The sequence below is a fragment of the Mytilus edulis genome, chromosome 8 (genome assembly GCF_963676685.1).
Source record: "Mytilus edulis chromosome 8, xbMytEdul2.2, whole genome shotgun sequence".
Taxonomy (NCBI): domain Eukaryota; kingdom Metazoa; phylum Mollusca; class Bivalvia; order Mytilida; family Mytilidae; genus Mytilus; species Mytilus edulis.
In genome coordinates this window covers 88,490,044-88,550,991 of record NC_092351.1, presented here as the reverse complement: position 1 = coordinate 88,550,991, position 60,948 = coordinate 88,490,044, and the positions used below count along the sequence as shown (strand labels likewise).

The 60,948-nt window shown below is 32.1% G+C and overlaps 3 protein-coding genes across 4 annotated transcripts; 2 read left to right on the top strand and 1 right to left on the bottom strand.

Annotated features, from left to right (window-relative positions):
- Positions 1–887: 887 nt before the first annotated feature.
- Positions 888–17,782, bottom strand: LOC139486561 (magnesium transporter NIPA2-like). Its single transcript, XM_071271483.1, has 7 exons — positions 17,543–17,782; positions 9,925–9,992; positions 6,521–6,719; positions 5,869–5,925; positions 5,364–5,454; positions 4,091–4,251; positions 888–3,557 (listed from the first exon to the last, which is right to left on the bottom strand). Exons 2-7 carry the CDS (start codon positions 9,949–9,951, stop codon positions 2,893–2,895), a joined length of 1,200 nt encoding a protein of 399 aa, XP_071127584.1. The 5' UTR covers positions 9,952–9,992; positions 17,543–17,782; the 3' UTR covers positions 888–2,892.
- Positions 17,783–21,623: 3,841 nt separating this feature from the next.
- LOC139486558 (transcription initiation factor TFIID subunit 7-like) lies at positions 21,624–32,933 on the top strand. Of its 2 annotated transcripts, XR_011655602.1 has the most exons (10): positions 21,624–21,779; positions 22,425–22,556; positions 22,911–22,991; positions 24,349–24,445; positions 26,113–26,171; positions 28,088–28,268; positions 29,291–29,577; positions 31,245–31,304; positions 31,954–32,380; positions 32,621–32,933. XR_011655602.1 is itself a non-coding variant. In XM_071271479.1 (9 exons), exons 1-9 carry the CDS (start codon positions 21,696–21,698, stop codon positions 31,981–31,983), a joined length of 1,011 nt encoding a protein of 336 aa, XP_071127580.1. In that variant the 5' UTR covers positions 21,624–21,695; the 3' UTR covers positions 31,984–32,933. The 2 variants fall into 2 exon arrangements, 1 of the variants encoding a protein (XP_071127580.1); XM_071271479.1 differs by having other exon boundaries at positions 31,954–32,933.
- A 2,807-nt stretch (positions 32,934–35,740) lies between these two features.
- Positions 35,741–37,427, top strand: LOC139486556 (iduronate 2-sulfatase-like). The gene has a single exon (XM_071271477.1). It carries the CDS (start codon positions 35,839–35,841, stop codon positions 37,363–37,365), a length of 1,527 nt encoding a protein of 508 aa, XP_071127578.1. The 5' UTR covers positions 35,741–35,838; the 3' UTR covers positions 37,366–37,427.
- Positions 37,428–60,948: the final 23,521 nt, after the last annotated feature.

Sequence of the window (60,948 nt, the reverse complement as noted above, 5' to 3'; positions counted from 1 at the left end):
AGTATGTAGTTTTTGCCTCTTATTTATTTAACTCAGGACAAGCACACTTTAGTAAGCTCAATAACAAGTATGTAGTTTTTGCTTCTTATTTATTTAACTCAGGACAAGCACACTTTAGTAAGCTCAATAACAAGTATGTAGTTTTTGCCTCTTATTTATTTAACTCAGGACAAGCACACTTTAGTAAGCTCAATAACAAGTATGTAGTTTTTGCCTCTTGTTTATTTCACTCAGGACAAGCACACTTTAGTTAGCTCAATAACTAGTATGTAGTTTTTATATCTGTTCATGTACACTTTAACTTATATTTTGTCTTTGACTTGATATGAAGCTTAATGTCTTGTTCTTTATATTGATGTTCAATTTCGCTTTCTTTTTTATGTTAAATTTCGCTTTCTTTTTTATGTTAAATTTTGCTTTCTTTTTTATGTTCAGTTTTGGTGTGGTTTTTTTTATGTCAAGCTTTTTTTTAATGTTCATTTTTGCTCTCTATTTTTACGTGAAGTTTTTTTTATGTTTACTTTTGCTTTCTTTTTTATTTCCAGGTTGCTTTCTTTTTTATTTTCACTTTTGCTTTCTTTTTTATGTTCAGGTTGCTTTCTTTTTTATGTTCAGGTTGCTTTCTTTTTTATTTTCACTTTTGCTTTCTTTTTTATGTTCAGGTTGGTTTCTTTTTTATGTTTACTTTTGCTTTCTTTTTTATGTTCAGGTTGCTTTCTTTTTTATTTTCACTTTTGCATTCTTTTTTATGTTCAGGTTGCTTTCTTTTTTATTTTCACTTTTGCTTTCTTTTTTATGTAAATTTTTGCTTTCTTTTTTATGTAAATTTTTGCTCTCTTTTTCATGTTGATGTTTGATTCTTTTTAATGCAAGAAGATAAATACTAATAGAATTAATTACCCTTTAATTGTAAAATATATAATATCACAATAAAATTGAAAGAAATTATTTTTTTAATGGCATTCACATTATTAATATATATTGCTTTTCAAGAAAGAAGAATATAATATCCATTTTAAGTTCCAAACAATACTCATAAATAATCTAAATACCGATAAGACGGTAGTAAATATTCCTGAACACAAAATGAAGAAGTTATTCGTGTTGTACTTATAAATTTTCGTACGGAGAAGTTGCTTAAAAAAATAGCATGCGTAGTGACAGATTTAGTGATGTAAAGTCCAAAAAATATCCCCCCCCCCCCCAAACCCGAATATTTAATGGTCGTCCCCTTTACACGCCTTTCTTAACATTCATGACCGGAAATTCGTGATTCTTTAACATATTTCAGAACTTAAAACTTGTTTTTAAAAATCTCTCAGGCTGAGCATATACTATATCCTTACCCTTCAAATCATAAAAGTAATTAAAAATAAAAATAAATATATAGTAATGCTTAAAACGGTGTGATATAATACTGCTATGTTAACTTAATGTAGAGGTTTTGACAAAAAAAAAGTCTTTCAGTTTACTCTGGGACTAGTAAAGAAGTCCCAGGTTTAATCAATCTTAAATCTACCAGATGAATGCATTTGGATAACGGGGTGGTATGTAATAAAATAAAATTCATATGTTTGCAAGTTTTAGTTATCATATATTTAGAAAATATCCCATTTACATTCTAACCTGTGAAAAAATACTATAAAAATAGATTTGAAACTAAGACAGACTTTGATAAGAACAGTGCCGTAACGGATGCGTCTGCTCATGCACCGTAAAGGATTTCATCACTAATTCAACCATCTTTTTTACAAAATAATATCCGAATGTGAGGAAAAGGTATTAACTTATTAGTATATAAAAATGATCATTGCATAACTAATCAAGATTATTTAATAAAAAAAAAGTAACAATCATTGAGGACGTCTTAAGTAATACTGACTTTTTAAAGCTTAAATAACATACAGATTTAAATGAATATGTCCGAAAGAGAATCTTATATTTAGCTTGGCCATATTCATATTAATTTATGTCTGGAGTTATTTTTGTTGTAGTTTGGTGATCAATTAAAAATTAACAAGACATTTTCTTCCATAAAAACCTGAGGTAAGTTATTGTTTCAGTTCAACACATAAAAAGGTTAGCATTTTAGACAATGAATTTACCACAATATAATACAAGTACAACAAAAAACAAATAAACGAATAAACAAATAAAAAATAATAAAAAATAAACATTACGGTTCCTATATATATATATATGTAAAATATAACAAAACTTGTTACATGATTGTCTTGTACATAGCAATTTACAGCCGATTTCATTGAATGAAAAGGGAAAGGTAGAATGCTTGATTTGCTTGCTTGTAAGTAGTTTACCTGACCTTATAATGACTTCACGGTTCAGCAAGCAAGCAAGCTAACCATAGATACAAGCTTTGCCTACACACTCAATGCAATCGGCTGTAAAGTCTCTTAGTTGATGAGACTAATACTACATTGTGTAAGATGAACTATAACAATTGTTTCAGATTTCATTCCCTGAAATTAAAAACATGTATTGCAATATTCTTTTCTCCAGTATGCCACATTCTGTTATTTCAGCAAAACAGAGGCAAACTAAACTTTTATGTGAGTGTTTCCCTGATAAGTTGCCTCTGATGAGATCATTTTATTCAAGCTAAATTCAGATCTTTTCCTCTTTGCTTTTGTTTCGGAAAATAGTTACTAGCGTTCAAATATGCATTCGGAACCATTTAATAAGATGTTATGAAGCAAATAAGACCATTTTCCTTTTCTATGCCTGACATGGCAATGATGTCGCGGATTACAAGGACAGCTCGACTGCTCATACTTTTTCTCATTCACTCAGGATCCTTATTTATCTCTTCAGAATTATAAGTAAGAAGGACAGCTCGACTAGTCATATTTTTCTCATTCAGTAGAATCTTTATCAACTTTTTAAATTTGTATCAATTTCAAATTCAATATGGTTCATGCTAGCCACACTATGACTATTTGCAAGTCTTTGGTAAGCGTCGACATCCTCCTCGTCGTCGGTGTGACACATGATATCACCATTGACGGACATGTTGGCGTTTTCATCCTGCTTCTCTGTGTCCTTTTTGTGTACTTTTGGTAGATTTTTCATAGATATGTTCATGTATTTAAATGCATTGAGTAGGAAGATTCCTCCCACAACAGTTATAAAACCTAAGAAGAAAGATAATATATCCTTCCAGTCCATGTAGAAAAAGTCTTTGAACAATACAGCTGATAATGAGACTACACATGACGTAAACAATACGTAATAAATTGGAGTCACTACCGCGGTATTGAATATATCTAACGCACGATTAAGGAAATTCAACTGTACTAATATACATGTGATAACTATAGCAAGCATCAAATAAGTAAACCAGTTCGTGAATTGCTGGTCCCCTTTTATTGTCTGTGTAACAGCTACACCCATTCCTTTACAACCCATCACAGTAAAAGCGCCGAGAGTTGCGCAGATTGTGACGTAAACCATCACCGATTTACTTCCATATCGAGGTGCTAGATATATCATGAAAACCATGGATATAACCAAAAGTAGCAGACAAAATACGATAAAACCTACAAAATGAAAGAAAAATCAAATATAAAATGAATAGGCAAAGAATTCTTTTCCAAATTCAGCTACCTTTATGGAGCATCTGATATCAGCCCTGGTTTTCCTGTTTTTTTTCATGAAATGTTTCTAAAACTGTTGTTGGTCTCTATGTTATTTTTTAGGTTTTTTTTTAACTATTGTTTTGTCCTCGAATTTGAGTTGTTAGTTCACTACGATATCGTCTAGCTCTTTTACGTGTATATATATTTTTTCATGATTAAAAATATACAGTTTTCTTATTTTCATTTAACTTTTTTGTAGACATTTATGAATAAATAAAGATATGAATGAAATGAATATAACACTTTGTACATTTCGAGGGTGAACAGCGCTTATTCATTTTCACAAGGACCAACGGAAAGGTGACACCCTGAAATGTTTTTAGACATAACACAACAGGTATTCTGAATTGACTAATAACAATATTACAAATAAAAAAAAAAACACATATCCACACTAATCTGTGTCCACACTTGTAACATTACAAATATATTACCTGGCTCTTGAACTTTTTCTAACATTTGATCCATTGTATGAACTTTGGTTTCTTTTGGAGAATGCATAACCATGACAGTAGATCCGATCACACACAATCCACAGCTCACTTTACCTATTATATTCAGTCTTTCTTTTAGAAAAATTGAGGACATAACAGCTCTGAAAAGGGAGGGAGTTGTTGATAAACAAATAGATACAAATAACAACAGGTTTGATAATACATTAAATAATAATTCATCTTATGGGTTATTTACAATACATATGAACGGGAAGGATCATTACATTTTAAATAAATAAATAATAATGATTTGATGAAGCAATGCGATGAAAAACGAAATCCGAGATATTCTACCCATAGAAAACAATATTGAAGGGTAATTACGTCCTTTTCCATGATGATTTAATATATTTGTTGCTTATAAACACAAGATCAAGTCATCTAAAAAACTTGAAAAGAAATTTCGCTCAAACCAGTTCTAAGGGCCAGCTCAAAGGAGTAGGTTCACTAAGACCCCTTTTTGGCCCCAAAATATAGCAGTTTTAGAAAATTGTGAAAATGTAATCTTTAAGCTATATTTTGGAAAGTAAAATGCTTCTGCTACATAAATATGAGCTGTTTTTGACGATAAAATGCACAAATATCGCGTTCTAGCATCATTAAGTCATGCTAAATTACTGAAATCTTCAAAATTTTAGCATTTTGGTCATTTTTAGACGGTTTTCGTCTAAAATGAAAGTGGCCGCATTCGTGTTCATTCATAATATTGAAATGTAAGTTGTATTTGATGATAATACAAAACATATATAAAGGTTGAGGATGAACACGGATGCGGCCACATTCATTTTTGACAAAAACCATCTAAAAAGTGACGTTTTTTGGCATATTTGATAGATTTTTAATATTTAAGCTTTAATCAGAGCGTTTTTAATGACTAAATCAGTTAAAATCTTTCACCATAAACTAATCGAATCAATTGAAATAGACACTTAAAAGTGTTTAAAAAGTGTCCAAAAACGTTCGTTAGATGAACCTGAAATTTGAGGCCAAAATCGGCCCTTACCGGACCTACTCCTTTCAGTGAGGTGAGATTTTTTTTTTGTTGGCGTGTTGAAGGTCTCACTGTATACGTGATTTTAAGATGATGAAGAAAAGCTACGAAAACGTTGTTTCTTTGCTTTTTTTTGTGGTACATGTACTGATTTTGTGTCAAGGATGGATATCCCATACCCTTTGTTTTTCTATTATATGCATGATGTAAAATTATACTTACGCCACAATAACACTCAGGGCTCCAAGAGGTGTAACCAATGTCGCTGGGGCAAATGCGTAGGCAACAAAATTGAGTATTTCTCCGAAAATCACTGAAATAATGCATAGCAAAGTTAGGACTGGTTATGTATATTTGTAAAAACACATCGTTCGGACAAAACTGAACTAAGTGCAGTTCAGAAAATATTAAAAATCTAACACTCTTTTATTGGGTTAAATGTTCACAAGTGGTATTCTTGTACTTTTTCATTTGTTATGGCTTGACCCTAATAGATGTAATTTTGCGAAGCAAATACACTTAAAATAATTGCAGTTCAATTTACAAATTGTAATCAATGAATGAATTTTAAGTTGGATTTTTTCTAACATATAACTTACAGTTGGTATTTTTCTGACAATGACCTTATAACGCATGCTTAAAAACATTGACAAGTGGCACCAATAGTACCCATACAAATTCCTATCATACTGTATAGACACATATTTCTGTTGCTATGGTTACTTACTTAGGAACATTCCAAGCCACCACAGCCATTCTTTCAGATAACCATATCCACCTTGATCTGTAATTATATTTATTAATTTATTTGTCATACTGAAATGCAAATTTTCTACCCCAAGGGCTTGTCAGCATATAAATAAAACGAATACAACAAAGCATACACCAAAAAAAACCCACAAAATAAACCCCACATTTCCCATATCCATTCTTAATTTTTACAAAAAATTATAGGAGGTAAATAAATCGGGAGCTTTTGCAAGTTTGGAGTCCACGTTCAGTGCAAATCGCATTCGATAGGGACATGGACCCCTTATATGGTCGTTTACTTTATGTGTCTAAGTTAGGTAAAATATTAAATAATATTAAAATATATATATATCAAAAAATATATACTAGCAATGCAGAAGTTCCATGCTCAAACGCATGCGTTGCAAACGGATTTTTTTTTATAAATAAAACAACAAGCTGCTTAATATCAAACGAATACAAAGGTGGTTGCAATTTCTGGAATCGATCTCCAATATTTAAAACGCGTCATTTGGTTGATTATTTCCCCACTTTTGTTGATTGATAAATTTATTAGAATTTGTCTCTTTGCTTCTGTTTTAAAGATTGATGAAATGTTCGTTGTAGTCCATGTTTTAGGTATCACTTACCGGCTCTTGTTCCTCTCCTTTTGGCGATTCTAATTAATCCACGTTTCTTGAAGATGAAGCTGCTGCCAATGAAAGCGTTAGAGATGACGGCTAAACTAAAGCCAATCCAGAAGCCATAGATATCTTCATTAGATACAATATGTTCTGTGGGTTCTGTTACGTTCGGAAGGGGGGATTGGGTAGTATTAGGGTCAGACATCTGAAAAATCAAGAAAATTCCAGCATAAGTGTCATTATAAAAATGAGACATTTAATACTAAGCTATAATATGGCAAATAACAAAAATATGTGTGCTTTCTATTTCCTTACCTATAATATATTTTAAGCTTAGAAATAGCCTACCTTAAAGGTTTTTTTTTGTCATTTTTCAATAAGCACTGTTAAAGTCAGAACTTCTCTCACATAGACTCAATGTAAAAAAAATATTGTAAAACAAAAAAATAAATCCCTAACTAACTGCCCTATTGTTTCAAAGATGTAATAGGAAATTCACATATTATTTTATTTGGCCTAAGTGTCACAGACCCAAAAATTAAGGATATTAACAACTACAGATCACCGTAGCCCTTCAACGTTAAGTAAAACCCATACCGTTCCCTAGCTAAAGTATATTGTAAACAATTGACCAATGAGGCCAAGGGATGATCGACAGTTATAAAATAAGTATAACTGATTTTTTTCAGACATCATTATTATTTTAATTTTGCAAAAACGTAATACATAATGAGCATTATAACGGACTTTGGTTACTAATTTTCAGTATCAGTAAACTGATTTTCTGTTTTACAGTAAAAGCTAATTTCAGTTTAATTACCTTATTTTCATTATTAGTAACTGAATTTCAGAATCATTTACTGATTTTCAATCTCAATCACTGATTTCCAGTATCACTCACTGATTTTTATTGTTAGTATTAGTTACTAATTTTCAGTATTAGTAGCTGACTAATTTAAAATCAAATTCTTTTCAAACTGCTGATTTTGTTCTTGACCACAATATTCAGATAGTATTCACCATTCAGTATTATACTTGATCTTTTATCTAAACAAGTTTAATATTTCAAAACTGATATATTAAGTAAACATTTCAACGTTAAATCAGAAAGGTCCTGGATTTTTGTACAACCAAGGGGCTTATTTAATTTTCCAATGCCAATTCGATTAAAACTGGTACTTTCGTCAGATGAGATATAATTATTATAAATTTTCAATACTTGATATGTCATTAAAATGTTTTACATAGCTACGTGCCTAAAGACCACAAACTATTGTATCGATCATAAATGAAAATAAAAGTATCCATAAATTCAATACCTTAAAAATATGTGATTATTTTTTAAATAAATATCTAAAGTGCTTTTTACCTTATTTCTAAGCTATGTTCTGAAATACCATAACAAGCAAATAGTTCAGTATTGAAATTAAAAGTACATTCCATAAATGCTTACGACCCCAAGGGTGACTGGGGAATAGAAATATGGTCACTTGGTCTTCTCCCGACCGGCAGTAAAACGCTTGCCGAAGTGGGGCGTCCGTTTGGCTGTGCGGGATGTATCAAGTTCGCAGTCACGTCCGGTCAGAAGGGGGACGTTAAATCCGATGCCTCGTGTAAAGAGAGTGCCACGCTCTTTGCACGTTAAGAACCCTTGCAACAACTCTTTGGGGGGTCCGTAGGTGACCTGTTGCAAGCAAAATTTCTGTCCCTATCCAATATACCCTCATTTTCTAGTGGCTGTCCAAATTTCCCCGACCATCATCCCAGATGGCCTCTATTATATCAACCTACTATTGTATTTATTGTGAACTTGTTCTCGTCCTGAATATGCATGAAATATTTGCCACTGGACGTTAAGCAACCAACAATCAATCAATCATAAATGCTTACGACCAGTAATATTTGCAACTGGACGTAAGAGAAACAACAACTTCTGTGGATTCATTATTATTCGTGGGATACCAATTTTCGTTGATTTCATGGGCACATATGAACCACGAAAATAAATGTTCAACGAATTACAAATTTCATATAGGCGTATATGCAGAATTAAGGAAAACCACGAATTTAAATATCCGGGAACATGTTAGTTTTCTTTAATTCACGAAAATAAACGAATCCTCAGTATTCACGATACAAAATGAGCACCACGACGGGTGCCACATGTGGATCAGGTTCTGCTTACCCTTCCGGAGCACCTGAGACCACCCCAATTTTTTGATGAGGTTCGTGTTGCTTAGTTTTTCGTTAATGTTGTGTCTTGTGAACTATTATTTCACTGTTGGTCTTTTTCTATTTTTAGCCATGGCGTTAATTGTCATTTTACTTTTGAGTGTGTTTGAATGTCCTTCTTGTATCTGCCTCTCTTAAAGAACGACGACATCTGAACCCTTTTGTCTGATGACGAAACAAACATAGACAATTACCAAAGATTCGAAACAAGAAGAGACAACATCAAAAGTTCAATGAAGGATAAAAAACTTAATTCATATAGTTTTTTCACCGACCCCCTACCCCCCTTTTTATCTTAACTTTGTAAAAATTGATTGACCAATAATCATATCTATAAAATCGATGTCAATTAAACAAAACTTGCAGCAATTTTGACCCCCCCCCCCCTTCCAAAGTATTTGAATTAAGTTGTTTTATCCTTTATTGATTTTTTGATGTTGTCCCGAAGTTCACTTTTGGAAAACAGTGCTAACATTCTTGAGGGGAAACAATTATGCCTTAATTCTGATTTAAATTTAAATACACGACGGAGTTATAATATCATTATATGATACATTAGATTTAAATTCCATTAGATTTCTAAACAGTCCTAATCCTTGTAGAAAGAAACAACAAGATAGAGAAAAAAAAAAGAATTTAATTTACATAAGAAAATGCCTGTACCAAGTCAGGAATATGACAGTTGTTATCCATTCGTTTGATGTGTTTGAACTTTTGAATTTGCCATTTGATTTGGGACTTTCCTTTTTGCATTTTCCTCGGAGTTCAGTATTTTTGTGTTTTTACTTTTTACCCCAGTGAAACCGACATTGTTACCTGACGCCATGGAAGAAAATGCATATATATGCAGTGTCATGTCTGATATGATTTATAAAATGCGAGAATAATATTAAGCCTTTCACAGTTGAATTACTTACAAGGTCATTTTGATAGCTTCCCGTTATATGCGGTTTGGCTTGGTTTCACACACACAGAATAGTGAATGATAGACTAAAGCTACAGTAAAATGGTTGTGGGGAAGCGGTGGGTCGAGTTGAGAACTATAGAGAAAATCCCCCCTCCCCCCCCTAAAAAAAAATAAAACACAAACACAAACACAAACAAAAAACTCCCTTTTTTTTGTATTTCCTCCTCTTTTTTTTTCTTTTTTTTTTCTTTTTTGTAAATGATGATATTACCTCTGGTAAAGATGTGAAGTTCGCCATTTGAATATCCTTTTTATTCTCTTGTTTAGATCTAGATCTATCTGCAAGTATTCAAAATATAACAATAAAAACTTAGTTAAAATCATCAATTCTTTGTAATAATTAAAAAAAAATGAACTTTATATAAATAGATATAAGAAGATGTGAAATGAGTGCCGATGAGTCAACTCTATATCCAAGTCACAATTTATAAAAGTAAACCATTATAGGTCAATGTACGGCCTCCATATGTATGTTTTTATGAAGGTCCTAACTCGGTGGAGACTATTTTCGAAGAAAATGGCGAGTTAAAACTATTTTTAAAGCTAGATTAATTAACCTCAGTGGCGGGTCCAGGGGGAAGGTTCCGTGGGTTGGAATCCCCTTTTTTTTTGGACGATCAATACATTTGAAAGGGAGCATATAATTGGAACCCCCTCTTTACTCTGGGTTGGGAACCCTAGTTTTAAAATGGCTGGATCCGCCCGCCCCTGAACCTCCAACTTGTACGATAGTTGTCAATAGTTCCGAGACCATTATATTGAGTATTGTAATGGGGTTTATAGTAAATATTAGTAATGTGGTATATGCAATAAACGTATGTTTCGAATTTCCTTTTAAATTCCAGCATAGTAATTATTAGCCTAGTTTTACCTCGTTTATATATATGTCAAGTTGTTTCTACTAAGGGATCAAATACTAAAACAAAAGGAGGGTTGACCTACTTTCAGTTAGAATTTGGTATTCTAGTCGAAATTCAATATTTAATTGTTATAAGTATCCTGATATGTGTATAGGCATAACATATTAATGATTCATTTTGTTTCTATAATTTTCTCCTTATCGGGTATTTAGTTTTAAACTACAAACTATTAGTAAGGCCTTCTTTGTAAAACCATTGAAGTATTGTATTGTCAATATAATACTTCCATGTTAAACTGACTGTAATTGCATATTAATGACCAAGAAACTAATAGGACCGGTGCTTGCACATCCTATCAGAGACATATAATACTTTTGTGTATTATATGTCTCTTATCCTATAAACCCACAAAATTATAAATGTGATTACTGTTTTGGTGTTAGATTTTCATTAAAGCTTCCGAAACTGAAAGTTGATATCACATACATCGTAAACGTACAATGCAGGACTTTCTCGTCAAAGATCTCTGATTTAAAATAGTGTAGAGAAAAATAAGGTTATTTATCAGAGTTCACGTTTCTAAATACCGATGATGGTTGATAGACCCAAATGTATAAGATAAAAGCAAGAGTAATCATTAGCTTTATGTCTATGTCTATATGGCAGTGGCAAATATTTCATGCATTTTCAGACCAAAAAACATATGATAAACTTAGGCGTAAACAGTTTAATTTTAGTTTACTAAAGAAATGTTCTGACAGCTGAGCAAACTGATGTTTTACAATTTATTCAAACATACTTTTCAACTTTTCATATGATCATTTATTCAGATTTTCTTTTGAATTTCAACAAGTATCGTAAAGGCCATGATGAGACAGCATTTAAACAAACAAAATAAACATGAAGAGGCTAACAGTTTCCATTATATCAGGCGCTAAACAGTCCTGGTTTAAAAAGTTGTCCATGTTATATTATTCATCGGACGCAGACAAAAATCTAAGATATAACTGATCATAACTTGTGCGGTTTTTGACATGTAACAAGCGCATGGAAAATGGATGTTAGTGATATATAGGGAAAACGGTAGTATAACATTTTCCCAGCATTAGGTTGGCCTTTTGTGTACCCAAGACAGGTGAAGGAAGTCAACTTAGGCATTAGGAGCGCTGTGATTGGATTTAAGGGTACCATATATTTTTTTATTTATCTATGAATAACTCTAGTGTGTAAATTTACAATATAAATTTCAAAACCTATTGAAATATTTTCTAGAGAATTATTCGAAAAGGCTTCCAAAATTTCATAAATTTGGTGCAAAATGACGGTGGGCATGGATAACATAAACAAGCTCCGTTGAAATTGGTCATGATACTATTTGGCTTCAATTTTTGGAATACAGTTATAAAGTACTAAAACCACACATAACTGTTTTATCCAGGTTTTTATTATAAAAACTGGTAAATTTAGAAAATGTTAGTATTGTCGCCTATGGCAGAATAAATAGTACCGTTTTCCCTATACCATGTATACAGGAAAGTATTAATTATGGAGTTTACGGATTGAGAATAATAAGGGGAGGTGTAAAAAAAGAGAATAATGGGTTGCTAAAAATAAAGAATAGGGAATAATCACCAACATATGAAGAATAGAAAGTAATGGGTGTTAACATGGTTAAAATTTGAAAAAATATAGAATAATGGGTGTTAAAAAAGTAATGAATAGAGAATAATAGGGTGCTAAAATATATATAGAACAGAGAAAACTAGACGGGTTGCTTAAGTATAAAAAAAAGTAGATAATAATAGACTAAGGATAGAGAACAATGGGGAGAACATCAGAATAAAGAAGAGTGTTCTAAAACAATTAAAGAATACAGAAATAAAAATTACCCCCCTCAAGACCCTTGTTTAGTAACCATCAGTCGGAGACATCAACCTAAGAATTCAAGGTCAGTGAACCTTCGTTCTTTGTCCACTTGTCTAGTCATTTCAAAGATATTTTATGTTTGAGTTTATCAATTTTGTATCATTAATATCGTGAACGAATATCTTTGTTGATACTCAATGTATTGTTAAAAATAGAATATTTATCTCAAAATACACTTTTATCTTCTTATATGAAATAGTGTATCTATATATGGCTCCCTATATCAGTCTACACAGTGATGGTGTCGAATTCACTTACATCATTAAACACATCTAAATATGGAAATATGGATATTTTATGCCCCATTGATGGGCATTATGTTTTCTGATCAATGCGTCCGTTTGTTCGTTCGTCCGTTCGTTCGTCTGTCCCGCTTCAGGTTTTTGGTCGAGGTAATTTTGATGAAGTTGAAGTCCAATCAACTTGAAACTTAGTATACATGTTTCTTATGATATAATCTTTTTAATTTTAATGCCAAATTAGAGTGTTTGCCCTATCTATTTCGACCGTCAACCCTCCGAAGGTCGCAGTTCGGATTTGACATGCTCTATAGATGATTGTTATTGTAGACTAGATCATCCTCTAAGATAATTTTCTCTCTGGACGTACGGTCTTGAACCAAGAGCATCATCGGAGTTCAAATGTGTATGGATTGATTCCTGACAATTATTTTCCCACTTCACAGAGAATGGGCCCACTTTGTTGACGATGTTAAAATTCCCAAAATGCGTATTCGTTACGTTGTTTCAGTTTCAAAGACAGTTCTTATTCCGATTTAAAAATAAATTTAGGGATATGAAATTTAAACTCCGGTAATTTGTTTACAGGCTTTAACTCCCACGAATTCTCAACGTGTTATTCATACATTCTGATTCCATTTAAGTTTTGATCAAATATATATCTAAATATATTTAAGCTTCATAAATACGTATCTATTAATTCACCTCTACACAGCGTTATACGAAGATTTGTCCAAGCCTTATTCTAATATTAAATCAGAGCTCCGTCATGGTCATATGGCACTGAATAAATTTATTGGTGCCAAATATAGATTGTTTGTAATGAAGGTAGGAGTGAATGCTTTGGGTTTTTAACATGACATAGATGTTATCAAGATAATTTTTTCTGTCATGTCATTGTATGTGGTGATCTCAACAATGCTGCAAATTCGTTCGTTTACTTTTCGAACAACCTTTATACAAAACTTCAATCGATTGGTTTATTGTAGATGCTATATCATAATGGCCAGTTTGTGTTGGTAGAGCAGAAAAACTAACAATAAGATAAATAAGCGCACTTTGGCACGATTGGGGTTAAAATCCTCAACGTCAGTACTGACAGACCAGTGGTCACTGTAGAGACACACAGTGCCTTTAAGGATCCAAGAGCCCTCGTATATTGAGCAAAGATCCCTACCAACAGAGCTAGGAGCTCTTATCATTTGAGTCTTGAGCTCGATGCACTAACAGTGGAAAACAGAGCCTAAAACGAATTCCGGAGCGCATATGAGTATCTTGGAACACATAACAAAAGTTGGGATGGAGCTGGGACCCTTGTTATTTCCCAACCCCCAGTATGGTGCGACGAAAACAAGACTGTGGGCATATTTCCTGCTAACATGTGTTTGGTGATTGATGATAAATGCCATTTTTATCCTCAAAGTTACTAAGCAACAAGCTAATTTCAAGTAACAGCTAAGTAGGAAAGACAATATACGGGTGTAAGTAAAGGACATATTACTTATATGAATAAAAGTGGAAGTACATATCTATATTTATCACATTTGTGCCTGATTCAAAGTAACAAACACAGATTAACTTGGTTTAGGAAATTAAAGCCAAAGTATTGTATAATCTAGGAAATTACCCACATGTAATAATCATTCGCAAAAAAATGTAAATAGGAATAAATATCGTATTACTATATATATCAAGCAATCTGATTAAAATATAGTTCTTTGTTTTCGTTATGCTCATTCGAGTCCATATATATACCAGATGGATCAGATTGTCATACCAAATTACATATGTAAGTCAGGAATCTGATGTTCAGTGCATGGTTCTCGTCTGTTTATGTGGTTCATAAGTGTTTCTCGTTTCTCGTTTTTATATAGATTAGACCGTTAGTTTTCCCGTTTGAATGTTTTACACTTTAGTAATTTATGGGGGCCTTTATATAGCTTGCTGTTCGATCAAAGCCAAAGCTCCATGTTGAAGGCCGTAAGTTGACCTATAATGGTTCACTCTGATAATTTTTTACTTGGATGGAGAGTTGTCTCATTGACACTTATACAACATCTTCCTTTATCTATTGTATAATTACATTTCTTTTTCTTAAATTCTATCTTTTTGTTTTACGATGGCAGCACATTTGACTGTGAATACCATTTTAAAACTTTATACGCTTTGTATAGTGAGCTCATATATATACATGTATATCAATATCTCGTATTCCAACAATAGTTCTACGTTTTAAAGTTTCCAATACGCATACCGGTATTAAGCAACTTATGTAACAGTTAGACCATGGAACAGTATGAGGGGCTAAATATACTTTATTACCCTAAATTTAAACTTTATGAACTCAGACTTTTAATTAGGTGGTCGTATAAGGTGAGTATGACATAAAAAGGTTATTTAAAAGAACGATTAAAAACAAACAATAACGTAAGCATGTAAATAGAAAATTTAATGTCACAAAGTAGAATTATAGTGTTAATGAAGAGTTTAGAAAATGCACTGATATATGCATTTTGTTCCATCAATAAAAAAATAAAACATTCCACAGTCCTTCATAAAAAAAAAGCTAACATTATTGAACACTAGTTTGTATTGTTGATAATTTTTCATAGATTGATCACAATTCATTTATTTTTTTATGTATCCGTTTATTTATCAGTTAGTTAATTTTCTCTCATTTGTTTATTTATTTCTCGCGAGATGCCACTGTCTCTTCACCTAGCTTAGTTTGAACATTTTACTTGGTTGTAATCCAGTGGCAAATATTTCATGCGTTTTCAGGACGAACAGTCTACTTGAAAATTGGAGAATCTGTTATAAATACTTAGATTATTGTCTTCAGTAGCGAAGAACAAGACGTTAAAAAAGCGCAGGGTAGAGGAGGTCGAGTTTGTTTTTTTGGGGGGGAGGGGGTATGGGGGGTTGGTCGTTGAAAAAGTGATAGAATAGATAAAGAAAGAAAATAAACCAGGTAGATCTATAATTTATATACTAGTCGGTAGTTAGTGTTTCGTTTTAATTCTATTTTCCCAAATAATGTTATCATTATTACTATGGAAATTATTTTTATCAGTCAGTGATATTGTTGGCTACTTCCAAAACTACCTCTACCATGTCTACCCTTTTTTCTTGGGAAAATATGCGTCATTTTTATTAAATTGGGAAATTTATAATAAACCATGAATTTGACTGGAACTTCAATTAGCACACCCAATTTCAAGAGATAAACCCTTATTTGAAATAAGACCCCTTATTGTCAGTGATGATACATAAATAGACCCTCAAATATGCACATGTAGTCATTTAAGGCATGAAAACTGTTTAAATGAGTGTTTTTTTCAGTTTGAATTCATGCACAATTACTACTGAGACTGCACTGTTTGGGAAAAAAGTTGTCTTTTGGGGAATAATTTTAAGCCATTTTTTTTCAAATTGGGATTCTTCTCCAGGGGGAAAAGCCTTTATTCTCCGGTAATTTAAGGCAAACAATATCACTGTCAGTATATTTATTTATTATTAATTGGCGACAAAGCTGGTGACAATTCTTCGTATCTGCTTTTTTACATTACATAAGACGAGCTGTTCTTGTTTGTCAATTAGATCTATATCCAGCTTTGTCATGTGACACAGAAGTCTTCTCATTGTCAACAATATAGCTAATCAATAAAGCCAGGTTAAGTAATTGATTAATTATATAAAAAAAAATGATAGAAAAATGTGAGATTATCGATTCAAAGGGAGGCTTAACTCAATTATCACTATAGATTATTATTTTGAAATGTGCCACTTCATAAATTGACAAGTGACTAGTCGACGCAAATATGACCGAACTCAATCTCTCCCTCCCCTCTCTCTCTCTTTCGAACTCTATAAATTGATTTTTAAGTAAGTTATATTATATGATACTGGTTTAAAATGTTTCGTTTTTGAATTCAGGTTACTGACAACCTAAAAATATTAAGGGTTCTTCTCTAGCTCTATCCTATATCCATTTTTTTTCTTTCTATAATTCGATTTACTTATGTTAGAGTAAGATGAATCAGGTGGCTGACCTTTAATTCAAAATTCTCATTTGATACAAAAAGAAAAGATTTAAAACCATCAGTATCAAATGAGAATTTTTAATTAAAAGTCAGCCACCTAAAATCATGAAAGTTCTTAACTCGCTTTTCTTTGTCATTGTATAGAAATATAACAAACCAAAAATCTTTTCAATTTAAAAAAAAAATGTAAATTCATAAGGGCTCCATCTGTTGCTCGACATTTATGACTGAATTTATTTTATAATTCAAATTTTTATTGACCAGTCATATTTCCATATAAGAGGGTCCGTGGGGGGAGGGTACTAAATAGAGAATAATGGGCCAACAAATAAAGAATGTAGAAAAATAGAAAAATATAACGAGCAGAAAATATAACACAGAGAAAAAATTGTAGAAAAGTATAAAGAAAAGAGAAATACAATGTGGAAAACTAATGAATAAAGAACTTGAATGAAGGATCCCTGTTCATACCCTCAATAGGTGTGTCGAGTATAAAGACAATGCATGAAATTAATAAACAATACAGGGTAAATATTTAGAAAAATATTTCAACAAGTGAGAATATTTTATTACGGATAGCCATACACATATATAATTTGTAACTTTAATAAAATGCGTGAAATCGAGGAACATACGTTCAAGATTTAAATAAAGTAAATTTTTGAATTTTTAAAATAAAAAAAAAGATGATATTCTTATCCGTGGAATGTTACATAAGAGAAACATAACACAATAACATATATAAGTAAGTAATTACTTACCTTGCTATAGTACTGACGCTGGAGACGGTAAATAAATGTAGTTTTCAACTCAATTTCAAATATATTACTTTTTAAAATGAATATAGTAAACACGGTATCTCCACCGGTGACCTCATGTCCAAACAACGCTTAGTTGATCAGTAGATATGGGGATTGTCCATACATGTAAACAATGTACCTGGAATCTACCTGAGTGTTTACTCAACCCAAACGTAGGTATGTTCTGATACGTTTAAAAATAGCCTTCAGATCAGGTGATCACATTTTTGCGTCATATTATCAACGGGGGTTTCTCAAGTTGACAGGTAAACGAGTAAAATGTGAAACTTTGAAAATTAATCAAAACACGAGGTCACAATTAATCACGGAGTAAATAATGCCACGTGTGGACACTAGTATTCATTGAAAGTAGTGAATTTAAACAAACATCTGTTATGAGGAATTCAATGCGACCCCCTTTTCTGTGATCCATTCAATTTGATACAAATGTATCAAATTCTACTGTACTATCCACATCAGTCACTGATAATATATGTATCTCCGTGCCGGATTCAGAAATTTTCACAACTTGTCACAGGGCCAATTAACTGACTCAGACTATGAGGTGGCCTGCTCCAGTCCTGCCTCTGTGATTCTCTAGTATATTATCTGAGACTACTATATAGTATATAGTAGTCTCAGATATAAAATCGGATAGAGATGCTCTCTTTGACTTTGTTTGCCAAAGAATTCCGAATTTTTCTATACTTGATAATCAGCATAAATTTATTTATTTATTAAACTGTGAAGACAATCAGGTCCTTAATGCTGTTGGTAAATTTATTAAAGTGAATATGAGTTAGTAATTGTATTGTAACTGTATGTAAAAAAATGTTTGTATCTATGTATCTATGCAAATCAATATTCTTTTGCCTTATTCATGTATGCTCTGTATGCCCCTTGTGGGCCCTTAATTGGAAATAAAATATGTTCTGTTCTGTTCTGTTCTGATATAATCAACAAAAAAATTCCCACAAAAGGGGGGGGGTCATATCCTCTTAATCCGCCTCTGTTTCTATACTTGTTTGTATTGATATGCTATTGCTATCAATTCTTTATTAACCAAATGTTTTACAACATATAGGTACACATAATCAATATATACTAACTAAATATATAGATTACTAAAATATACGATCATAACAAAACAGACAGAAGTATTAAATACACAAAAAATAAATACATATAAATATAATTCCAAATAGCAAATATTTGTAACAAATGAATTACAAATCATCTTACTGAAAACAGTAATTTCTGAGCTTAAGTGCTCTAAATATATATTTTCCCAAGTTGCACAAGTCTTTTACATTAGTAGTGCTTAATAATTGTAAAAGTTTATAAACAGATGGCTTACGCCAATAATATGGTTTTATCAAACATTCACGAACATTAGAATATAATGGACATGATAAAATAAAATGCATTTCATCCTCAATATCATGTACAGGTTCTAAGGTTTCTATTAACATTGCTACTATACTCAGGGTATTCGTTGTTTTGTGATAATTATGTGCCCTTCACGAATTTCTATTAATTCAAACACAACATAAGTCAAGGATTTGTATAGTCTCACTATGCAAATCGTTGGTTGGTAGAAGCTGTTAATAAAAAAATATTGTCAGCAATACAAAAACATATAAAAGATAGTAAAATTGCTAATATTATAAATCAAATCAAATCAAATATTTTATTGTCATATAAACTTTACAGTTTGTGACCAACATATATTAATACAATAAACACAATAAACATATATACATACATATTAAACATACAAAATATCAACAGCATTAAAATTTATAACAACAAACAAGTTGTTAAGAGTCCCCTGCCCTCAGTTCTAATGACTTTTTCAAGAAGGATCCTAACTTATTTGTTTGTAAAGGCGATGATGGATTTAGTAAATAATGAATTTTTTCTTCTTCATTTAAATTATTAAAGTTATTATTTTCTGTACATATGTGATGAAAAAAGTCATTTCTTAGAGTTTTATTATACTCACAATATAGTAAAAAATGTTTCTCATCCTCTAGTATTTTACATTTATGGCAAAGACGTTCCTCTCTTGGGATTTTAAAATATCTCCCCTTTTCAATCAAGAGGGAGTGATCACTTATTCTAAATTTAGTGATTAATCTCCTTATCTGAAAATTAGATGTATTTAGATAATATTCTAGTTTGTAATCTTTTTTAAGTTTTTTATAGAGAAAAAATTTACTTTTATCATCGATGTTTTGAAATTTATTTTGAATTAAATCTTCATATCTATTTTTCATTTTTAACTTTATATCGTTTTTTATTTTATTTACATCTTTTATGTCCTTACAAGTAGAAAGAATATTAAGGTCAACGTTAGTCTCTTTAACAATATTTTTAGCATATGTATACCATGAGTAAGTTCCTGTCAAATCTAGAGACTGTGCTAGAGAAAAAGCTTCCTTTAACAATGGATTAATATTATTATTATATAGTCTAGCTAAATATAAAAGGGTTTGTGTTTTAATAAAACATTCTATAGGCAATCTTCCTAATTCAACTCTTGCTCCTAAATTGGATGCATTTTTTCTTATCCCTAGAGTAGATTTACAAAATTTAAGATGCATATTTTCTATGGGGGTTTTGTCTATAAAATCAAGTTGATTAATTTCTTTTCCTGAAGTTAAGGCTCTGCTTTTGGCTCGATGAAAAGAAATATATGTATCCAAATATGTTACTTCTGAATTATAGGTCATAATTGGTTTTACTAAAGAATCAAAAAGATTATTTGCTACTTTTATAGGTAGATTATTCAATGATTTAGTATATGATTTTATTGCAAAAAATACTTTTTTTGCTTTTTTTGTCAGCTCTAAAGTACTTTGTGATAAGTTTCCATTACATTTTATCAACATTCCCAAAAATTAATATTCTGTTACACTCAATATCAATTTTATAATTTTATAATTTTATATTTTTTTTTGTTTGTGTTTATGTGCAACAAGGATTTTATAATAAGAAAATTCTCACTACGATTCCTTCAATCTCATTAAAATCTGATGTTCTGATACGCTACCCTCCACTCAAAACATCGGATTTTAATGAGATTGCAATTCCTTGCAAATGCAAAAAAATGCAATTTTCCGAATTTGATAATTTTTAGCGTCTTATTCAGCTGTGTATATATCATGTATATGCCAACACATGGTATGGCAGTTTTGTTGTTATTTATTATGTTCAATCTACTTTTAAGTGTTTTTCTTGTACAGTATTGATGGACCAGTGAAAAATTCAAATGTGTTTTTAATATTAGCATAATTATTCAACAAGTTGTGACACTACCGTTAATTTTGTTACTACCAATGGGTCGATGCCTCTGCTGGTGGACTATTAGTCCCCGATGGTATCACCACCCCAGTAGCCAGTACTTCGGTACTGGCATGAAAATACGGATTTTTTTGTGTTATTAAAATTTACTGTTACAAAATGATAGGAATAATTATAAATTAAGGAATGTATCTCCCTCATGCAAAGCTCTCATTCCTTTCACGGATTTGGCTATACTTTTTGGACCTTTTGGATTATAGCTCTTCATCTTTTATATAAGCTTTGGATTTGAAATATTTTGGCCACGAGCATCACTGAAGAGACATGTATTGTCGAAATGCGCATCTGGTGCAAGAAAATTGGTACCGTTAATTTTGTTTCAGTATGATAAGAGTATCTCAGCTACCCCTTTATTAATCTCATTTTAATTAGACATATCTGCTCATTTTATACTTGTTGTCGCTAAAATAATTCTTGTTGTCGCTTCTTGTCGCTTGTTGACGCTTGTTGTCGCTTCTTGACGCTTGTTGTCGCTAATTAGTGAGACCCCAAGGTTATGCTTTTTTGTTTGTATTTTGTCCAATAATTTCATTGTGTTTTTGTTGTAATATTGTGTAAAACAATATGTATATAAAAGATCATAAAAAGTAAAAGAATGGAACTTTTCTATAAAGATCTATAAATTACAACAAAGCACATCAGACGCTCCGTAAATTTTATGGGATTCGTAAATTGGTTTGTATTTTGTTGGTACAGTGTGACTTCCGCCCTGATTGAGAAGTGAAAAAAACCAATCAACACTGCTAAAATGAGCTCCAAAGCAAAGAAAAAAGAAGGAGCTGGTGAACCACTGCATGACTTAGAACAACAGTTTATTTTACGCCTTCCACCGGTAATTATCAATATTGTGAAGTTGCAAATACCGCTGTGTTTTGTGTATGTTTTGTTTGTCTATGTTTTGTTTGTTAGACAGTCTGACAGTTTGATTTGTTTTCATCTTCATTCTTCCACAGGAGTTTGAAATCCTATCAATAAGAGGGTAAAAATATACCAAAGTCGACTATCACAGTGTAATAGTCGACTTTGGTATGATAGTCGACTTTGGTATATTTTTACCCCCTTATTGATAGGATTTCAAACTCCTGTGATTCTTCCTATAACAATCATTTACCACATTGAAATTTAGAGGTTGACTCAAGAAAACCCTTTCATCAGAGTGGTACATGTAGTTCTTAGCGGGACTTAGAGCTTTGATATCATATGAGACCATGTTTTTCTTGTATTGTAAACATGGTAAAGGGTTTAGCTTTAAATCCTTGAAAAATATAATTCTTATCACATTTAATATATTTTTTTCCGAAATTACAAATTGTGATATTAAATGATTTATAAAAAATCATTAAAGTTTAAAATCCATCTGTAAGATAAATTACGTTTGAGATAACGTCCATGTCAGTGCATGTATAAATCACTGTTAGAAGTCTGAAGCTGCTGATGATGTACAAACCTATATTAGTAAAGACTATTTTAATTTCAGGGATCTGCTATGGCCTTACGGAGAGAGGTCCAATCAGGGTCTATGACACTTAAAGACAGAATAAGTATAGAACTGAACCAGGATCATAGACATGGAGCTGTTAGATATGGAACAGATATATTTCATGCAAAGGTAAAACTTACACATGTTACAAGGGAGATAAATATTACAAAATATTAGTCACACCCTAGATTTCTTGGGTATGTTGGGAGTTTTGTCTTTTAAAAAATGTAATGTATAACTTCTTTTGGTAAATCATTCTGAGCTACAATAATATATAGTGTACTGATAAATATTATACTATTTCAGAAATGCTGTCTGCCTCTTGATACAATGTATTATAATTTCAAAATTTTAAGTGGGAAAGTTTTAGATACAAATGTACTGGAATTCTTATCATGTTAGTCCTACACACAATAGTGAAAACATCATTTAAAAAAATTCAGCATTTACATCATCTAATTGTAATAATTTTGTTTATTTTAGCTGATGGATTTGCCTTGTGTGATAGAATCTTATAAAACCATTGATAACAAAACAGCTTATAAAACAGCAGATTTATGCCAGGTATGGATATTAATTATAAGAGTTAGATATTAGATAGATAATAGATAAATTTTATTTCCAATAGAGGACCCATTATAGGCATAATCAGTACATTGATTTTTTTATATCAAACAATTGCAATAGACAATACACAAAAAAAATAAAAAAGAAATACAACTGAAAAAAACTTGAAATATAAATTGAATTAACAACACATGTAGTCATGTAAACCAGTATATTAAGTGTTTATTGACCATGCACTAACATCACATCCATTATAAAAATAGCTTTTGAGTTGAGTCCTTCCTCGTGGCTGATGCATATGAACAATTGTTTTGTTGTTCATATGCAGGAGTCACCAAGGGTAGGTGCTTAAAGGACACTCAAGCCAATATATGTTTTTCACACTAATCTACATGTATCACTATCCTGTCAACAATGAAGTTGTGAGTTTGATTTCTGCACATGGCTGGTGCACTCATCTTCAATCTTAATTGACTAGGAATTATCAGTTGTCCTATCAAATGCTGATGGTTCTCTCTGGCCTCCTACACCAATAAAAACTGGTCGCTGCAATTTTGACAAAATTGTATATTAATTAATAGTGTTGAAAGAGGCGTTAACACCAATCAACCAATAACATTATGAAGCAGACAGGGTAATCAAAATCTACTTTCTCCTTTTCCCCTGCTTTCTTCTTTATATCAATTCTTTGTACTTGATTTTTCATTTAAAATTCTTGATTCAAGCATCACTGACCAGTATTTTTTAGACAAATGTATGCCTGGGGGTACAAAACTATATGCCTGTTATCTCAGGTGAGTTTTGATTTACCACTAAAAAATCCTGGATAAGGCTCTGTGTATGGGCCCTTGAAATTTAAGTGAGCTTGCACCTTAATCCTGTTTAAATAATTCCTTTTAGTTTCTCCATTTAGGTCATATTTGTTCAGAAAAAAAAGGGGGATATACATCAGAAATCTTAGACATAAAAAGACAGACAAATCAATATCATAGAGAATCAATTGATTGTTGGTTGCTCAACGTCCAGTGGCAATTATTTCATGCATGTTCAGGATGAGAACAAGATAAATATAAAAACAATGGGTAGGTCTTGTCATAATAGAGGCCATTCCGGATGATGGTCGGAGAACTTTGGACTGCCACTTGAAAATGAGGGTATATTGAATAGGGACAGAAATTTTGCCTTGCAACAGGCCACCTACAGATCCCTCAAAGAGTTTTTGCAAGGGTTCTTAACATGCAAAGAGCATGGCAATTCCAAGAGAATCAAGTTAATCAAACAAACACCCTCTTTTATATATATTTTTATGTGATTGTAAGGATTCTTATAGCAAAAAATTATAATTAAATTTCAGATGCTGCTATGTACAAATGATGAAGAACCCATGTCAGATGAAAATGACAGTCTAAAGAAAAAAGATAAAGATAAAAAGTATCAGTATATTCATGGCAGTAAGTACCAGATTATTCATTAAAGGACATGAAAGTGTTAAATCGGTTATATAAATGGTAATGTTAGGAAGAAGACACAGAAAGAAAATAAAAAATGAGCATGCAGTACAAAAATTACTGTATAGCAGGTTATTATACCCCACGCAACGAAGTTGCGCAGGGTATAATGTTTTTGACCCGTCCGTCCGTCCGTCAGTCCGTCCGTCCGTCAGTCCGTCCGTCCGTCCGTCCGTCCGTCCGTCCGTCAGTCCTGTTTCTTGTCATCGCAACTCCTCTCAAACCACACAACAGAATTTCACGAAACCTTTTCAGATAATAAGGACATACTATGTAGTTGTGCATATCGACGGGAAATTGCGATTCAATTTTTTTTCTAGGAGTTACGCCCCTTTGAACTTATTTACTTTAATGTACTACTGCAACAGTTTGTCATCGCAACTCCTCTCAAACCACACAACAGAATTTCACGAAACCTTTTCAGATAATAAGGACATACTATGCAGTTGTGCATATCGACGGGAAATTGCGATTTAATTTTTTTTCTAGGAGTTACGCCCCTTTGAACTTATTTACTTTAATGTACTACTGCAACAGTTTGTCATCGCAACTCCTCTCAAACCACACAACAGAATTTCACGAAACCTTTTCAGATAATAAGGACATACTATGTAGTTGTGCATATCGACGGGAAATTGCGATTCAATTTTTTTTCTAGGAGTTACGCCCCTTTGAACTTATTTACTTTAATGTACTACTGCAACAGTTTGTCATCGCAACTCCTCTCAAACCACAAAACAGAATTTCACGAAACCTTTTCAGATAATAAGGACATACTATGTAGTTGTGCATATCGACGGGAAATTGCGATTCAATTTTTTTTCTAGGAGTTACGCCCCTTTGAACCTATTTACTTTAATGTACTACTGCAACAGTTTGTCATCGCAACTCCTCTCAAACCACACAACAGAATTTCATGAAACGTTGTAGATAATAAGGACATACTATGTATATTGACAGGAAATTATTATTCAATATTTTTTCTTATACAATTTTTTTTTCTTATACTTAATTAATTTCTCCAATGACAATGTGGGGACGTGGGGTATGTGAGCGTGCTCACTAAGGTTCTTTAATTTTCGCAGGTGTAATATTAAACAATTTTCATTGAATAAGGTATACGAAATATTTTGCGGTTGTTATTTTGGCAGATTCTTAACTTTTATCAATACCTTTGTATGTGCATTATTAAATTGGCAGAATTTATTTTGTCGATTATGTTCTATCAGTGAAAATAAGCTAAAATAACTGCTATACTGTACTTCATGTTTGGAATGGAAGTCCTATTGTTCTAGTTTGAATTGTTTCACATTTTTGTAATCCTTCTTTGAATATAAGGTATAATATAACGAGGGGAAACTCTATTTTGATTTCGTAGTCACTAATCCTATGTTCAAGAATGTGGTCATACATGTAGTTACTAGAATTGTGCAGAAAAGGGGTTTTGGGAATCAAATTCAAATACTAGATGGGATTGCAACCTTTTCTCAGATAAATTGTCATTTGAAAGGATATCATAAGAGAGAAAATATTTTTTATCTGATTATATCTTTAAAATGCATAATAAGAGGAAACTATGTTTTGAATTGTTTTTTTTTCTTTCTTTTCAGTTACTCCACCTTTAAAAAACGTGAAGAAAAGAAGGTTCAGGAAAACATTAAAGAAAAAGGTAATGCAGAATGTCAACATAAACTGATATATATAATATGCATTAAATATTTACAACTGGACAGGGCTCACACTACTTCAGAATTATAGGGAGAAGTGACTTCTCTTTTTGAAACTGATAGGGAGAAGTGACTTCTCTTTTTGAAACTGATAGGGAGAAGTGGTGAGATTTGAAAGAGAAGTGCTCATTCGCGCGGTGCGCTACAATGTTTGGATTTTACAATAGTATAAAGGGCCATATGTAAATAATGTTCTTTTTATATTGTTCAATTCATATCTGAGTAAAAAAAAATACAATTAAAGTAACATTTGAAATTAAAAGTTGTTTAAGTTTTACTAAGGTTCTTGTGAGAAACTTATTCCAACTAAATGTATCTAGCACTAAAAAAAAAATTATTTTAAAAAATGTAAAGAAATTATAATATATCATTATTATAATTTAATTAAAAATTATCTTGTGTATGAAATTCAGTGTTTCTCATAAAAAAATATAAAAGTTATTAAGCTGGGCCATAATATATTGAAATTAGTATAATAGTCTCAGAGTTAAGCAACTTTAATCAATAGTTTGAAACAATCCATAAAAAATATAGGGAATTATATACACCAATCAATTAGATGTAACCAAAAGTCTGTTAATGTGTGTGGAATGCGTAATTTTTCCCTTTGGGATCAATATTCTTCTGTCAGCTGTTCCGTCCGTGCGTCCGTAGTAATTATTGTAAAAGTACGGATTTCGGTCATAGCTGGTCCGGTTCAGATCCGTAGTTTAGAAATCGGTCAATGGCGGACGAATGCAAGAAAATTTACAAAAATAAACGATATTTGACAAGTTATTTGAAAAGGAACATGAAGTTTTTAATGCAATAAATGGATTAAACATTTACTGGAGGCAACTTTTATCACGTTTAAATGAAGTAACAAACTTATTTTGCCGCCGAAATTTAGGTTGATGTACGTTTTCGAGTAACAAGCACCGGAACTTACGAAAATGCATGAAGTGATAAAAGGTTGTATTTTTATCAAATAACCTGCTACACACTGCGAAGACAATGCTTCAACCTCTTTTCTAAAGATAATGAATCGTTTATGTCTGAATTTCTTTAATTATCAATAAAAAATTGATGTTATATCAACTTGGTAAAAATTGAAAATGTCCGATGACGAAAGCGACTGAAAGCGAGTATCGTCAAGAACAGGGCGACTTGATTTCGCTTTTGGGGGTCGGGGAAAGCGAAGTGACGGTCGGGAAGGCGACTTCTTCGCCCAAGTTGCTGGTAGCGTGAGCCCTGACTGGATATTGATCACCCATCCATACATACTATTTTAATGCCCCCACATTAGCGAAAGGGGCATTTAGTATTACCTGTGTATATAAATAAAAGAAGATGTGGTATGATTGCCAATGAGACAACTGTCCACAAGAGACCAAAATGACACAGATATTAACAACTATAGGTTACCGTACAGCCTTCAACAATGAGCAAAGCCCATACCAAATAATCAGCTATAAAAGGCCCCGATAAGACAAAATTGATGTAAAACAATTCAAACGAGAAAACTAACGGCCTTATTTATATAAAAAAATGAAAGAAGTACAATCTTCAACTCAGAGCCTTGGCTCACACTGAATACTAACTTTAAAATGGCTTGTTTAATTTTCATTAAATTTTGACAAGTATTTACTTTGACCTTTTGCCAAAAAATATAAACATTTCAAAAAACTTGAACCACACACCATATATGAAAAATTGGCTAAATAGCAGTTTGACAAAACACTAATTTTGATCATTGAGAAGCTTAATAATTCTGTAACAATAGAATGTGATTCAAACATTCAGCTGATATTAACGCGAGATCTCCCTGTAGTGTCATGTACCACCTTAACATGTTGTTAATGTCTTGTTAAATTTTTAGTACATGGAACAACCCGACATTGAAAAAGAAGTAAAGCGACTGTTCAGACAGGATGCTGAGGCTATAGATGTTAAATGGGAGTTAATAACTGAGGAAGAGAAAGTGTCGTCAAGTCAGACGAAAGGAGGAAGTGATAAACCACTGATACATAGATCTGATACAACCACTAGTCTAGATTATGGTGAGTATTAACAAAACACCTGATACAGAGTTTTAGGTGTAAAATTGATAATGGTGAGAACTGAGTAGAGGGTGGTAAAGGGTTATTTTCGTGCAATGTGATAGCCGTTTTTTATTTCACGTTCAACATGTTTTTACTTTTTTATTTGATGTTCCGTGCAAGACGGGTGCCTCGTTCAACGTGTTCTGCTTATTTAATTTTACGTGCATCATGATTTTCAAAGTCTTATTTTGCATGCTCGGTATTTTTCAAATAAAATTCAAACACTTGGCAGGGATCGTCAAGAAATACTTTTTTAAAAGCTGTAAACCAATTATATCATAAATGTGTATACTAAATCGGGAATATCAAGTAAAACAAAGAGTTAATATATACAAGAAGGTCACAAAAGGTTCAAATAAAAGTATTTATTTTTCGTGCAACGTTCATTACAGAAATTATTTTACGTTCAACATGAAATTATGTCTTATTTCACGTTTTTTTCATGCAAGCACCCCCCTTTACCACCCTCTGAGTAGTATATATTCAATAGTTATCAAAGGTACCAGGCTTATAATTTGATATGCCAGACGTGTGTTTTGTCTACAGAAAACTTATCAGTGACAATCAGATCAAAGTAGTTAGAAAGCCAAACAAGTAAAAATTAAAGAGCATTGAGGACCCAAAAATATGGATAAGGTAATATATGCATGGGATAAGAAAATCCATAGTATTTTGAATTATTTATACTTTTGCAAACAGTAAATTTATAAGAATTACCATATAATTGATATTTATGTCAACACCAAAGTGCTGACTACTACTGGGTGCATGGTTTTTCAAAAGCAGAAAAATTGTAATATTAATATTATAAAGTTATTAGACAGTCATACTTGCAGGTATGCAGATTTTCGAGAAGGGACTTTTATTTATAATTTATATTGAATGAAACTTTTGAAAAAATTATATATAAAATTTTATTTTCACTTCTGTTTCTAAATTTATTATTAAATTAAATAATGCATGTACAATGTTATTTTCAGCCATATTTGGAGAATTAAGCAGTTCAGATGAAGACGATGAAAAAGATGTGAACATCATGGATAGTGGCGAAGATGAAATGTCGCGTAGTAGTTCCTTCATCCCTCGACAGACTTCGTATGCCAGTCTGGACATGGCTAACTCTGAGAGTCAGGACGCCATGAATGACACAGAATCAGCAGAGTTGGCGGGTAAATTGACAGAGTTAAAGAGACAGGTGGAGGAGATCAGGAGAAGGAGACAGTCACAAGAAGATCGAGTGGCAACGTTAGAGAATCCAATGTTAAAGGTAGGAGTTATCTTTCTTGTATTAGTCAAAGTTTTCATTTATTATCCTGAACACTGAGGTTGTGAGTTAGAACCCTGCTTGTGCGGGTGCACTTGACACCATCTTAATTGTGTGTTTTCCTATTGAAGCTCTATAAATTTCTTAGGGAACTCGGGCTTCCTCCACCAATAAATACTGGCCGCCAAGAAATAGCCCATAAACGGTACTTAAAAGTGGCTTTAAAACACAGAAAATGTAAATCAAATCATTTGTTATCCTACTGCCTCAATGGCCTCCTATTAGCATGCTCACCTATAGTGCAAGTCACCAGGCAGGTCAAACCATAAAAATGAAAATGTGTATTTGGTGATTTATCTCTAAATATCCACCATCATGTAAGTTTACCATAATCCAGGAAAATTTTCACTAACAATAATAAATGAATCCACAGTGCATTTAGCATGATACATCTTCCAAATTCCAGTTGCGGAACAGCTATGAACAAATAACTTACTTTCTATAATTCTTACTTGTTTTATCCTTTTCCTGACCTGTTGATTATTTTTATTTAATCAAAATGTGGTTTGTTTGATCTCAGATTTTCATTGGTCAATATTTGTTTATGATGTCAAATCTTCTTGCTTTCCTCTGAAATTCCCATTGCGACCTCATGAATCAAGGCGACCATGCTTGATGGTGTCACGTAGAAAGAACGCATCTTTCTGCAGATTATCATGAAAAGAAGGAATAAGATTGCCTATCATCTTAAAATCATTAGAGAAACAGATGGAAACAGATTGCACCACCAAATCTCTTGCAATACAATATTTATTCACTCTACCACAGTTCAATTTTAAATATATAAAACGCTGGACGAGTCATATCTTGACTTATATCTAGAAATTGACAATGAGGGTCGGTTGAAAACAAAACTTTACGACAAAAGAGATGATTTCAGCTTTCCAATTGTGAACTTTCCATTTCTAAGTAGCAACATTCCAGCAGTACCTGCATACGGGGTATATATCTCCCAATTAATACGATATTCCCGTGCTTGCATTTCCTATCATGATTTTCTTGATAGAGGGTTGCTGCTCACAAGGAAGCTATTGAACCAAGAGTTCCAAATGGTGAAGTTGAAATCATCCCTTCGTAAATTTTACGGACGCCATCACGAGTTGGTTGACCGTTATGGAATAACCGTTTCACAAATGATATCGGATATGTTCCTTACGTCGTAACTACAATCCCCTTCCCTTTCATGAATGTGACCTACCGAATTAGACTATTTACCGGATTTGTTATCACATAAGCAACACGACGGGTGCCGCATGTGGAGCAGGATCTGCTTACCCTTCCGGAGCATCTGAGATCACCCCTAGTTTTTTGATGGGGTTCGTGTTGTTTATTCTTTAGTTTTCTATGTTGTGTCGTGTGTGCTGTTGTTTGTTTGTCTTTTTCATTTTTAACCATGGCGTTGTCAGTTCGTTTTAGATTTATGAGTTTGACTGTCCCTTTGGTATCTTTCGTCCCTCTTTTAAAATTGAAGATTTAGCTGTTGAGTGGATGAATATTGTTTCACACTTAATGCAGTGGTTGAATCAATATGTTTAGATTATAATATGTTAGAATTTACATGTGATATAAATTGTACAATGCGTAATGAAAAAGTCTTGTGTTTATTACAGCAAACAATGCAGGAAATGTTGAATAAAACCATTAAAGAAGAGGATGAGAAAGGCAAAGAGGTTTGTTAATTATGGTTAAGAAAAAGATATGAAAAGGCAAATTAAAAAACTATGCCAAAAGAAGGACACGCTATTCATTGCTATTGAAATCAATAGGAACACTAAATTGACTGAAAAAGATGTAAAGACTGAAATGTCCATAAAACATTCAACAGACAGTGAAATATTGAGTAAAACAAAACCCAAAGACAAAAATTGTTTGTTTAATTAATTCATAAGTGTATTCCAAAAGATGTATTTTTCATTTTCATTTTTCAAATATAAATGAGAAAAAAAGCATTGTTTAGATGTCAAGATTTTAAGGTTGAAGGAAATGTAAAATAAAATAAAACTACAGATAGAAGTGTTCTACACTCCCTGGATTTTTTCTCAAGTTTTGCAGTTTGTAGGTCTAATACATTGTAAGTAATATTTATATTGAGGCAAATGTAAAGATATATGAAAAGTACCAGTGGAAATTAAAGACAATGAGATGAACATGTACCTATTAGTGTAAATTCAGAAATAATTACGTGCATGTATTATTGCAATTTTTCAAGTCCAATTATCATGATTATTGCATTCATTTCTGAATTTCTGAATTTCCAGTGATTAAATATTATAAAAGATTTTATTCAATCCTAAAATGTGTATTATTATTTATTTGCAGTTTGAAATATTATCATCAATGTTGGGCTGAGAAAATTGACCAGAAAGATGTTAGTTGAAAGAACAAGGATTAAAACAAGAGCCAAAAATGTAACTGTTTCTAGAAAAAGTTTTGTTGTAAACATACATGTACTTATCTACCATTCGGAGCAGAGGTCCTCTTTCACAATGAGAAGAAAGTTGAAATGGATTGGCACTCACACCACATCTTCTTATATCTATGCCATGATAGATTCTATCAGTTTGTTGCAAGGTTAGGATTGGTTTGGCTCCAAATTTTTTGTGTTGCCTGTAAGCAAAGCTCTATTGACAAATCTGGATCCTATTTGCTGGTTATGTGTCATCACTCCAGATTTTAAGATGTTGCAGAATTGTAAATTTAGGAGATACTATGCAATTAATGATGTATTTAACGTCTTAACGTCACGGTACTTGTCTATCCCAAATTCATGTATTTGGTTTTGATGTTATATTTGTTATTCTCGTGGGATTTTGTCTGTTGCTTGGTCCGTTTCTGTGTGTGTTACATTGTAGTGTTGTGTCGTTGTTCTCCTCTTATATTTAATGCGTTTCTGTCAGTTTTAGTTTGTTACCCCGATTTTGTTTTTTGTCCATGGATTTATGAGTTTGAACATCGGTATACTACTGTTGCCTTTATTTATACACAGCAGCCCTTTTAGATTATGTTTTTTACAGCTCACCTGTGCCTACTCTAGCTTTATTTCTTTTTTTTGTAAAGATATTGATACATATAATTAACTACCTTTTCAATTGATTTTACCTACAAGTGTATATCAAAAGAATTTGCATACCTACTCCTATTGGAAGGCAGAGTGGACAATCTAGAAATTTTGCCCAACCGTTGCCTACTCCAACTGTGGGCGGGTGGGCAAATCAAAATCTATCTGAGCTATAGTGTATCTCTAAAATTTATTTGTTAAAAAAGAAAGGCAACCAATAAAATTTATATAAAAATTCAAACAGGGATTATTTTACTTGTTAGATCAGTGTCATTATCATCAGGCCTTGAAGGCATAAAACTTTGCTCAGTGCTCAGAGCACAAAAATCATGCTCGAAACATGCTCAAAACACAAAATCACTGAGCAAAGTTTTAATGCCTTCAAGGCCTGATGTTAGTAAATTATTAAGATTGATTTAATTTACTATTATCTTTGATTTGCTTGAAATCATGAATCAAAGTTGTATAAATTATTTATTGATGTTGTCTTTTCCTCATTATATTGCTATTTAAGATATAAGATATTTGTTAATGTGTATTTGAAATGAGGAAATGTATTTATTGCAATGGATAATAGACAACATTAAATTTATTTCAATGCTCTTCAACTTTGAACTTTATTTGGCTTTTTTAACATTTTTGGATTCGAGCGTCACTGATGAGTATTTCGTAGACGAAACGCGTGTCTGGCATATATACAAAATTTAGTCCTGGTATCTATGATGAGTTAATTTAGTAATGTGTATCTTTTTTTATTTGAAAAGGGTACATATTAAATGCCTGTTACAGGAAATATTTTAAGCTAGTCTTCAATGATCATTAAATTAAACCTTTTTTTGCAAATTCCCTTGTCTTCTTATGAAATTCATTAAATTGAAAAATGTTTATCATGTTTATGAAGTAAGAAGATGTAGAGAGAAAAAAATGGTCTGATTTATATAAAAAAATAAGAATGTCTGGATCACAGCAACCATAATGCTTTGAAGTAGCTTTCTGCATCACATTTTATTTCTATATGTATTTGCCAATGACACAATTATCCATCAGAGTCCAGACACTGTTTAGTCAACAACTCATTGGAAGCAGCTTGTATCTTTAAATTTTTCATATTTACCATCAGGAATGAGGTGCACCTACTATTTGTATTTTTGAGATTTCTAGGTTCCAATTCCATCTTGGCACCATAGAAGTTATCTAATATTGGTTAATTTATCGATTTGGTGCCAACAGGCTGGTTAAGATACTTGTAATTTGAAAGGAAGAGAATAATTTAAACTGTCCATAACGGCCTGGACCTTAATAACATTCACGGTACCAATTTTCATGCACCAGATGCGCATTTCAACAATACATGTCTCTTCAGTGATGCTCGTGGCCAAAATATTTGAAATCCAAAGCTTATATAAAAGATGAAGAGCTATAATCCAAAAGGTCCAAAAAGTATAGCCAAATCCGTAAAAGGAATCAGAGCTTTGCATGAGGGAGATATATTGCTTAATTTATAATAATTTCTAACATTTTGTAACTGCAAATTTTAATAACACAAAAAAATCCGTATCTTCATAAAATATGTTATGTATCATCATCAAGTGAAAGATATATTCAAATATTAAGACTAAACAAAAGTGAGGACACTTTAATTTTCGACAAAACACTAAAGATAAGCAAATGAATTAATGATGTTAGTACCTGGTGCATGTGTATTTTAATATGGAAAAAACCAGCCCATATGAATGTAAAAGAGGAACGAAAGATACCAGAGGGACAGTCCATGGCTAAAACAGTGAAAGACAAACAGACAAATAATTATAAACAAGACACAATATAGAAAACTAATAACTAAACAACACAAGCCCCACCAAAAACTGGGGGTGATCTTAGGTGCTCAGGAAGGGTAAACATATTTTGCTCGACATGTGGCACCGGCCGACGTGTTGCTCATGCTATAACAAACGGGATAAATAGTCCAATGCAGTAGGTCACATTCGTGTAAAAGGAATGGGATTTTAGTTACGACATAAGGAACATATTCGATATCATCTGTGAAACGGTTATTCCATAATAGTCAAGCAACTCTTGGTGGCGTCCATAAAATTTTCAAAGGTGATATTCTCACCCTCACCATTTGGAACTCTTGGTTTAATACCTTCCTTGTGAGCAGCAAGCCTTTATCATGATATAAAATACAAGCCCTGGAATATCGTACCAATTGCCAGATATATACTCCGCATGCAGGTGCTGCTGGAATGTTGTTACATAGAAATGGAAAGTTCACAATTTGGAAGCTGAAATTATCTCTTTTGTTGTAAAGTTTTGTTTTTATTGTCAATTTCTAGAAGTAAGTCAAGACAGGTAAAAAGTATTCTTATCAATAAATCGCTTACACTTTATAAATTTATCAAAAGTCTTACAAAGTTCCTACTAGTATATGAAGTTAGCCTCAAGGGACACAGTTGTTTCCCATGGTAACAGAGGCGGATTTAGAGGGGGCCCGGGCCCCCTCTTTTTGGGAAAAAATTTGGTTGCTTATATAGGGAATCAGTGAAGCGTGACTGGAGCGGGCCCCACTCTTAGGTCAGTCAGTGGGCCCCCACTTATGAAAATTTCTTGATCCGCCAATGGGTAATGCCGATTTTTTGTTGTAAAACACGTTAGGAGTCTGTTGTTCAGCGGTTGCTGTTTGACGAATTGGTTTCCCGCTTACTGTTTTTAGTTGGGATTGTCGGTTTTCACGTTTTTAATGTCGGGTCGGAGCGTTTTTGTTTGTGCTAACTAAGTTTACGTATACGTTATGGTTTGTACCCTGATGATGGTTAAAAGCCAAAAGTAATATCTATTGTAGTCTTTATCATTCTCTGATTGATAGCTGTCTCCTTAACAATCATACAACTTATTTTTATATTCAGATAGATACGTGAAAATGTGAAGATGTTAAACTATTAGTATGTCAATTTCTTATTCTCATTTTGAAGTACATAGTTCACAGAATCGTGAGACTTGAACACGTGGTAGAGATAATAACTTAAGTATTTCTTATGTATACATGTACTTGTTGCAAGGTTCATTGGTTATTATAGTCCATGATCTGACTATTATTATATATACTATCAATATCTGATGAACTTGGCGTAAAAAACTGAGCTAAAATGAAAGGGTTATGGGTATTTGTCATTGTTAATATATTGGCAATTTCAAAAGGCAGGAAAAATGTATTATTTATAGTGATGGACGATTTACGACCACAGCTTGGAGCATATAATGGACCATATTTCCCAGGATCAGGTCAGTCTTTGATGCATACCCCCAACATCGATGGCCTTGCCTCCAAAAGTCTGCTTCTAAAAAGGGCATACGTTCAGCAAGCACTTTGTTCACCAAGTAGAGCATCATTTATGACTGGTAGACGGCCAGATACCACGCACGTGTATGATCTATACACATATTTCAGAAGCGTCGGGGGTAATTTTACAACGATTCCACAATATTTCAAATCGAAAGGTTATGAAACTGCTGGAATGGGAAAAATTTATCATCCAGGTGTCGCTTCTAACAATAACGATCCTTTATCATGGAGTATGCCATATTTGAGAGGAGATCATAATTGGGAAGATAAAAATCATAGTTGGAAAGGCATTCCAGATTCATTGTTAAAAGACAGACCTTTAATAGACAAACAGATAGCTGATCATGCGATCAATACCTTGCAGCATCTCGCCCCGGCCGCCAAATCCGGTCATAAACCATTTTTCTTAGCAGTTGGTTTTTATAGACCACATTTACCATTTGTTTTCCCTCAATCATTTATTCATAATTACCCATGGAGTGATGTACATGTGCCAGATAATCAATTTGCTCCAAGATCAATGCCAACAATTGCTTGGACACATTCTAATGAATTATGGAGTTACCAAGACATAAAGGATACGAAATTCACTGGTGACATTAATACAACTCTACCACACGCTACGGTTATAAAATTACGCCGCGCTTACTATACATCTGTTAGTTGGGTAGATTCTTTAATAGGTAATGTGTTAGCCGAGCTTTCTAGACTAGGACTCGACAGCAATACTGTAGTGTCATTTGTTGGGGATCATGGATGGAAACTAGGTGAGCACGGAGCTTGGGCAAAACACACGAACTTCAACGTAGATACGCATGCTCCAATGATGGTAAAGGTACCTGGCATGACTGATAATGGTATTGTGAGTGAAAAACTAACAGAATTTGTTGATTTATTTCCGACTTTAGTTGAAGCCGCTGGAGTGAGTCCAGTCCCATTGTGTCCAGAAAACTCTGCCACTGTTTCCGTGTGCCACGAGGGACAGAGTCTTATTCCTCTTATCAAAAATCCAAACATTGCATGGAAAAATGCATCCTTTTCTCAATACCCGCGTAGGCATAGTCACCATGATATTATGGGATATACAATTACTACTGAACGTTATAGATATACAGAATGGGTTAGATTCAATAAACCTACTTATAAACCCGACTGGAATACTGTTGTTGATGCTGAACTATACGATCATCAGGTGGACCCCCATGAAAACATCAACAAAGTCCACTATCATAGTCAATCTAACATCAAAATGCAATTGAGTCAACAGCTACGTGCTGGATGGAGAGATACACTTCCAAGTAGTGCAATATCACATGGATTTGGACGTTGAAACTCATGCTTAGTAAATATCGGGCAAAAATATTTAAAATTAAATAAAAAATGTTTTATTCATGTTGTTGTTTGTGACAAAAGTAATTGCTCATTGTAATGGACGTGGCGTTACGCGCTTCAGTTTTGCCCTTAATTTGTTCAAGGATATTTCTCAAATGTTATCATCATCTCCAGAAGAACATAGCTATAAAATATATTTTTTATTCTATCATTTATCTGAGAATAGTATATTCAAGTTTTAAAGAGAAGTAATTATTTTAGCAAATGTAAAAACGCGTTTCATCGTGAGCAATGGCACTCGAATTAGAATAGATAGAAGGCCAAATGACGTTTGAAGATGAGGAGTAATACCTATGAATGAAAAAAAATATTTTTTGAGTGATTTTGAAAATGGTCCGGAAGGGATTGATTAATTTTTTGTTTGTACATGCTGTACCAGGACAGCCTATTTTGTTGTTGCGGTGGTTGTTGTTGTTATTTTGTAACAACACTTCCTCGGAGTTTAGTATTTTTGTGATTCTACATTTTACATGATGTGATGCAGACCCACATGAGTGCGGGCGACCAAACCATGCAATCCGTTCTGCACCATATTTGAACATATTTAAAAATAAACGACTACAAAAATCTGTGAAAAAATGAAACACAAAGCACTCAAAACAACTAACGAAAAGGCTAAAACACAAGATCCGATCAATTGCAATTAACGAACGCTAGTTTAAAGCCGTGAAAAAAACATCCTTGAGTTAACTGTCATAAATGATGTGTAAGCACTCCGGATGAAAAGTGGATTCTTGAGTGTCGGAATATCATCAATTATACCTGAAAATAAAAATAAGGAACTTAACAAAATGATTTCTCGTCGTGATAAGAAATCGCGGTATTTAGTTTCATATGATCACAAGACCAAGTCTGCTAATTAAATACTGAATGTCAGTTGCACTCAAACTAAACAAAATGTTGTCAATTAAAATGTAACGCATTTTGCTCATATCATTTTCGATATATTTGTTGATTAAATAAGTGTGGTTCATTCACAAATTATGATTTGTCATGATCTAAATCAAGGCAACAGTAGTAAAACTAAAACTGAGGTAAACACATCAACTATAAGAGGTAAACACATCAACTATAAGAGGTAAACAATGAAACAACAGAAACACTGAAGTGAAACAAAAAAAAAAAAGAAAAAAGGACAATGCAACACACACAGTTAAAAAAATGGTGGGTTGAACTTAAGGCATAGAAAGCTTTTTAATAAGATGTTTTAGGTCACTATAGCTGTACAACACACTATGTTATTTTTAATACAAGGACAGACTATAACCTATATCTCATTTGGTAGACTTTATATACATTATGAATGCTTCAATTACAATGCATCTTGTTAATTGTTAGTAATTGACATACATTTCAAACCCTGAGCAACTATATTGCACATACATTTTTTTAACTCTTGTGTGTTCGAACTTTCATAGAGAAATCGGGTATTAAATGTTCACCTTACAAAACACAAGTAAAGTCATTTAAAAAAAAAATGTATACATTTTAGTTTCACGAAAGAAGATGCTAGTTTAATCAATGTTTTCAAAGTGTTATTAAAATCACATATCAAAGCAAGATATATTGGAAGTGTACTATCCTATTACTCAATTTTGTTTAGGGGACAGATGACGCACTCCTCTGGGTGCAGACTTTTCTCGCTTTTGGACACATTCCCCATTTCCATTCTCAATGTTATTGTTATACCAACAGGAATACAACATCAGATTTATCTACATCGGGGTTAATAGATAGTTAAACCTTTGCTCTGTCTCATTCAGTATATGAGTTTGATTCCCATCCACGATTTCCGCCAGATCGTCATTTTGAGTGTGTTGGGCACATTGGTAAATTTCTTTATCGCGGACTATAGAAATGGTCATAAAATCATAGATCAATGGTTTAACAAAAAATACACATATGAGAACATAGTACCAATTAGCATATACAAAGTGCTTTTTTAATTAGTGCGTCATTCGGTGTTGACATGAATATCAATAATGTGGTCATTTTATAAACTTCCTGTTTACAAAACTTTGAATTTTTCGAAAAACTAAGGATTTTCTTATCCCAGGCATAGATTACCTTAGCCGTATTTGACATAATTTTTTGGAATTTTGGATCCTCAATGCTCTTCAACTTTGTACTTGTTTGGCTTTATAAATATTTTGATATGAGCGTCACTGATGAGTCTTATGTAGACGAAACGGGCGTCTGGCGTACTAAATTATAATCCTGGTACCTTTGATAACTATTGATCCGCCTTAATCCAAATTGTTCACATATTTGATTTTGACAATACAGGTTTTCAATGTTACTTGCTTTAACTCTTAAAACTAGTTTGACATTTTCAATGTCATTCAAGAGACAATCAATTCAATCTTGACAATAGGTTCCATTCCATTCCACTTCATGCTAGTCTTCATGCGGAAAGAAAATAGGCAAATGACAAAATCAAACCCAAACAATCAAGCGAATGGATAACAACTGTCATATTCCTGACTATGTGATATGACCTTTGGCTCATTGTAGTACGGTGATCTATAGTTGTTGATGTATGTGTCATTTGGTTACTTGCGGAAAGTTGTCTCGTTGTCAAGCATACCACATCTTCTTTTTTTAAAAAGGAAAATAAAATGACCAAGTTTGAAAGTAAATAAACTAAACAATAAACACAAGAAATATAAGCCAAAAGAAAAAAATACGAACTACAAACAATAATCTGATATTTGACGAATTCCATCTTAAAAATATGTGATAATACTTTTGAAAAAAATGAGCTGAAAGTAAAGTACACACCATTTTATGACAATGGATAGATTAAATAATAAAGTATAGGAAATAACTTACATAAATCAAACGTTACACTTGATCAACCAACGGAAAGAATTGAATACAATTGTCATATTCCTGATTTGGTATAGGCATTTCCGAGTAAAATGGTAGGCTATTAAACTTGTTTTTTATAGCCAAACATCCCACTTGTACTTGTCTGACAATTGTTTCTATTTCCGTTATAATGTTTGGTGAGCAACCCGAACAGACATCTGATGTCATAAATTTTAACTTTGAATATATCATGTTTGTAATGAGCACCAAAACATAGTGTTGATTAATAATTATAAGGTAGACGCATGTCATACACTTATCCAGGAATTACCCTTAACCCTGAAATTTACCTTTATCAAATTACCCTTACCCAGGGAACAAACATATTCTGTGATATTTTTTCAACAAAGCAAAATTTGTTAAGTATTTCTTTTTGATTAGATTTACAGTTAATTAGTAAGTTTTTATTGGTATATAGTATTTCGATTATTTTGAATAACGAACTAATATTTAAATAATTCTTCTTTGCAAAGGGAGAATACATTAAAAATGTAATTTCATGGAATGGGAGACAACTGAAACTTATTACTCTTAAACGGAAACGCGTTTACTCTTATCCATGAAATGTAATGTTTTATCATTGACTTATTGTCAACACAGGAGGGCATTTCCAATATTAAATCAACTAAAAATAAATAGTTAAATAAATAGCCAATCTGCAAATTAGACCACTTAATTTGAACTTTAGAAGATGGCTGTCTAAATTGGTAATTTCCACCTAATAATCAGATGGTTCTTTGAATTACTCCTTTCAAGATTGTCCCCCTAAAATTATGATTTTTGACTTGTTCGTGAAGTGTGCCTTTTATATAGAAAGTTATGATCGGTTGGAACTATAAATAATCAACAATAGATTAAGGCTAATATATATAAATCAAAATGAAATCTGTTAACACTCCTCACAAATTATTTTACGTATTCAACATACAATTATATGGAAAATATACTATCTGTTGATCTATAAGCTCCGTTTAAAGAGGGGGGCAAGGGGGTCCCCATAACAGCAAAACAGTGAATTGATTTGGTGAAAAACAGATAACAAGGAATTGAAAAGGGATAATAACAGATAACAGTAAATGAAATATGAAAATAAATCTGCTCAGGACCAATCCAGTAGATGACTCGTAGATCTTAGTATATATATATATAACTTGTGGTATGGACCTAGAAAATTGTAATTTGTGTAAACAAGACGTTTCGGCCGTTGAGGCAGTTCTGCCTTGGTTGATTTTTTTCCGTAACTTGTACAATAAGTTATAGTATGATTGTTGAATTTTTCTGAACGAAATTACTAGTTTCTGTTTTTGATATAGGAATATTTTTAATCTAGGGAATTTGAGGGATCAATTGTTAATGATTTAGGTTTTTATTTAATTTTTGAAAATAGTGCAGCCAGTGACACTTAATTATAAATTTGATTTTTAGATTTTTTTTCTTCTGAAAACTAATATATATACTTTACAAGTAATAAAAAAACATTGATGCACAATATATTTTTTTTATTTACTGACCTCATGATAAAACTTACTTATAAAATACAAAAATACCCAGATAAGTGGAGACAGGACATGTAACTGAAACACGCATGCCAGTTATGGTTCTTCTGATAATAGAAATTGCCTCAAGTGACAATTCTGATAGTATAATAGAATTTGGACCTAGTGAAAAATTGGATGACACCAAGTGCATGAAACACCAATCATGCATCTTATGTGAAATTATAGAATATGGAAAATTTGGGTACAGCATTGGAGAAGCTGTAGGATTTTAAAAAGGGTATTTGTTGAAAAATTAAACTGAAGACACATCTTTATTTGCATCAATGGTTTCGAATCAGAGCTTCAATTTTCGCCATGTGAAGCAGTTAAAAAGCTTTTAAAAATATGGTGGTCAGGGTTCTCTTTCATGTAAATGAAAAGAGAGGGAGTAGCACTTAATATAAATGCTAAAAGAAAAAGATGTTGTATAATTTCAAAAGCCATAATTCAAATCCATACCACTTAGTAATGTAAAACAATTCAAAGGAGAAAACTAACTGCCTAATTTATCCACAAAATAGTGAACGAGAAACTTAGTAACACAGTAACAAACTACAACCACTGAATCCAGGCTCATGACTTGGAAGTAGGCACATACAGAATGTGACTGCGTCAACGTTAGCATGCTAGTTGGTGTCCAATCCTCCCCTAATCAGGGACAGTGGTGTAATAGTACAACATAAAGATTATTATGTGGTCATTGAATAAAAAAAATCTAAAGGGTGTACCAATGCTTTTTTTTATAACAAAATCCATGCTATAAGTTATTGTACAAGTAATAAGTGAATTATAATTTGTACAAAATGCTACATGTTCACAGACAATGGAATTTATTACAAAGTATGATAATAATATATACTGGAATGGTCCTGGGTCCAATTGATTTTAATATGTTTATGTGATGTATGTTACTGAAATTCTTCTGCAAATACAGGGCCACCCGATATTACCAGTAGAAAGACCCCAATAGATATACATTGTAAGAAGATGTGGTAAGCGTGCCAATGAGACTAGTATCCATTCAAATCACAATTTTTAATTATCTTCAAATTCTACGGAAGATTGGCTGTCAAAATGCTAACATTCCAATTTTCAATAACAGTTAACAGCAAATACATTCTCACAATAACAGATAACAAAATAGATAATAGTCCTATAACAGCTAACAAAGAATAAGACAATAACAGCTAACAGTAAATATATTTTCAGCATAACAGATAACAAAGAATTAAAATGCCCCATAACAGCATAACAGTTAAACCCCTTGCCCCCCCTCTTTAAAAATACGTACGAAATAGGAAACAATTTGATGCATATAGATAAGACTACCTTATTAATATTTAGATTATACTTTCAACTGAATAGTCTGGCTTTAGTGTACATTTTTTTTATTTTGAATGTCAGTACACTTAGCCCGTCAATATTTTTTTTTTAAAGAAAAGTACATGTATGATTAAGTAAAAGTTGACAGTTTCTTTCAAACTTTATTAATCAAACTCAGACGCAGTAACTGCGCTACAGGAGCATCACATATATATATATAGTATATTATAATTACAGATGACAGAATGAGTATAGAAATTATCTTACATGTAAATATTAAACTATATGATTTCAAGTCATTTGAACTTATACAAATGTATTACATATACAAAGTAAATATAAGTAGTAGCATTATCGTATATATATTATAATTATTAACACATATTTCAAAGGTAATACACAAGTTCATGCTTCAACTATGTTTTGGGTGTACTCGATTCGGTTACAGTACGTCACGCCACCACGTGTAAATAGAGTGTTGTGTTATGGAATGTAAATAAATATGTCATCCGAGTACTAGATCATGAGAGTACTCGATCGTAAAGTAATGTGACTTTTCAGTTTGACTCTATAAGAGTTTTACAATCTTTTGGAGGAACCATGATAGGTGAGTAAGAACTTGTGTATTACCAATATTCAACATTTTATTCATTTTTGACTCACTGGGTACATTAACAAAGTAACCCGTTATATATTTAGTTCGGATATCTTTCAATTCATTACAGCAGAAAATATAATGGAATTCGTTTCCAACAACTTGTTTACAGAGATTGCACAATCTTTCATTCCTTGGTATACCAGCCCAACGTCCCGTCTCTATCGGAAATTTGAGATTGCATGTTCTCAGTTTACATATATAGTTTCTATTTACAGGATTTAACCGTAAAAGATAATCTTCTAATTCAAACTCTGTCTTAAACTTAGAATAATATTCCCCTCGTGAAGAATTAGACACATCTGAAAACCACTTTTGTATAAATTGATCGTGCAATCTCTGTCTTACAACATTTTTTATAAATTCAGGATTTACATATTCTTGGTTATTCCATATTTCACTATAACCCGTTTCATCAAATATGGATTTAATATAATTAATCCAGAGCATATTTCTATTGCCATTTTCATTTAGTTTGAAAAGTAATTTGTACATTTTACCAGATAATTTATCTGTATTTCCAACTAGTTTGTTCCAGAAACACAGCATTTTTAATTTTATCTGTATTTCTAAAGGGTATCGCCCAAGTTCTCCATACACCATAAAAGTAGGCGTACTTGATCTAATTCCTAAAATTTGCTTACAGAACTGATACTGTTGTTTTCTCTCCTTTCTTTCTGAATGAATTAAAGTCCCTGGTATACTTATGAAACTGCTAGCATCTTATAAATAAAGTAAATGCGCCTTGAACTGCACATTGACACTGCTAATTGGTTTTTTCCTTATCAGTCTGAAAAATCATATTACGGTACTCTTATCCCGGAATATGTTATGAATGGAAAACTTGTGATGCAGCGACAAGCGTGCTGTAACTGTGATGCTTTCGGATCTTCAAAATAACATACTTGTATGTATATATTCATTTAGTTTTCTCGTTTGAATTGTGTTGCATTGTCTTATCTTGGCCTTTTATAGCTGACTATGCGGTATGTTAATATTAATATTTAATTACATCTTATCGTATAAATCATTTATCAATATTTGATTTGCACATATCCGAACAAATGCAAAGTTAAGTTTTTAAGTGTTGAATTTCATCGATTTTATATCATACGATTTTAACTTGTTATCACTAACTATTATATAAACATCTGATTTTTTTTGATTTTTTTTACGGGTCAGAAATTCTCTCCAAACTATTCTTTAAAAAAAATGTTAGCATTTAAAATGTTTTTGACAGAATATTTACATGTCGTTGAGTGCAATTTCTATGGGTTGGTTAAAAAATCATGTAATTACTTCACAAAACTACTAATGTCAACGGTTGGATAATTAGGCAGCAACCATTTGATTTTCCTTTCAATTTTAGCATTACATATAGTGGCAGCTGAGGGTGAAACAAACAATTTTTTTTTCTCAGAATCAAAAACAAATTATTTTTTCTCCAAAAACTGGAAACAAACTTTTTTTCCAAAAAAAACCATAGCCACCCCCCCCCCCCCCCCCCCCAGAAAATCAAATGGTTGCTGCCTTATATATGAAATTAACATTACCTGACAAATATCTATATATTTATATTAGTTAATTTCAATGACGGTATTAGGAAATTCCTCTCTAAGGGGGTAAACTAAAGATCAATTGTATGGGGGGGGGGGGGGGGGGGGGGGGGGGAACGTAAACATACATCAAAATATTTAAATTTGCTCGTTATGAACAGTTTTGTTCAATTTTTTAAATCAACCATTAAATCAAAAAAATTAATTACCGCCAATTCACCTTCAATAGTTCTAGTTACAAAACTATTATGTGCAAGTTCTCGTCTAGCCGTGATTGACCTTGAATATCCTGTTTATCATGAGGAATAAAAAGACAGCAATTTTGTTCGAAATTAACATAGAACCTTTTAACCTGATTGACCAACTCATTTAAGTAGGTAAATTATAGGCACAAAGGTCTTTTTGTGATATTTTTATTTTAAGTACAAGCGAATTAAAAACCTTGTCCGTAATTATAAAATCTAAAATGATTTGTATTTACAATGTGAAGTTGTTGCTTTTAAATGTCTAGTTACCAAATCAATCAAGATCAAGGGTTGCAATCAAAGTTATTAATGCCAGACAAGGTTATGAATTGTAAAGAATTGGACCAACTCTGATTTTTCAACATAAGTAATGCATAATTAAAGAGTCACATCATCGAAATATATGACGGGATACGTTATAAAGAAGACGTATTTTATTTGAAGTGATATCAAATCTGTTTCTATGTTAATTTCGTGGTTTTTTTTTGTTATTAGAAAAAAACTTCAAACTCAAAACCGAGAGGCCATTTTCACCCTTCGTGAACTTATTACTTAATTTCGTCTTTTAATCAAGAATAGTTTATTCCTTGCTAAAGGAGAAGAATGGGAAATTTGTATATTTACAAAAACTATATCAGGTATGTTGATATAGTGGTACCATTTCGTTTTTTAGACGATGCAAAATCCCACAACATTCAGATGATGCTAAATCCATTTATCATCGAATCTATATCCAATAATCAACAGCTGTCCAATATTTATCAAATAAATACGGAAGCGTATTAGCGCCACACATTTAAAAAAAAAATTCCTATCTTTGCAAAAGGTTTGCGTTAAAACGCAGAGATTTGAAAGAAAAAAATGTGTGGTGCTAATACGCTTCCATGAATAGAAGGTACACATAAACTATTAACATCTATTCATAATAACTAGGTGTTATATCACTTAAAGACATAACAAATATTATTTCAATCCCATTACAAGCTATATCGTATCCAATGATTTAAACATAAATATGGATAAACTGTATTCAAGATCTGTTTATACTTAGTATCATACTGGTTAAACATTCTCTAAAAGATGTACAACTTAATCACTTTGCAAAAGACGACACTGAGAAATGCACATTTTAGAAATATTGAGTTGCTAACAATGTTCTTTGTGGTACTAATTTATTCGAATTCGTTTATTTAACATATATTAAAAAATACATTATGTCCCAAATTGGCTTTGTTTATCCGAACATCAATTAGTTGTGTGCTAAACGTTGTAATTTCTGTATATCACAAATGACTTAACATACACAGGTTGCGAAAACCAATGCCACTCTGTCCGCTAAAGTAACGTCGTAATTTTATGATCTGCCGTCATACAATATTTAATTTGTATTGCCACTTGTTATTGCAATTGCAAATAGAATTACTGGGTTGAGTAAGAAATTTGAAATGATCCCAAAATTTTTGCTTGATCTGGCTTTCTAATGCATAGGGCGAACCAGGCAAACTATAGATGTTGATACTTTTTACGGAATAAGTCGACAACGTTGTGAAGTACTTTGTAACGTTTCCTCATTTGACGGTTTGTGTAATTCCGTGAAAATGAAAGGCATTTGTGCTGCCCAAAATGTAAACAAACATCGCAAAAGGTATGGCAGGCCGGCACCAAAGCCTTTAATTATGGCCCCCTCAACCCTACAAAAAGTTAATATGCTTCAAAGTTAATGACACTTCACACAAATATTGACTGGCATATGCAGATGTCCCACTTGAATTTCTAAAATGTCTGCTGTTACCATGGAAACAGCAAACATGTCATTTTTTAAAAATGCTTCAAACTCCATAGCAATAGGGACACGAGGGTGACACCCGTGAATACAAATCTAGTTTTATATCTAGTTACCTTGACATTATAAATCGGAGACACATTTCTTTAATTAATAATATAATGTGTAATGAGACAAAAAAATAGAGAATTACCTACGACAGACCATAACGGTGGTGGATGAAAGCTTATGTCGTTACGGCCCCCTTAAATAAGTTATACAAATACCGTATACATGATATAGTATAACTCATTAAAGGGGACCGTAATGACAAAATACAAAATAAATTGGACGGCAAATTCAATTAACCATATGTTACTCAATGTTTTCAAAGTGTTATACTCGGCGATCTTCAACTTTGTAGTTGTTATAGCTTTCAAACTTTTTACATCTGAGCATAGTTTTGTGTGGATGTAGCACGCGTCTGGCGTATAAAAACATTTTTAACCTGTTACGTATACCTTTTGATGGCTATTATTCGTCTGTTTCTCTGTCCTATATTTTCTACCATGTATCTGTTTATTTATTGTAACCCTGTCATGTAATGTTGTCATTTTAATGTTATAATTAACACTGCCATTAAAGCGGGAGGTTTGGCATGCCACAAACTCAGGTTCAACCCACCACTTTTTAATAACATGCCCTGTACCAAATAAAGGCAACAGTATTATACCGCTGTTCAAACTCACAAATCCATGGACAAAAAACAAAATCGGGGTTACAAACTAAAACTGAGGGAAACGCATAAATATAAGAGGAGAACAACGACACAACACCACAATGCAACTAACACACACAGAAACGGACCAAGCATCAGACAAAATCCCACGAGAATAACAAACATAACATCAAAACCAAACACATGAATTTGGGATAGACAAGCACCGCGACACGTCTTATCGCAATGTCAATTTACACCCAAAAATAAGAGAAAAAATCAAGTCAGGAAAATCGCCATTGTTACATTATAGTTCGTTTTTCTGTGTGTTACGTTTCGGTGTTGTATCTCTGTTGTGTTGTAGTTCTATTATATTTGATACGTTTCCCTCAGTTTTAGTTTGTAACCCGGATTTGTTTTTTCTCTATCGATTTATCAATTTTGAACACCGGTATACTACTGTTGCCTTTATTCATAATTTCTACCTTTCAAAACAGGATATATACTAACCAAACCCAAGCTCGTTGATTTGCTTATTTTAGTATATTAGAAACTGAGGTTATGCTTATATAAAATGTATGGACGTAATATATGTAGGACCTCCAAACACAGAGTTTTCAATTTGATATATCAAACCTCAATATAATAAAAAGAATACATGCTATGATTGCCAATGAGACAACTCTCCACAAGAGACCAAATGACACAGACATTAACAGTGAACAAAACCCATACCGTATAGTCCGCTATAAAAGGCCCCCGCGAGAAAACTAACGGCCTAATTTATGTATAATAATGATCGAAACACAAATATGTAACACATAAACGAAGTAACGACAACCACTGAAGTACAGGCTCCCGACTTGGGACAGGCACATATATACAGAATATGGCAAGGTTAGACATGTTAGCGGGGTTCCAACCCTCCCCTAACCTGGAACAGATGTGTAACAGTACAAAATAACAACGAACTATAGAAATCAGTTGAAAAAGGCTTAACTTATCAGATGGATAAAAATACAAATACTACAAATACAAGTGGACGTGGCCGGCTGTGTATATATAATACACTTACACAATAACACTATAAAGTATATGTATATTTAATGTATTGTATTTTTGAAATCAGGCTTTTTCATAATCATCGTGTATATATATATGTTACAGTAAATAGGTGAAATTAGGAATTACACGTAATTTAAACATTTCAGTAAATACCTGTAATTACTAGCCAATTTAGTAATTACATGTATTTACTAGTTGTTTCAGTGATTACTGGTAATTACTGATTTTTTTTGTCATTTTTACAGCTATTTACTAACTTGATGTTTTTGTTTTAAAATTAAAAACATAACTCAAGATACCAAATAAGAAAGTAAAGGGGTAGGGATTTTAAGGGAGCTTACTTGAGGATGTAGGAAAATAAGGCACATCAAAAGTGCATACTCTTTAGTGTTTTTGAATTGAAACTGGAAAATGGTTGTTTTATAGGTCTTGAAACTTCGTAAATATATGCATGCAAGACAATGATATCAATCCAAAATTGATTTTCATAATTTTGTTAAACTAAAATCTCAATCATGTACTGTGGTTTAAAACTTTAAAATAACTTTCTCCAAATATCTTGGATTTCTATCAAACTTGGACAGAAGCTAAATGTTTATGATCATAAGGTAATATCCGAAAGTAAAGATTGTAAAAAAAATTTTCTTTTCCCCCTATATTACTTATAAACATGATAAATGGACTACCTTCAACAATGAGCAAAGCCCATACCGCATGGTCAGCTATAAAAGGCCCCGATAAGACAATGTAAAACAATTCAAACGAGAAAACTAACGGCCTTATTTATGTAAAAAAATGAACAAAAAACAAATATGTAACATATAAACAAACGACAACCACTGAACTACAGGCTCCTGACTTGGGACAGGCACATACATACATAATGTGGCGGTGTTAAACTAGTTTTTTCCCAGTTAACATTTATGCAGGTAAAGTTTTTAAAACATTAGAATTTATAAACCATCCTGGATTTTTACCCACTTTTGACAGAAGCTTTTTATAGTACCAGTCAAAAGATAGTATCTAGAGGAAAATTTTAATATTTTTTCCTGATTTTTGTTGAGCCTGCGATTAACAGCAAAAGTAGGCAAGACTATTTGTTCTGCAAAACCCTTACAATTTTAATAGCTTAATACATCGTTAACCATTCTTCAGCTAGGGGTTGAATTGAATGTCACATGAATACGTATTCAATGAGGTCCAAATATTCACTCGCAAGTGCACAATTCATCAACCTTGTTTCTCAGCTAATTTAACAAAATAGAACCAGATTGGCTACTAACAGTGAAATATAATTTCACGGTATCATTTTTATTAATGATTTAACAAACAAACAAATATATATTTATTTATTTTTATATCTTGAAGCTAATGCATATAACAGTTCATTCCAGTTCTTAACCTTCACAACGTTATCTAATCTTTATAAGGTAATAAGTCTAAATATTCTTCAAACTCAAAGTTTTTTTTTAAAAGTTAAAAATAATGCTTTGGGAGAATTTTCCATTTCTGAATTCCATGTGTGTTGAAATTGGTCAAAAATTATCTGTATAATGCTTAACTTTAACCATTTTGGATTAAAACTAAAGTTACTCTGATTTAACCAAATATTTGAAAGTCCCTATTTATTCAAGATATTTTGAATACAGATGAACCATTCAATAATTTAAGAGTACTAACTGATCTTCTAGTTAGTAATACCATAACTTTTGATCATCTGACCATCATACAACATTATTTTAGTAGTCAGTAAATAGGTGTAAAAATTCATTTTAAAATTAGTAATTACTGGTAATAACTGGGCCATTTCAGGAATTACTTGTATTAACTAAGTGCATCGGGGATTACCTGTAATTCCTAAATTTTAGTAATTACATGTAATTCCTAATTTCACCTATTTACTGTAACATATATACTATTTAGATCTCTCTCAGTACATACCTGTCAACCTGTGACGATGAAAATGCAGGTCATGACCTGCATTGAATAATCAAATCTCAGGTCATAACGCGTGCGAACTTTTTCGAGCTGAATTTCAGTATTTATGGTACATTTTCTTATAATGTATATCAAAGATACCAAAACATCAATGCATGTTCACTTTGTTAAGTCATTTTAAATCTAATTAAATATTAATTCATTAACTTTTAAATATTTTTATAAATTTGTGTAACTCAGTCTTATGTGCTTTACTTTTTGAGAAAAAATACTACAATCATCAAACACTTTTAATGTAATTCTTAAATGTTTAAGACTATTGACTATGTAGCCTTTAACCACAAATTTTTCATTTTTCAAGGAAATTAGAGTATGATAAAATATAGTAATACAGTTAAAGGAAGTATAAATGTAAAACTTTTTTTAAAATATTGTATAAAGGTATAAAAATAATGAAAAGTTATTTTTCAATATGTATTTGAATTTTATATTTTTATGATTTAAAGGGAAATTCCGCGATTTTTTACTTATCATCTAATTATGTTCATCTTAACATAAAAAACACATTTGCAAAGTTTTAAATTTATATTCCTTCTAATAACGGAGAAAATCAAGTATTTGTAACTTTTTTGGTTGAATTCTCGAGTGGGTCGTGACGTATTAGCCCGATTTATTGAATTCTGGGAAAAAATAAAATCTGTTTAACTCTTATAGCTTATCGACAATATACGTAATTAAAAGCGCACAGCTGACGAATGGTCGAAGTTATAAACCACAATATAAGAATGAACGAAAGTGAATATGCATATATATACCGTTTTGTATTGATTGAATTAAACTCCTATAAAATTATCTCTAGTAAATGTTTTTGAATAAATTTAATTAATTATTGTTGAGATTTTTTTCATAAAATATTTATTGAACATTTTTACTGATATTGAACTGAAAATATTTCAGTTCTATTTACCGTTATTGTTTTGATAATCATTTCAATGCAACTAATGTGTGAGCAGAGTGTGTATATTATTTTGTAAAGGTCACTGTATATTTATCGGCTTGAGGTCAATTCGTTTACCTTGTAGCTATTTAGCCGCAGGTGTGAGTTCAAGCGTACACAGGTATAAATGTTGTTATTTGGAAAGGATAAATAGAAAGGATTAGAGTATATGCTGTCATGATGTTAATACACTAAGATTAAATACACGATGAGAATAAAGATACAATAATTAAATTGTGTAAATTAATTGAAAATAAAATTCAGATTCGTAATTCCGAAAGTGTATAAAAATAAAAGGAAACAATTTTGATTACTTTCTTAGCGGCAATTGGCGTAAAGATTCAAATATGAAGCAAAAAATAGTAGTTTTAATCTTTAATAAAAACTAAATGCAATATTATCCAATTTGATATACCATTGTACATCTGTTTGATATCATTGACTTTACCGGAATTTCTTAACTTGTATTCAAATCTGGCTGTGTTTAAATAAAGGCAACAGTAGTATACCGCTGTTCAAAACTCATAAATCCATGGACAAAAAACAAAATCGGGGTAACAAACCAAAACCGAGCGAAACGCATTAAATATAAGAGGAGAACAACGACACAACACCGAAACGCAACACACACAGAAACAGACCAATCATCAGACAAAACACCACGAGAATAACAAATGTAAATGCTAATAAAACTATTGCAATTTTAAAGTTTTTAATTGACAAAAAAATACAACATACAACATGCATAATTTTTTTTTTAGTTTCTTTTTAACATTTTATTCTTACATAATTAAATTCATTTGACAATCATTTACACGAACTTTTTGTGAAAAGAATACTAATTATCTAAGCTAAGGCATTATATCTTTTGAGGATTTTTGAGGATTTTTTTTAAAATTCTATGATAATAGTTGTGCAATGTTGAACATGATAGCCGTCATTAATCCAAATAAGTAATACAGTAGTTGTAATAAAAGTTACACTTTAGTCATGCATTACAGATATTGACGAATTTATAATAGTTCGTTCATACATCGTTGTTCATGAAACAATCATTATTAGTATACATGTAAGTTTCCTGACGTATAAGAGCCATTGAGGATGAGCTCCAGAGAAATCAGACTAGTTGCGTTTCGTTCGTTTGTTTGTTGGGAAAGGAGAGGAAATGCAACCGCTTGTACAGATAAACGACAGAATTACCATACAAGCATTTATAGTCAACACAATCAGAAAGAGTTCCCATCGTTAGACGGGGAATATGAAGGCTTCCAAGAATAAACAAGTGACATGTCTAACTCTGAACAGTTAGAGAACAGACTATCGACATCGAACGCTTGTTCTTGATATTTGAAACTGTATGCATATATATTCGTATACGTTTATGATATAGTGATGAGTTCTGACAAAAACTAAATTCCTTCATGGTTATATCTTGCCATACGTTTATATTGGTTTGTGTGAAGGTGATTACTCAAAATCGTTATTTGAAAATCCTGTTTGTGAGATGTAGATTCATATCAATACAGAAATTTCGTCTATATATTTCACAAGTGTATAACACGGAGAAGCTCTGAAGGTTCATTACTCCCATTTTGTTTGGGTGTGAACCATCGATGTTTACAGCAATATCAAGTAATAAGGTGATGATGGTAGAAAGAACTATGGGCGTCATGTGGCAAATATTACATGCATATCGGACAATGAGTTGTCAATCTGTATGAAAAGTTTTCCAATACAACCATATTATTGAGAAGGAATGTTTACATGCTATACTCTCGTACTAGTATTACAGGGTTCTTGTGGCGTTCACCTTAGACACACATCGTTTTAACGATGTTTAAAAAAAGACAGAACCAATTTAATGTCATATTTCCCTATTTTTTTAAATATAACTAAAATTCTTTTATCTGACAAGAATATCCCTATTTAGCGAACAAGTAATTTATTCTTTTTTCGGTTATTGAATACGAAGAAAGAAAATAAATCCCGAAATTAATTTGAAACTTTGATTCTCAAAAGTTTCCCAGCAAAATATTCAGATCCCCTGGGGATAATTAGTGTTCGTCCAGTGGCATATATAACAATTGTGATGACGAATTCCTTCCTTTGTTTGAGAACAATCTTATTGAAATATAAATCTGTGATTTTCCTAGGTCCACAGCTTCAATGAACCAAAGCAAAAGTTATACATCGACCTGTATTTAAATCAAATTGGTTCTCTTCTTCTTTTGGTATACAACTGTAGTCTATCGACATTCGATGATTACATACTGTTGGCATACGTTGGCTAGTCTATTTACAACACTTTTACCCCTATTTATTCAAAATATATGTTTTTTTCTTATGTTCAATGTATACACGGTAAACGGACAGAAAGTCACAGGACAAAAAGTCACAGGACATAAAGTCACAAATTTGGTAGGACAAAAAGTCACAGGACAAGTATATATTTTAAATTGCGCTATAGTTCCGTAACTTTATATCCAGTCATATAAACGAATCGTCGGCAAGTGCGTACATTTTTTAAATCAATATTTCTGGTCTGTTCCAATCTGTCCTTCACTATTGACAATGACTATATATTACATTTTCCCAAATTCACCCTTGGAAAAAATATTTAAATAGATTTTAATTTCATCAAATCTTATTTTTTGGGTATTATTTATATATTATGAATTATATTCTTTACACCAGAAATGTTATTTATAAACAAGCGTATGAGTTTAGTAATGACAAGTAAGACAGAGTTGTATATTATACATCTGATAGTTCAAAATGGAAAGTTATAAGTTATCAGCCGTGTACACTGATCAATACCTGCAGAAGTGAAACGATGCATGAACTTGCAAGCCCGACAGGAAATCGCTTGAATACCTGGACGTGTCACCTCACACCCCTCACAATACCTTTGGAAGTAATACCTTTAGCCATGCTGGTGATCAGATAAGGGAAGATCAAAATATATTTGAAAAAAGTTTATTACTTTAAAGAATTATGAACAAATTAGATTTTCGAAAACAATTTTCACGGAACACTTATTTATGATTTCAACTTTGACTTTTCACCTAATTCCAATATCAACAGTTTAAAAACAACAGACCATGGTAATTTAAAAAAAGTAAGAATATTTTCCGTATCAAGTTAGTTAGTCGTATTAAACAACCGTACGATTGACAAGATATCGACACGCAATTACGACTACATCGGTTACTGTAGTTTTGTTTCTTTGTGGTTTATAGACATATCGTTTTTATTCATCGGGAAAGAAGACAAGATGGCGGATCTCGGAGAATTGATACTCTAAATTTAAAATCGATGGTGATCGCTTATCTAGCGGAATAAAACTTTAATATTTATGAATTTGAACATTTTTATACAGAATGAACATAATATCAATTTTTGATTTTTTTGCGAAGTTTCCCTTTAATCTTTTTCACCCATAAAACGTAAATATAAGGAATAATTTTGAATGGTGACAAATAAGGGGAAGTAACTCTAGTTCAGTTTGTAAACCAATGGTGCAATTTATTTACGACCTAAAGCTAAGGTAATTGGTGTTAATTAACAGTGTGTTTGACACCAAAGCTGTCAAGTGAAGCCATGCACTTAATGGGTCACTTAATTTGACAGTTTACATAGCTAAATGAACTTCCTGTTCATGGAAGAATTACGAATTTGCCGGTATTTCAAAGGAATATTACTTATGAAATCAATCTCTAAGAAATACGGGTGAAATCGGGTCATTTTCGGAATTCCCGGGTTATTTCAATGACCCGGCGGGTGTTCCGGAAGATCCATCAGAATTGTGAAAATCTCGGGTCACACCCGCAGAATACGGGTCAGTTGACTAACCTGTCAGTACAATTGTCTTAAATCTTGTTTTCTGTAAATCTTTTGTATATTAGTCAATATCAAAAGTTTTTATTTTTAATTTTATATACGTTACGTGCCTGCGTAAAAATGCTAATACTACAAATCAAGTCATATACTTTCCGTTCACTAAATGAACGAGGTAATACACAATATATATATACAACTATATTTTTTTTATTGGAAAAAAAGTTAAGAATAATATATAAATGCATTATAATAATTATTAATTATAATAACTCGTCTATTTGAACTAATTTGATTCGTTTAGAGATAGTGACATGTAAAACTATGTTTTCGAAGGTAGATAGAAAACGGCGGACTGGGATAGCAAGAGTGATATTGTACGGTTATTTTTAGAATATCTAAAAACCGACAACTTTTTGACGTCATGAAGTGAATTGCATGATATTGTTAAAAGTTTTTAAAACGTGTATATCTATGATAGATTATTTGAAAAAAATAAATTCAAATACTGTATAAGATGTTTACCAAAAAAAACCTCCAAAAAACAAAGAAAATAATTGAAATGATCGAAAAAAAGAGAAAATAATGCACTGACGATTATGATACAAATATGGTTGTAAATTAATAATTTAACACTTATAACCATTGTTTGAGGTCAATACATGATATATCGACCTTTGTTCTCGGTCAATATACTTAATTCAGGTCAATATATCCTGGTGTCGATACAAAGGCTATAATTGTATAAAATTAAGGCTTATGAATAGAAACAAACCAAATATTACACATTCGGCTTAGATAAATAATGATGCAAAACACTCGCTGTTGATCAAAACCCAAACTATTTTAATAATCACGATAAATGTATCCTTACTTTCTGTCATTCGGTTGCCCTTGATAGGGGTTACGAACTGAATGTTCAAAATTAACTTCTCTTATCACTACGGTTTTTATAGGAACTGTTCTTTCTGTATTCTCAGTGACAATACACAACTCGTCCAATAATAGTATCTCCATCTATAACTTTGGCAATTATTTTCTCTCACATATTTATTTTGAAATAATAACATCCATATATTACAAAAAACGTTATATATCCTAATAATAATTTCGCAATTTAATAAGATAAGATACGATAAGATAAGAACAAAAACCAACTATACAAACAGGTTACATAGATATTGTTTTTTTTTTAAATACGTGACAACAAGTCTCCTCCAAAAGTAGTGTTCAAATCCTTATGTTAAGAACAGAGATTAAGAAGGAAATACTGCTACCTCCATTATATTTTCATATACTTGGTAAATGTTAATACGAATGATAATTAATATTCTCTCAAAATTCACGTGTTACGGTAACACATGCAGCCGGGTAACTTGGTGATTTTCGACATGATTTGTCCCCTATTCACAAAAGTCATTATCAATCCAAATATAGCGTGTAATATATCGAATATGCTGACACAAAACAAAACTGACCGCACAGTATTTGCTAAGTCTGAAAAATCAATAACTCTTTCATTTTTTTCATGTTCTAAACCAATATAGGTTGTATATATCAGAAGCAGTACATCGCTACATAACATCAGTACATTTCCTACGCATATTATAACGAAAAATGGTATTTTGACATCTTTGGAACATCTTATAAAGACATAGAACATACGCGAATGACATGATAGACATGAAAAAAAGCTTATGTAGCCACACCAAAGTAAAACAACCACATGAAAAACTGTGTATATCTTGGTAAGAGTAGGACTGTGTAACCCTCCGTAAGATAAATCTCGGTCAAATGAGATGAATTCCTTTAACGAATGTTCAAAAAATCCATAAGACGTCCATATAATCGTATATTCTGTTGCAGTTATTATTATGTTGATATAAAAACGAATCACTATGATATGAAGATAATGAAAACGACGACACAAACGGTCATTTTCCAAACAACGAGTAAGAACGAATACAACCAGATCGTAAGCATCTCCAAATTCAAACATGTTGGATCCAAGGCAATTTCAATAAGAAAGCAATATGTTATACTGACGACGATTCTAATAGAAATAAACTTCAATGAGATGAAAGAAACTGGTTTTAAAACGATCGTTTTGGGTCATATAAATTTGAGAACATTTAATTTTCTAAAAACTGTATGACCAATGCAAGTTAACTGATCGTTTAAAAAAAACCCTGATTTTAAATAACTTATACATAATCTAATATAATAGTTCTTTTGTCAAGACAAGACAATTTTATTCTTTAAAACCACTGTATACACATTGGTACAAAGAATGAAATAATAATACATAGTATACAAAATAAGGTGTGCACATGACAAGATAGGAATGTTACAATTACTATTTATATAAATATATATACTACATATATACAAGAAGTCATTATAATAGAAAAACAAATAGACAAAGGAAGACCTGCTACTGAATTTATAACTTTTATAAATTTGCATATATTTTTTAACTTATTTCTATGTGTTGTTTGGAATAATTTACAAAATTTAATTATATTTACTCTGTTACAATAACAGTTATCCAAAAAAAAATTTCTTGAGTCGTCTAGGGATCTACAATTCAAAAGAAAGTGAAATTCATCACCTAATTCTTGACATTGACATAAATTACAATATCTGATTTCTCTATCTAAACCTATCCATCTTCCAGTTTCAATTGGTAATCTATGATTACCAGTTCTAAATCTACAAAATGTTACCCTATCTCTATCTGGTAATATATCTAAATATTTTTCGAATTCAAACTTATCCTTATATAATCTACAAGTACACACCCGTGATATCGCGGGTCCGTGACTGAATTAAAGTATATAACTATGCCTAAGCCTTATTTTAGTAATTGGTATTGTCATCTGATAAGTCATGTCGATTATAAGATACACAGTTTTCTCTGCTTTCAAATCTTTCTGTTTGAACCCGTCGACCTGGAACTTATCAGTTATTGGAAATATTAATTATTTGGAAAACAAAAGGTCCAGGCTATCCAGGAATGGTGTATTTTTTAATCAACAGCATTGTCCTATATATCAGTTATCTTAGAAAGTCTTGCTGATTGCTGAATAAAACTACAATAGGGAACAATTTGACAATGATTGAATTTAGTAGTGTCAGTCCTTTGATTATGACCCGTGTATATAGCAAAATCCTAAATACACCGTTTGGTGGTGCGCCTGTCAAATGCGGAACGTACAGATAAGGTAATAGCTGAATATACTATTTGTATCGGTATCGGATTCGACCCGGAACTTGTTAATTATTGGAAATATTAATTATGCTGAAAACAAAAGGGTCTGGAGTGGTGTAATTTTTAATCTACACCATTGTCCTATATTAGTTATATATAGAGTTGAATTCATTGATTTGTCGTTTTTACCCGATGACGACTGACAAATTGGACCTCGTAATTTTAGTATTATAGATACTAGAACACACCCGCGAAATCGCGGGGAAATAGAGCGTATGTAAACTGTAAAAAAAAATATGCTGACTGGAGAATTTCAGGAGAGGTATCAAAATTCAAAGGTACTTAGGGACTGGGCACATTTTTTTGCCCTCCTCCTATTTTCCAAATACCGATTTTTATACATTCTGTTTTTCTGTACTCTATAAACATGCATATATACTTTAATTACTCAATACAGAGAATTTCAGGAGAGGTATCAAAAGTCAAAGGCACTTATATATATATATATATACATCAGTGAACGCCATGAATAGTAAAGAGTCCCCCCCCCCCCAAGATAACCATTGGAATTTATAGTAAATTATAACAAATACAGTAATTCATAGTAAATGTATGTAAGTATATCGAAATATATCCGCAGTGACCGCCGTTGATAGTAAACCATAGGCGGATCCAAGGGGGGGGGGAGGGGGGGCTGGGGGGCCCTGCCCCCTTTCGTTGAAAAAAAATTGTTGATTATATGGGGAAGCATGAGAGTAACGCCCCCACCCCCCTTTTAGGTCAGTCAGCGCCCCCCTCCCTTATGAAAAGTTCTGGATCCGCCACTGTAAACTAATTGATAGTAAATAGCAAATATTATTCATTTTCGTTTTCCTCCCAAAATAACCCAAACTGAAACACGTTAAGCAAGGATGATACATGCTAGTACTCAAAATGATAGCAGAAAGCAAATGTATATACTTTATTTCATAGTCTTTGTATGTTCGAAGTACAGAAAAACACAAACCGGAAGTCTAATCTGACTTAAAGTTTTGTCCAATGACGGGAAAATATCCGGACGCATTCTTTTTCGTTTTTTATCCCAAATAACCCAAACTTAATGATCATAAGAATGGATGACAAATGCGACTATACATGTTACCTATAGGACACAGAGGCATGATGATTAATTTATTGTGAAAGGAGGAGAAGTGACACCAAAAATGATGTCTTCTCGTTTAATAGTATAGATGATAAACCTTTTGACGAATTACATATATCTGAACGCCAGTTCTGTTGAAATTGATCAAATAGCTTCTGTTTTAAACTATTACTCAGCCATTTTGTGCTAAAGCCAGTTTGTGCTAACCAGATATTACTATAAACACATGTATCAAGAATATTTTTTATAAACATAACCCATTCAGACTTACAATTATTCTGTGAATATTTTAAAAACATAAAGTTATACAAAATGTGTGACAACTTATTTTCTTTGCCGTGGACAATTCTACACCAATAATTTACCATATGTAGTTTAACATACACTACCATGGGATACACACCAAGTTCACCATATACCATAAAGTTTGGAGTTGACTTCTTCAAGTTCAGTAGTATCTTTTAAAATTTCAAATGTACTCTCTCTATAATATCCATATTACTGAACCCCCAAATTTCACACCCATAAAGTAAAATCGGCTTCACTATCTTATCGAACAAATCATACTGACATCTCACCGAAAGGTTATGAACTCTCCCCTTCTTAAGTACATCGTACATGGCACGGTATGCCTTAGTAACTAATATCTTTTTAGTATTTGCAA

Coding starts and splice junctions, on each gene's coding strand:
- LOC139486558 (XM_071271479.1), top strand. CDS start 21,696: ATGAGCTCCAAAGCAAAGAAAAAAGAAGGAGCTGGTGAACCACTGCAT. Junction 26,172..28,087: donor GGAAAACATTAAAGAAAAAG/GTAATGCAGAAT, acceptor TTAAATTTTTAG/TACATGGAACAACCCGACAT. Junction 29,578..31,244: donor TAGAGAATCCAATGTTAAAG/GTAGGAGTTATC, acceptor TGTTTATTACAG/CAAACAATGCAGGAAATGTT.
- LOC139486561 (XM_071271483.1), bottom strand. CDS start 9,951: ATGGCGAACTTCACATCTTTACCAGAG. Junction 6,720..9,924: donor ACTTCACATCTTTACCAGAG/GTAATATCATCA, acceptor TTGATTTTTCAG/ATGTCTGACCCTAATACTAC. Junction 5,926..6,520: donor AAGGAGAGGAACAAGAGCCG/GTAAGTGATACC, acceptor ATATAATTACAG/ATCAAGGTGGATATGGTTAT.
- LOC139486556 (XM_071271477.1), top strand. CDS start 35,839: ATGAAAGGGTTATGGGTATTTGTCATTGTTAATATATTGGCAATTTCA.